General features: G+C 39.4%; 1 protein-coding gene across 7 annotated transcripts; it reads right to left on the minus strand.

Annotated features, from left to right (window-relative positions):
• Positions 1 to 2,775: 2,775 nt before the first annotated feature.
• LOC143740201 (glycerol kinase) lies at positions 2,776 to 56,456 on the minus strand. 7 transcript variants are annotated; one of them, XM_077232248.1, is made up of 21 exons: positions 56,233 to 56,442; positions 54,451 to 54,524; positions 54,070 to 54,176; positions 53,888 to 53,965; positions 53,680 to 53,759; positions 52,993 to 53,130; positions 49,674 to 49,783; positions 34,991 to 35,057; positions 34,617 to 34,634; positions 33,892 to 33,927; positions 33,590 to 33,657; positions 33,362 to 33,404; positions 33,192 to 33,272; positions 10,567 to 10,645; positions 10,375 to 10,471; positions 10,036 to 10,120; positions 6,232 to 6,352; positions 5,934 to 6,077; positions 5,604 to 5,690; positions 4,966 to 5,052; positions 2,776 to 4,280 (listed from the first exon to the last, which is right to left on the minus strand). In XM_077232248.1, exons 1-21 carry the CDS (start codon positions 56,323 to 56,325, stop codon positions 4,270 to 4,272), a joined length of 1,704 nt encoding a protein of 567 aa, XP_077088363.1. In that variant the 5' UTR covers positions 56,326 to 56,442; the 3' UTR covers positions 2,776 to 4,269. The 7 variants fall into 7 exon arrangements, with proteins under 7 accessions (XP_077088363.1, XP_077088362.1, XP_077088365.1 ...); XM_077232247.1 differs by having other exon boundaries at positions 2,776 to 4,283; XM_077232250.1 differs by lacking the exon at positions 34,617 to 34,634 and having other exon boundaries at positions 56,233 to 56,456.
• Positions 56,457 to 72,089: the final 15,633 nt, after the last annotated feature.

Raw genomic sequence — 72,089 nt, forward strand, 5'->3', positions numbered from 1 at the left:
AATAACAGACAGACGTTAAAGATGAATTTAGAACTCTTTATTTTTTTATTGCTGATAATAAGCTGATAATAAGCAGAATCCCCGAAGGAAAGGGAAACACAATAACTACAACTGACTTCAGCCACAGTCTTAGATGAAATCAACTGAAAGGACATTAAATCTCTCTTATTACTAACCAGACTGACTTTATTTCTGTCATTTGTAAGTTCTAATTGAGAATTAACATAAGTTCAGAGGTTAATGGTTTATTGAAAATATTTGTTCACCATTATTGGAGATCAGTGTTTCATTTAGTTGGGCAGTTTGACTCAGGCTTTTTTTTGTCAGTTTGTGGTTTTTGTAATGGTGTTTGCCAAAACATTTAAATTATTGCAAAGAAAACCTTAAACGAAGGCGATCGGATGATAAAGTTTTAAACATTGTAGCAAAGAAAACCATAAACGAAGGCGATCAGATGATAAAGTTTTAAACATTGTAAAGAAAAATAGTTGCTAAGTCTTTTAACTGATCAAAACTTACTTGATATTGATAGATTTTCTCAAATATCATTTTGTTGGCACAGATCACTCTACATTTTGATTTTCAAATACATTATAGGACACTCTACATTTTGATTTTCAAATACATTATAGGAATTTTTATTTAAATACACACACATCAAGAATCAGCATATGAATCTCAACAATGGTGATATGCTTCATGACGCAATGCATCCTGGGAGTCCCCATAGTATAAAACTCATAGCTACCAGCATGCATTGCGGCATGAAACATGTCACCATTGCTCTCAGATCTCTCTAATCTTTGACATCACACCCCAAACGGTCTGCGCAGCTCCTCTTCAAGTCAAACACATCTACTAATAATCACCCAGACACTGATGCTTTGACTCTGTGGTATGTGAGAAGTGGCGATATGCAAAAAAAAACTTTGAGTACTGGCTCAGGTGAAAAATCTTGTAGGATTTTATAATTGTCATACAAAGACATTTCCACATTCAAGAGATATGACTCTGTATACTTTATCCTTATTTTTTATCATTAAAATGTCAATCCTATAGTTTTCTTTTAATCCTAACTATTTGGCTGGACTGGATGCAAAAAAAAATCTACAAGACGTAGTATAGGTCCCTGATGTTATTATTACTAGTTGTTTTTATCAGTGAAGGCATGTCCCTCTCCTAGCCCATTACTTAATCTACAAATGATCATATTAATGCTACAGACCCATGTTTGGTTTGAGCTGCATGGTTAATTCTTTTAGTTAGGGATTTTGCTCCTTTTGAATGAAATCACTTGCCATTAAACACAGCCCTAGAATAAAAATGGAAAGCTTTGTTTGCACCAAAACCTAACTCTTGAAGGAGATAAGACTTGGGTTAGCTGTCGTACATGTGGGCATCCAAGAAACATCACATTAAATCTACTAATACACTTTTTCGCCATCTTGTAGCCTCCCAACATTTTTTTTTTGAACAAAGCTTTTGCTTTCTTTTGTTTGTTCATCATTGAAGACAACAGCAGTGAGTCATGGAACATGCTGGTAAAACATGTTAACAATTTGTTATGCTACAGCTTGTGTGCCATGAAAGAGATTCTGTAGGTGTCTATTCTGAGTCTAATACAAGATTGCTCCATAAAGGACCCCAATTTTTTTTACAGACACTGCTGCATATAAGTATGTGGACATTATATAAGACACATGGCACTTAGCATACAAAGATTCGAAACAGCCCACAAATGCTTTTAAAAGGCACCAGCTGTGTCAGGAGAAAATTGAATCTTGAAGGAGAATGTACGTGGCTTATACTAGTAGTACATAGTTCTAAAGCTTTCCAATATTTACAGGGTGTCTTGTTGTACTTGCAAGTAGTTGAATGGCAAGTAACTTTTACTTAGTTTGCTCTCCCAATGTACCAAGGCTTTGTATTTGGAGTCATAGTGTAGTCATTTGGTGCAAACACCTAATATGCCATGCACGTATTCATATGCAAACCCATCAACCATGTTAAAAACATCAACAGCATTAGAGGAGATTAGACCATTATGCATACCAGCCATGCTCTCCCTTAATTTGCTTGACATTCTGCACAACGATCCACTGAATCACAAATGCAAAGCCAACTGTAAACACAGACTATTGAACTATGATTTTTCTTCCTTCCACTGACATGGCAATGCTTGATATTCAAGTCTTCACTTTTCATTTAGAAATGATTGTAGAAACAAGTTAATTGCTGGCTTTCTAGGCCCAAACCATCAAGAATTATATGCTATGCCCTCAGATTAGGAGGGAGTTGATTGTTACTTGAAGTGGCCAGATGTAAAACAAAGATTTGAAAATTGGAACATCATTAACATTTTATGACACCGAAACATTCATCACGTTTGGGTAATTTAGTGCACTGATAGATTTGTACATCACAAACCCCCAGGAATTCACCAACCATTTCGAAAACCCTGATCAAGGCAAACCTCATTTACATGACCAAGAGGGCAAAAAACAACAACCACCACCCTTGGTTAGCAGATTTTGCAGGGGTAAAGGAGTTTGTTTCTTATCCTAAACCTTTTAGCCAAAAAGGCAACTCACAATTTATTTTGGTTTATGTCTTGATTTCATCATTCCGCTGTACTTTGAAGTGACAGGGAAGCAAGTTCACTTTCATGTAGGCCCATAACTTTTTATATTTTGCAGAATTTTATTTGAAGTTTACTTCAAGTTGGGTGGAAAGAACTGAAATGCAAGATGCAGCAGATGCGGTAAGTGAAAAGAATGAATGTCACAAGTTACTTTTAATGAAAGAAAAAATATGCATACACTAACCCAATGCATGCACAACCCAAATGTTACTTTTTGCAAATGTTCAACAATCAAAGCCACATACACTGAAGAAAATAAATTACTGAAATTTAATACTGGCAACTTTTTTGTTAAGCATTTTTTTGTTATAGTTGATTGAAAGGTACTCCATGAATCCATGAATACTTGAAGAGTACATTTTAAAAATGCGAACAGATTTGTTCTTTAAAAAACAAACTAATGCATCAAAACAAAACTAATGCATCAAAACAAAACTATTAAATTGAAAATACACATGAAAATAACAATTCATAATTTTTTCCTCTACAAAATTTGTCATTGTCATAATCTTATGAGATTTCATTACACAGATGTAAAGTATGAGAGAAAATGAAGTGCCAAATATTTCCTGAGATCAAATTAGATATTTAAAAAGGAATTAGGTCTCAGGAACTGATTCATTTTTAAAATTTCTAAGTTGAACTCAAAGGAAATTCTGTTAACGTCCCTCATCATAACTTCATTGAGCTGCAGAGTAAAGTAATTAACATGTCCTATTTTTGTCATGTCACTGAAATTGTGCAACACAGCATGTTTGTTTAAATATAATTACACAAACCTTGTCAGTAATTCTTTCGATATTGACTAAAAACTGCTTAAGTGACGTCCTTTTTTAATGGTCTCTCTCATAGTGGTAAAAAAAAATCAAAGGCTGAAACTATGCAGTAGTGCAACCTCTATCTAGCAGGGGCAGGGCCAGTGTTTTGGACTAGATAACTTGATTTCTTGACTAGATAACTTGGTGTGCAAAGTATTTTATTCAAACAATATGACAAACTTTTCCAACAGACAAATGGAAATGAAATAGTAAACGAGGAAAGACGTCACATTATTTATATGAGATTGTACGGTTCCCTTGCTGTTTATACACAAAACAGCATAATACATTATAAAGTGCACTAAAACGGTTCTGAATATGTTTCATAAGTAACTAAATTAATATTATATCTTGCTCTTTCAAAATTGAAAATAAATGTCACAACCATGCACAGACACACTTCTATGACTGTTAGTGCCATTAAAAAAATAAAATTTGATAGATTGAGTAGCACAACTGAGAGCATCAATGAAAAATCTAATAGAATTTACTGTACAGACAAAATGCTAGAAACACTGAACCACTGCAACTTTCTTCTAGTGAACAGTGTGGGGATACTACAGTAATATGTCGTCATATCAAATATGGTCAATAAAACTTTCTGCTACATCGAGCCTCCAAATTATATAAGACTTTTCTGGCTATGTCTGCAGGAAACATTAACAACCTCTATTTCAGTTGGAATGTCTTCAGACGGGGTGTAGTCTGCCAAAGTCACAGCACATCTTGAGTTTGAAGGGAAAAGCCAGAGACCCTCTTTTGTTCTTCTGACTTTGTCTCCTATCTTCTGAAATGTGGAAATGTTCAATTCTACTTCAGCCCTGAGAGAGAGAGAGAGAGAGAGAGACTGATTTGCTTAACCGATGAGCAGAAAGTGTCTACGTTTTTCAGCATGCTTGGTAATTTTGAAGATAGCGTGACACGTGACAGGGATGACCGGAGAGAGAGTTAGAACAGCAGAAACTATGATTTGCTTAACCGATGAGCAGAAAGTGTCTACGTTTTTCAGCATGCTTGGTAATTTTGAAGATAGCGTAACAGGGATGACCGGAGACTGAAGAAGTTATAGTGACAGTAAAAGCACATTTGGGGCAGACAGGGAGATTCCTAGAACAGGTACTTTTTTCCATCACCAGATTCACCAAACCAAGCTACATATTTACAGTAACATGGTACTCTCCAATTAATAAAAAAAATGAGAACTGTGGAATGATTATTTTCCGGCTGCCATGAGTACATCTCATCACAAAGGACCTGTTCTATAATTTCCTCCTTACAGACCCACATGAATTGAAATGCTAGTCTATGACATTCATTCGTACTACAAGACATCTACTTGCATCATATAAAGAGAACTAATGTGAGGTGGTTATCCTGAAATGTTGCCATGCAAGAATGCTCATGTTCACTGCTCTCATGTCCTAATGGACTTTAAGCAGGACACATACAAAAACATGCATCTATGTAGTTAATCCCACACACTCACTCACTCGCTCTCACACTGACCTGCAATGTACTTTGCTCCAATTAACATAAACATGCTACCCAGAATGTAAAAGCCCAAGGGTATACTACTGAAAATACTAGTCTCCTCTGTTGGTTGTCCAAAACACAGGTCCATGTTATGCAAAACAGTGAAAAGAAAGAGAAAACAAGTGGGACAATTAAGTAACTACTGATTTTGTGAAAACGAAAAACTAGTCACTTCTCCTGAAGGTTTGCTTTACTGCCGAGTTTAGTTCTAACTGAACCAGGTAATCAATAACTTTGCAGAAAAGTAGATCACAAGGAGGAGGACTTTGACCCCTGATAAAAATAAAAAAAAACAACTAAAAAAACAAGCTTTGTGCTCTTGCATAGTTCTGAACATCCATTCTCCCTGACTTTGGACATTCTGGGTCAATACCTCTGGTTATTTATTACTTCAAACCCTAATTCAATCTTTGACTACTGTTGTGGGCCTGGTTGTATTTTTTGGCGTGTTTTTTTTCCTTTTGGAAAAAACATTGAAATAATTTGAGCAAAAGAGATTAGATAAATTTCCACATTTTTTTACTCATTTAGATATATGTAATTACTGAATTACTTGCATTTGCAGTGTTTCTTTGATTATTTGATTGATAAAATTTACAATAGAGTCACACCATTTCCATTGTTGACTGGCTCAGTGGTTTCCCAGTTCATAGCCCTCTGTACAGCTTTCTTCCAGCGAGCATATCGCAGTTCACTCTCTGTGTGTATAAAAAAAAAAATAATAATAGTTGCATCTACAACTAGAGTGCTAACCAACAGTTAGTTATTACACACATTACAATACAATGTTATGGCCTGGAAAGTTCCGAAAAGTTTGTCAGTATTACATTGAACAAGGTTACAAATTAAATAAACAATTACTTTAATGCAAAAACTATATATTGTACATACAATTTACATTAGTTATGAGCAGTAGGGTGTTGGATTTTAGATTTCTTTACCCTCTGGGTTGATCTGAGGTTCAAATTTTTCTGATGTGACCTCTGTGAGATCTTCTGGGTTCAGGCTCCACACACTGACCCCCTCAGCTGCTCCTGCTGCCATGGCAGCACCCAGAGCTGTGGTTTCAGGCATGGATGGTTTTACTGTAAATAAATACAAATTACATCACATAAATGCTTAGAGATGGGCAGATATGTACATCCTCATATAAAGATGTACAAGTAAATCAATAATGCTTCATCCTTTCAAAAAGTGATGCACTTTTTCAGCTCCTTTGTATGAAAATGTGTATCTTACCAACTGGGATACACAGTATGTCGGCCTGCAGCTGCATCAGTAACCGGTTGGATGTCATGCCTCCATCAACCTGGAGCTGAGCCAGATGAATACCACTGTCCAGGTTCATTGCATCCAGAATCTGAAACAAATTTTTTTGCATCCTTTAACATCCTACAAAAACAGTTTTTATAGTCACTTATTTATTCAGGACATACAGTACTCAAATTTAGAAATACACCTCCAGCCTTAAGACTGTAAAAACAAAACGGTAAGGAATGTACAATAAAATTGACACTGAAAAATAAACCACAACAGGTAGATCAGGACATGAAGTCTGTGGCTGACTACATTGTCCTGCATATTACATCAAATGAAGATTTGAGTTAAAATTATTTTACTACTACCCCAAATCAGAAAAAGTTAGGAAATTTTGTAAAATGCAGTACAATCAAGAATCTGTGATTTGTTCATTCTATTTAACCTTTTATTAGCTGACAAAAGTACAAAGAGACGTTTTCACTGACCAACATAATTGTATTTTGTAAATATGAACACATTTTTATTTTGATGGCTGCAACACACTCCAAAAAGTTGGGAGAGAGACATGTTTACCACTGTCACATCACCTTTCCTTTTAATTACACTTTTTAATCATTTGGGAGTTAAAGATACTAATTGTTGGAGTTTCGCTAGTGGAATATTTGCCCAATCTTGTCTGATACAAGACAGCCGCTCAACAGTCTGTGGTCATCATTGCCTGATTATCCTTTTCATGATGGGTCATACATTTTCCATAAGAGACATATCTGGACTACAGTAAACAGGAGGAACATCCCTTCTATGGTGCAGAGCAAGCGTTAAATTGGGATTTATTATGTGGGGGTGCTCTCCCTAGGGGGGTCCGGGGGCATTTTCTTTTATAAAAAAATTAAATAAACCATTAAATAGCACTTTCGGGAGAGTTTTGTGCAAAGAAATGGAGAAATTGAGTATTATGTGAAAAACTGCAAGGTTAAGAGCATATATACTTTGCATTGTTGTAGTATCAACAGGTATTAGGACATTTAGCATTTACATTACTAGTTATCAGTCATCACTTGATTACACATTGTATTACCTTGTTATGATTAGTGACCCATACAATGTGCCAAACATAATGTGCACATGAAGAGACAGTGCAGCATATGACAGTAGCAACAGCAGACGTTTGTACAAAATCGTCTGGTTTTTAGTGATGCTTATTTAGAATAATAAATTTGTATGATTTAGATATTATGTAATTATTATACCCTTAATCAATCACAGATGTACAATTTTAGTTCATCAATTATTATTACGCAGTTTAAATGAATAAATATATAAAGGTAAAATACGCTTTAGCATCAATAGATGAAGCTATAAAATAACTACATGTGAGCTTAAATGTTCAATTCTCTCTATACCTTTATCAGCTGTATAAAATAACTTCACAACTTTTACTTGCAGTGATATACAGTAGCGAGACTTTTTTATTTTAGTTGTCCTCTTTCATATACAGCTGTTTTCTTCTTGCTGTGTAAATTTGTTTAAATTCTTCCTATTTTAATACTTTTATTTAATAAGTGAATTGTGCTGCTCGCGAGAAATTAATCTCAGTTTCACTCTTTCTCAACGTGTGATTGGCTGTTCGCTACTGATGTCACACCTAAACTCAGGATCAAAGCCTGAGTTGACAGAGAAAGTTGATGATCAGCATCATGGTACCAACAAAGCCTGGTTGGATTGGTTTGGTTTTGTCAACTCAAAACTAATCCTGTAACCCTGAGTTTGTGCAAATACCATCATGGTACATGCCCCAGGTCCACCTCACACACACTCCCTTCTCCCATTCTCTCTCTTTACTACTACAACACACACACACACACACACACACATCTTACTCTGCATCATTTCTCATCAAGATAAGCACAAGTCACAAAAATAAACTCAATCGATCCTTGTGGAAAGGTTGCTTGGTAGCTAAATGTAGGTCTAGCAAGTCTTATATTTCTGTAATTCACACAGATCAACTACAAATATGCTGACTGAATATATTGTTAGTTTATTTTGAGTAGCCAGCTAGCAGTTCTCTTGCAGTTTGCTGATAATCCGGTGTCTGAAGTAAAATACTCAAAACATCTCCTGAGAAAAATCACATGGTCAACCTAGTCTTGGTTATTTAATTTTGATTTAGTCTTATTTTCCTTACCTTGTCATTCAAGGCCAGGGCACTTTTTGTACATTTCTGAAACTTTTGCGCGCTTCCACATCCCGCGCAAATACGGATCTCCGAGGAATATTCATTATATATTGCTGCGTACATTTATCCGTGTAACCTAGATGCGCGTGCGTGAGCGGTGCGCGATCATGGTCGACTGACAACGAGATTAAGCAGCTGAACAAGAAAACGGCCGTGTCAGCCGTTGTCTCAGCTCCGCCGAGACAAAATGGACATGCCATTTCAAAAATCTTTCATTTATTGTCAGAAATATGTTTTCAAAAGCATCACTTTCATCAAATTTTATGTGACAATTTCCAGTAGGCAACTGGCTGCAAACGAGTAGGCTTATGTGCGGGGCTGAGCCCCGGAGAGCCCAGCCCAATTTAACCACTGGTGCAGAGTGTCTAGAAACCACTCAGTTGTAGCATGTGCAGAATGAGGCCTGGCATTGTCTTGGTTCCCAGGAAAGATGTCATCTTAAATGGCAGTTTATGTCTCTGTATAATCCTAATATATGCCTCCATGTCAATGGTACCTTCACATAATGCAAGTTAACCATACCGTTTGAAGTGATGCACCTTAATACCAGGACAGATGTTTGCTTTTGCACCTGTCGCTGGTGAAAGTCTGGTTGGTCCCTTTCGTCTTTGGGACTGAGAACTCGATGTCCATTTTCTCCCAAAAACAAGGTGAAACATGGACTCATCTGACCACAGCACACATTTCCACTGTCTTCTAGACCATCTGAGATGAACTCAGGCCCAGAGAACTCGCCGGCATCTCCACATAGAACTGATGTGAAGCTTTCTCCTTGCGTAACAGAGATTCAAGTGGCATTTCTTGATGCAGAGTCAGACTGTGTTCAGTGAAAATGGTTTTCCAAATTACTCCTGAGCACGTGGCTGTATTTAACGGATTAGCATGTTGGTATCTTGTGCAATGCCATCTGAGGGCTCAAAGGTCACACACATATTCAACAGAGGTCTACTGCCTTGCCCTACACAGACTGAGGTTTCCCTGGATTCCCTGAATCTTGTGACAATATTATGTATGGAAGATGATGAAAGGCATAAATGCTTTGCAATCTTGCATTGAGAAATGTGATTTTTTAATTGTTTGACAATTCTCTCAAGATATATGGCACAAAGTGCTTAAAAAGACTGAGAAGCCCTTTTTCACCCAAACATGACACCCTCGACTATTACCAATTCACCTGCTCATTGTGGACTGTTTCAAAATAGTTGGATAATCTAATTTGGATAATCTTTTCTCTTTTATTTGGTCTCTGTCCCAACTTTTTTGTGGTGTGTTGCAGCCATCAAAATCAAAATTTGTTCATATTAACAAAATACAATTATGTTGGTCAGTGAAAACATTGGAAAACGTTTCTTTGTACTTTTGTTAACTAATAAAAGGTTAAATAGAATGAACATTTTTTAAAATGTCCCAACTTTTTCTGATTTGGGGTTGTAGTTTGTAGAGACCACAGAAACGCTTTGGACAACGGTTAACATTCATCTGTCAGAAATTATTTTAATTAGGACATTCAATCATGCAGACCCATGCCAATTCATGGAAGATACCTCTCGTGTCTGGAAGCAGACAGCTTCGAGTGCTGCAAAAGCCAAATGACTCTTATTCGTGAACTGTGTTAGACCACAGATGATTCTGTTGTAAGCAAGAGGCAGAGGTTTAATGTTGTAAATTTCACATGCAATAACACAGCACTGAAACTGGACTTAAAAGGAAGAAAGAAAATGCATTAATATCACAAGTATTCTCGCATGATAAAATGTGCAATAAGATTTACATTTATAATTAAAATATATTGCCTTATGCTCATTACATTCATGCTTTATTGTTATGTCACTTACAGAGATCAGCCGAAAATTATATTTTAAATGGACGGATCCGTTACTTACCCTCTGGCACTTGGTTCCCAGTATGGTGCATATAATCCAGAGAACGCAGGGACAAAGTAACAGCCATATGATGTGCCAACATCAGCAGCTAATTTTTCTGAGGTGAAAAGTGAAGTGTTTATATTGAAATATTCTAAAACTGGATTGTATGCTTTTATATTGGGTATAAATATAATTTACATAAAAACACACCAAGTTCTGAAGAGGTCTGTATAATTCCAAGGTTATCCTTTAGCCAACGCACAACTGCTCCTGCAATGGCAACAGAACCCTATAAAAAAGCATTGCAGACGAATAAGTTTAAACGATTGGGTATATCACTTTAAATCACAAAGTAATTGTGAGAAATTAATAGGATTTTTTAAAAATGTTTTTAGAGGTGGATTGAAAAAGTTGCCAGTTATAATAAATGTAAGCAATAGGGATGCGACGGATCCGATATTCAGTATCGGTCAAGTCTAGTCACCTTTATTTATTTAGCGCTTTAGAATACAGATTGTTTCAAAGCAGCTTCACAGGGATAACAGGAAAATAATGAAATTATGCAAACGGTTCATTTCGGCTGTACAGCAGCTCTAAAAGAAGTTTAGGGCTGATTCAGTTCCGTTGTAAAGATCATCAATTACTAAATGGGTTAATTTTATCTATAAAGCAGTTCTGCAGGAAAACAGTAATGCCGTTGTCAAGCTCAGTTCTCATACAACAGCGTCAGTACAGTCAGATCAATAATATTGTTGAATATTAAGTGGCCAGATCTCCCCTGGTCAACGAACGAACATGGAGTGATGGCTACATGATTCAGGCTGCATCACAAGTCAGAAATCAGAATGTGGATCGGTAGCATTTGAATATTTTATCCAGTTCCTTTTGCTTGAAGATCGGATTTATCATTCCAGTATGGGGAAAAAGCTGCTCATATTGGTATCAGCCCAGATGCTGCAATAAAGGTCTGTGTGCATAAGAGGACTCTTTCTGGAGTTTATTGTGGTTTCTAAATGATGCGGTACTCTGTGTCTGTTAGATCACAACACTGAAGTAGAGCAGTCAGAGGACTGTGCATTGGCATCATGCACACAGGATTGCTGTTCCTGATCGATTGCTCCTGTCTGCCTAGCTGCCTGCTGTGTTTTGTTCTCTTCGAGGCTGTAAGCTCCGTCTAAGCCTCGTATTAGCTTTGTATTTCTTTCTGTTTTGAACCATCATTTACTACCATTTCTAGTTGTTTATACTACTAAATACAGCTTAGACAACATCTCAGATTAACCTGACATCACCAGCTTCCGTTATTGTTAGCACAACACGCTAGTAACTCGCTAGCCTGTTAACGCGCCACCCGTGCGCTCAGTTATTTAATTATTTTTCTCTTGCGCGCCCACGCCTCTGAGTTCATAAAAAGCCCAGGTGAGTAAGAATCAGTCAACAAAAACGGTGAGTAATATCTTGTCCTGTTATTGTCACCTGCACTTCATGTTACATGTTTAGCATAGCCTTCCCCGTCTGCAATATAGGGTTTATATGTGATAAATGCAAGGAAACAGTCAGGCTGACGGAGAAGATTTCAGAATTAGAAACATGCATCCAAACTTTAATTGAGGATAGTAAGTGTGCTAGAGCTTTAGATTCTATTTTGGATGCGCCTAGCATAGTGAACTCTTTACATGATTCGGTTCCGGCTGAATTATTGCCTGTGCAGCCAGGCAGATGGGTGACAGTGAGGGATCGCTCTAGTCGCGGATCAAAAAACCACTCTTCCGTTCCGATTACCACAACAAATCGATTTGCCCCACTCAGTGAAACACCCACTGAAAATTATGTTGATTGTGTCCTGGTAATTGGCGATTCTATTACACGGAACGTGAAAATAGGGACACCAGCCAACATAGTCACATGTTTGCCGGGAGCCAGAGCGCCTGACATCAAAGCAAATTTAAAAGTGCTGGCTAATGCTAATCATAAATTCTCTAAGATTGTTATTCACGTCGGCACTAATGATGTTCGACTCCGCCAGTCGGAGATCACCAAAATTAATATTAAAGAGGTGTTTGAACTCGCAAGTACAATGTCAGGCACTGTAATTTGCTCTGGCCCCCTTCCTGTTCGAAGGAGTGATGAGATAGTTAGCAGATTGTCATCACTCAATGGCTGGCTGTCTAAGTGGTGTCCGCAAAATAATATAGAATTCATAGACAATTGGAGAAGTTTTTGGGGCAAACCTGACCTGTTGAAAAGAGATGGTATTCATCCCTCCTGGGATGGTGCTGCTCTTCCCTCTAGTAATTTGGCTCATAGAGACAAAACATGACAATCTGGGGCTCAGGTCAGGAAGCAGACAAACTGGCTAAACCGACCGTCTGCTAGCGGCCTCACGTCACCAAGGTCAGATAAATCCCATCACATAGAGCCTCTTTCACCTAGATATCATCATATAGAGATTCTGTTCACCGAATTTGGAAATCCAAAAAACGTCCAAACCGATTTAAGGTTAAAAATGTAATTGATATTCAACAAATAAAAAATAGATATAATACAGATGAGCAAACGATAAAGCTTGGGTTGCTGAATATTTGATCCCTTACTTCAAAAGCGCTCATAGTTAATGATATGATTTCAGATTATAACCTAGATGTGCTGTGTATGACAGAAACCTGGCTAAAACCAGACGATTACATTACTTTAAATGAGTCCACCCCCCATGATTACTGTTATAAACATGAACCTCGCCTGAAAGGCAAAGGGGGACGTGTTGCTGTAATTTATAATACTATTTTCAAAACCACTAAAAAATTTAGTTTTAAATATACTTCTTTTGAAGTGTTGGTGCTTAATGTAAAAATATATAATGTAAACGATAAATCAAGTTTGAGAATTCTGCTGGCAACTGTATACAGGCCACCAGGGCACCATAAAGATTTTATCAAAGAATTTGCTGACTTTCTATCAGAATTAGTATTGACTGCAGATAAAGTCCTAATTGTTGGTGATTTTAATATACATGAAGATAATGGAAAAGATGCAATGGGATTGGCATTTAAAGACATTCTTAACTCTATTGGTGTTAGACAACACGTGTCAGGACCTACTCATTGTCATAATCATACTCTAGATCTAATATTATCACATGGAATCAATGTTGATGCTGTTGAAATTCTGCAGCAGAGCGACGACATCTCAGATCATTATCTAGTCTCATGTAAATTACATTTAGCCAAGGCTGCAAAGCCAACTCCGTGTTACAAGTATGTTAGACCTATCACTTCTGCCACTGATTAGGAAGATTATTTATAAAGCAATCTTTAGTTTCATCGTCTCAGCATCCCAGATAGTTTAGAAGAACTTGATATTGCAACAGAAACTTTTAACTCTCTCCTTTCCAGCACTTTAGACACAGTTGCTCCGTTGCGCTTAAAGAAGATTAAAGAAAATAGTCCAACGCCCGGGCCCTTAAGAGAGCAGCCAGAAAAATGGAGCACAACTGGAAGAAAACAAAACTAGAGGTATTTCGGATTTCATGGAAGGAGAGCTCGATTGCTTACAGAGAGGCTTTAAAAGCTGCTAGATCTGCTTATTTTTCAACCCTATTAAAAGAAAATAAACATAATCCAAGGTATTTATTTGAAAAAGTGGCTACACTAACGAAAAAGAAAGCTTCAAGCCCAGAAGTTTCCAAGAAACACAGCAGTAATGACTTTATGAACTTCTTCACTTATAAGATTGATAATATTAGGGACAAAATTATAACTATGCAACCGTCTACTACAGCATCACATCAGGGAGTGCATTATAGTCTCCCTGAGGTAAAATTTGATTCATTTGTTGCCATAGGAGAGGAAGAATTTTGCAAACTCGTTAATTCATCTAAATCGACAACATGTATGTTAGACCCTATACCGACCAAACTACTGAAAGAGATGCTTCCAGAAGTCATAGATCCTCTTCTTAACATCATTAATTCGTCTTTGTCTCTAGGATACGTACCAAAAACCTTTAAGCTGGCTATGATTAAACCGCTTGTTAAAAAAACGCAACTTGATCCTACAGAATTAGTCAATTACAGGCCGATCTCAAATCTACCTTTTCTGTCGAAGATACTAGAAAAGGCAGTATCCTCACAACTATGTTCCTTTCTTGAAAGAAATGGTATCTGCGAGGATTTCCAGTCAGGATTTAGACCGCACCATAGCACTGAGACAGCTCTCATTAGAGTCACAAATGATTTGCTCTTATCATCCGATCGTGGTTGTATCTCTCTATTAGTGTTACTTGATCTTAGTGCTGCATTTGACACCATTGACCACAACATTCTCTTAAATAGACTAGAAAACTATGTTGGCATTAGTGGAATTGCATTAGCATGGTTTAAATCATATTTATCTGACCGCTATCAGTTTGTAGCAGTAAATGAAGAGATGTCTTATCGATCACAAGTTCAGTATGGCGTACCACAAGGCTCAGTACTAAGACCGCTGCTGTTCACTCTGTACATGCTACCTTTAGGAGATATCATTAGGAAACGTGGAATTAGCTTTCACTGTTATGCTGATGATACTCAGCTCTATATTTCTTCCAAACCTAACGAAGCTCACCAATTCACAAAATTATCAGAATAAATAGTTGATATCAAAAATTGGATGAGTAGTAATTTCCTACTACTAAATTCTGAAAAAACAGAGATTCTAATTATTGGACAAAAAACTTCTACACGTAATAACTTAGAATACCGTCTAATACTTGATGGCTGCTCTGTTAAGTCTTCGTCGTCAGTTAGGAACCTGGGTGTGCTCTTTGATACCAATCTTTCATTTGAAAGTCACGTGTCTAGTGTCTGTAAAACCGCATTTTTCCATCTTAAAAATATATCTAAATTACGTCATATGCTCTCATTGACAAATGCGGAACAATTAGTTCATGCGTTCATGACATCAAGGCTAGATTATTGTGATGCTCTACTGGGTGGTTGCCCTGCACGCTTAATAAACAAACTACAGCTAGTTCAAAACGCAGCCGCTAGAGTTCTTACCAGAACCAGGAAGTACGACCATATTAGCCCGGTTCTGTCAACACTGCATTGGCTCCCTATTAAACATCGTATAAATTTTAAAATATTGCTGATTACTTACAAAGCACTAAATGGTTTAGCTCCCCAGTACTTGAGCGAGCTCTTAACGCATTATAGTCCTTCACGTCTATTGCGATCTCAAAGTTCTGGCCAGTTGATAATACCTACAATATCTAAATCGACTGCTGGCGGTAGATCCTTTTCCTATTTAGCACCAAAACTTTGGAACAATCTTCCTAACATTGTCCGGGAAGCAGACACAGTCTGTCAGTTCAAAGCTAGACTAAAAACACATCTCTTTGACCTAGCATTCACATAACACTCTATAGTCTTCTATAATTCAATATTAGGCTGCTTAGATTAGGTCAGCCGGAACTGGGAACACTTCCCTTAAATAATGATGTACTCGTTACATCATAAGAAGAATGGCATCTACGCTAATTTTAGTGTCTTTGTTTATCCCGATGTTTTCCCGTAGCCTGCCGGATCCAGGCCGTTTCCAGATCTGACGAAGGACTTTCGCCTGGACCTGATGACAATGCAGTCCTGAAGTGCCAACTAGCATCTCCCTATGGAGGATCACTATACCACTCTACAGATAAAGCGTTGTGGAATTTTTCGGTTTGCGTACCTACCCAAAGTGATAAGATAAAATAAAATTCTGCATCAAAATTTATAGACAAGACAAGTAGTTTGTTTAGGCATGGTTTGTAAGGAGTTACAAACCTGCGCACATATATTCAAACATATATCAAAACCTGCGCACATATATTCTATAATAACTATAGAATCAATTCTTAATGCGCATGTGAACGCCATCAGCGTCTATCACAGGTTCACGTTAAAAGTCTGTTTAGAGAGAACGGTGTTGTCTTAGCGGCCCCTAATTTAATAACAAATGATCATTTAGACGGAAGTGAATCAATCAAAACTAACTTTAGCTGGAAAAAACATTTTTCAAGAACCACTATAAAATCAAACCAATCTCTGTTACCTTAAATGATATGTTTATCTCTGTAAAGCTAGCTGGAAAAAACACTTTTCAAGAACCACTATAAAATCAAACCAATCTCTGTTACCTTAAATGATATGTTTATCTCTGTAAAGCTAGCTGGAAAAAACACTTTTTTAAGAACCACTATAAAATCAAACGAATCTCTGCTACCTTAAATTATATGTTTATCTCTGTAAAGCTAGCTGGAAAAAACATTTTTCAAGAACCACTATAAAATCAAACCAATCTCTGTTACCTTAAATTATACGTTTATCTCTGTAAAGCTAGCTGGAAAAAACATTTTTCAAGAACCACTATAAAACCAAACCAATCTCTGTTACCTTAAATTATATGTTTATCTCTGTAAAGCTAGCTGGAAAAAACATTTTTCAAGAACCACTATAAAATCAAACGAATCTCTGCTACCTTAAATTATATGTTTATCTCTGTAAAGCTAGCTGGAAAAAACATTTTTCAAGAACCACTATAAAATCAAACCAATCTCTGTTACCTTAAATTATATGTTTATCTCTGTAAAGCTAGCTGGAAAAAACATTTTTCAAGAACCACTATAAAACCAAACCAATCTCTGTTACCTTAAATTATATGTTTATCTCTGTAAAGCTGCTTTGGAACAATCTACATTGTTAAAAGCGCTATATAAATGAGGATGAATTGAAATGAGGATGACACAGTAACTAGAATTTAAAACTGAAGAAAAAAGGCTCAAACTGTTGGACAGATACACTGTTGGAGCTGTACACAGAATATCTCTTCTCTTTGTGCCCTAAACGTTTCAATGAGGAGCGATACTCTCTGTGACTTCATGTTCCTCCAGTGCATCATTCTGCACCCGGAATGCCAAAAGCGATTTGTGCAACTCTGTACTGGAGCCTTTCATATCATGATAGTTTTGAGTATTATAGTATAGCCTGTAATGTTCTTTCCCTATCGGTCAGTCACTACAACGTAGGTCTGACTGACCAATAGGAATCTCGCTAGAGAGGCCAATCTACTTAGAGTGAACCTAAAACAAGCCAATACACATTGGCGTGCAATCATTTGCATCAGCTGCACAGCCTCGCAGCGGGGGTATATAATGAGTAGCTGTTGCAATTGCACTTCAGCTTTTTGCTATGGAGCCAACACTTCGATGCCATCTTCAAAAGTAAATCTGCAAGCCTCTTAAAAACGGACCTCTTCACTTTGGTGCGGGCGTGACGGCGCAGCTGCGTGAACGGTTTTTTCTCTCTCCTTTTTTTGTTCTCATTTATTTGAGCAAAGCAAAAAAAGCTGTTATAACAGCTGGTAAGGTGCATCTGAGAGCGCTCAAAAGCTGTTTTTACAGCTGGTCAGACCAGCGGTAGAGAGACAGCGCGCAGAGAGGTGCACATATATCTTCATATCATATACAGGTCCTTCTCAAAAAATTAGCATATTGTGATAAAGTTCATTATTTTCCATAATGTAATGATAAAAATTAAACTTTCATATATTTTAGATTCATTGCACACCAACTGAAATATTTCAGGTCTTTTATTGTTTTAATACTGATGATTTTGGCATACAGCTCATGAAAACCCAAAATTCCTATCTCAAAAAATGTGCATATCATGAAAAGGGTCTCTAAACGAGCTATTAACCTAATCATCTGAATCAACTAATTAACTCTAAACACCTGCAAAAGATTCCTGAGGCTTTTAAAAACTCCCAGCATGTTTCATTACTCAAAACCGCAATCATGGGTAAGACTGCCGACCTGACTGCTGACCAGAAGGCCATCATTGACACCCTGTATTTATAAGAGATGCACCGATTGATCGGCTGGTGACTGGAATTGGCCGATTTGCGGCCACGACCGGCGGGTCAGTCTGACATATTTCGATTTTTTTTGCCGGTCAAATGCACACGGGCGCCGCATGATTAACATCGCGCAACAACATCAGCATCACACGTGCACACTGAACGCACATGTAGGAAACCTAGTGAATTACGGCCGTTTCACACCACAAACGTGAGCAGCGCGTTTTTTTTTAAGCCGTGAATGTTAATCAATGAGTGCATTCACACCGAGAGCAGGAGCAGCACGTGAGCATCGAGCAGGAGCGTCGCGTGAGCAGCAGTAAAGCGGGGGTTAATTTATTTACCTGAACTGCAGAAGGTAACCGGCTTTTATTTGAAGCAGGCTTTTATTAGAGGCAGGCCTTTATTTCTAATTCCATCTTTTTCATAAATAATACGATTGGGCCGATAGACGATGCAATCATCTATTGCGATGGCTGACAGACATCACTATGTTGAGACTGCATCGCGATCCCCCCGCCCGCCCTGTTTCGATGGTGACGCGTGATGCTTGGCACACACGTGATTCACCACAGCCAAAATAGCGCTGTATGAGAGCTGTAGCACTTTTTTTTCTAAATATTAACAAACTTGCTTAAACTTCCAAACTCAGATTCTCAAATACATGTTTGAGACAAGAGTTTGTTGTGTAGTTTAAAAACCTTTAACGTAATAAATGATCTTGATCTGTAACGTAAGATGCTTGTTTGGGCCGCAGTTCAGAGATTCCTGTCTGTTGGATTTATTACAGCACGTGAATTCATCAGTTTCTCACGAAATACATTAAAGTAAGTGGCCGGTGAACTGGGAGAAGAACAGAGTAAACTTAATAGTTACACTGTGATGAATAAAACCCCTCGGCAAATATATTTGAATGAATTGTTATTGCCGCTTCCATAGACACTATTGTGTATTTTACAAACTATAAATGTATTGTTCTTCTATAAATTATATGTATTTAAATGTCTGAAACCTAAAATAAACATGATGTGGTTAAAAACACTGAATAGTTGTGATATACGGTATGACAAGCGCTGAAAGCTCAGCGTGAAAGCACAGTTTGAATCTGGCAGTTATGTCGCGTCAGAGCGGGCCGACATCGATGATGAGATGTAGAGGACAATATCTAGTGGAAAATGAGTATGTTACGTTATCTCATTATATGAAAGGCACAGGAGATTACCTACCAACACTAAATTTCCCCCGCCCTTAATTTGACACCGGCCTTTATTTGTCTGTGTTGACCCCGCCCCCGGCCACTATTAGAGGCCCGGCGTTTAATTGACTACCGGTTTTTATTTGAGAAATTATGGTATTTTATTGCCATTACCTGTTTTCATATAGAAGTTTCCTAAATAAGAAAATATATCACTTGTTTTTTTGTTGAATATATGGAAATGAAAATGGTTCTTCCATACCATTACACTGCACTTAGATATGTGTGAATTTCCCACACCAGGAGTAATAATTTATATAGTTATATTTTATTTTATTTGTTCAAAAAATGTTCAATGTAAAATGTTCTATTAAAGAAAAGATAGAAAATAAATATTTGAGTTTGCTGTAAAGTGGTTAGAAAAAATTAAATCGGAATCGGCTAAAATCGGTATCGGCAGGCCAAACTCATGAAAAATCGGAATCGGCCTAGAAAATTGTAATCGGTGCATCTCTAATATTTATATATATCTGTTTTCGCAGTGACTGCGTGCCTCAGCACCTGTGAGATTAGTCCCTAAAAGAGCTTACACAGATAGTTTGCGTCTTTTTCAAGAAGATATTCTATCTGTGTGTTTCTGGATGCGGTCGTTACCTGGGGTCACGGAATGGTCACGATCGCTGCCTCGTGTGTCTGGGCCTCGAACACGCAGAGGCAGCGGTCCCCGCAACGACAAGATGTCGATCGCTACATCGGACGGTGGGTCAGACATCTCTGCGGATGACGTCTCGGAACCGCTGCCTCCTCCGGGTGTGCCAGCGCTGCCCGAGTTGGACCCAGAGATGATGGCCATGCTTTCCCGGGCCGCCAACAGGATCGGGCTCGAGTGGAACACTCGTGTCCCGAGCCCTCGAGGCTGGATGATTGGTATCTCGGGGTGGTGCGCGCTGGTTCTCAGCAATCCACCCCAGTGCCTTTCTTCCCGGAAGTGCACGAGGAGCTCACGGAGACGTGGACGGCACCTTTTACTGCCAGAAACCGTCTCGGTGGCTCCTCCCTCACCACCCTTGATTGCGGGCAGCTAAGGGATACACGCGTATCCCGCCAGTGGAGTGGGCCGCTGGAATGCAGCTGTGCCCTAACTCCACTTGGCGCGGAGAACCGTGTCTTCCTTCCTGGGCCTGTAGGTTCTCGTCGGACCTATTCGACTAGGCTTACAAGGCCTGTGGGGAAGCTGCCTCTGCCATGCAAGCCATGGGGTTGCTGCAGGTCCATCAGGCCAAGGCACTGAAGGACCTGCACGAGGGTGGTCATGATCCACAAGTTCTCAAAGAACCGACCTCGCGCTTTGTGCGACGAAGGTCCACCTTGGTGGTCCAGGAACGCCATTTCTGGCTGTATCTGGCCGACATGAGAGAAACCGACAAGCTCTGGTTCATTAACTCCCCCGTGTCCCAGACCGGCCTCTTCAAACACATTCTGCCGCGGCGGTCAGCTGCTGCCTCTACCCCACCGCCCATGGCTCCTCAGTCTGCTCGTCGCCGGGGGCGTACTCCTGCTTCGGCCCCTGCTCTAGCACCGCAGCAGCAGCCTCGACCTAAACGGCGCCATGGAGCCAGTCGCAGGCAGGCAGGCCGCCCCGCCCGTCCATGCCCCCGCCAAGAAGGGCGGCAAAGCCAGAGGTAAGTGGCCCCAGGACAGGCAACCCGGAGATGGATGGAACTGCTCTCTAGGAGACGGTGACCTCACCGCTCCCTTCCCCGGGAGAGGGCCGGGTGGAAAAAATTCTGTTCCGCCGCTGGCCTCAAAACCAGCAGTACCCAAATTCTCAATAATAGAGCAGTTTCCTTCATCTCTGGGTCTGAAGACGGCCTGGAGAGCAGTGGGAGGAGAGAATCTTCGCCACTCATCCGCCTCTTCTGTCTGGGCCCCAAATTATATTAATTAATTATAATTCATCATTATATTTAATGAATAGTCCAGCAAACTCACTCTCCCAACTAATATATGTGCCCAACTTCCCCTGAAACTAACACCACTGGCAGAACTCAGTGTCCTATTACATAGATAAGGATTTTTACGACCGAAATTCCTGAGAGATGTGACACTTCACTAGCTAGCAACACGTGAAACACCTAGCTTTATGCTACATACCTAGCGAACCCATTAAACCTTAGCTCTGAACTCTTTAGGGTCATGCATTAGTCTCTCACCACAAGTGTGCCAAAATGTCGCAGATCTCTGCTTAACCTGACTTTAACCAGACAGGAGACCGAAAGGACTGATAAGCCATCGCGAGGAACACTGTTCCACCCATGGCTGCTGACATCCTACAGCACCAGAGCCAAACGTAACTGCACCATGAGAAAAGAGGACCAACGACCCATGACCCAAGCCACACCGGGCTGATCAAGATTATCATCTCCTTACCCCACCTCATAGGTATGAAACAGAAGGTAAACAACCTCACATCAGTGTTAATTTTGTCAGCAAATTTTGATTTAGTTTTAGTCTTAGTCTTTTGACTAAAATGCCATTTAGTTTTAGTCATATTTTAGTCATCTGAATTGTTTTAGTTTTAGTCTAGTTTTAGTCGACGAAATACAATAACATTTTAGTCGACTAAATCTACAGTAGATTTAGTCGACTAAAATATAATGGGTTTAGTTCAATTGTAATGCATTAATTTAGAATTTCTCTAAAATTTCCAAACCCATATACTCCCGGAGAAAACATCTATTAACCTATTAATATGAATGATTTTTAAGTTTGAACATGCAATACAGATACAGATTTAACTGCTGTTACTTAAAAAATATCTTAAAATGAAATAAAACCACTTTTCCTAAAGTACAACACAGTCTTCTTTACAATGAATGATATATTCATTCCTTATAACTACTTACACATCATTCTTTATTCTTTCAAGCAGACATATTTATTTGTATGAATTAAATATAATTAATCCTTATTAAAGCTATCAACAAACAGTGAATGCTTTTCTCTTTTTCTTTTGTTGCTTGATCAAAATTAAGGACACGGACCGCATTAGGTTTATTGCCACTGTCACTTTAAGACGTCGGATCATGTCCAATGACATGCGGATACAATTGCACTGATGCACATCCGACACACTCACAGTTTAAGACATAACCAGCATAGTTTACATGAATACTCTCCAAAAAGGACATTTAGACATACTGTTGTGTATTTCTCCATTCAGACACGAAAGAGAGCTCAATTCAGTAGCCCACTCGCGCGCTGTAGGTGTATTGTGCATGACTGCACGCTTCGGGTTAGGTGTGTGCGCAAAGAAAACCGCACCGAATAGAGCTCTTTTTTGCATCGTCACTCTTATTCAGAGATCTATATGTCTGCTCTACTCATTCTCCCAGACGTTCACATTTTTTAACGTTTTATGACCGCGGGGTAGATCACGTTACAGTAGCCTACAAATGTGCGCATCTACCACACACGCAGGACATCAGTTCTGACGGATCGCTTCCCAAATCGTCACTATCTAACATTTTCGTCTAGTTTTTATTCGTTGACGAAAATGTCAATAGATTTTCGTCATAGTCTTTGTCATTCAAAACTAGGTTTTATTTAGTTATCGTCTCGTTTTCGTCTGTGAAAAAATGTCGTTGACGAATAATTTTCGTCGTTATTTTCGTCAACGAAATTAACACTGATGTGCTCAGCCATGTGCTCATGGAGAAAGAGAAAACCTCCAACCAGAACAGAGTCGAACTACCCATGCAAGCTCATCATCTTCCTCATCCAACGGAGAAGGAAACGATTGCAACTTCAACATTTGACACTCACGGAACCGTCAACGATTTCAATTTCCAACAACTTCAAGAATTGTGTCAACTGCAACGCCATGCAAGTATCAATTTAAGAAGGTGCTTTGAAAATGATAATATTGATGGTTCTTTTCATAGTTAAATGGATCTTTTCCATAGTTACATTTCCTACCTCCGGTTTCATTCTCTCACTTTAACCATCTCCCTCTGAATGCATGAATGAATGTGTAATTGTTTGTATGTTAGTTATGTTTTCGTGTTTTTGTTAATAAAACGTGCACAATACGTGTTTGGTGTTTGGTTCTGACTCCCTGCTTGCATACAAAGTTTAATTTACGATCTTGACCCTGTAACAAGCTCTAAGTGCTGTACATGCTAGGAAAGACTTATTTTTCTGTGGAAATGAAAGATACCTTTTTCTTAGAATAAATGATCGTTGGACAAACTCCTTAATTGATTGTAATGTTAATTTAGCTACCTCAAGTTAATCATATTAACTGATCCAGATATTTATAATAAATTATAACCAGTTATTATTGAATATTAATATTTAATAGATAGGGGTGGGAATCTCTAGGCACCTCACGATTCGATTACGATTTAGAGGCCTGCGATTCGATTCAAAAGCGATTATCGATTATCTGAATCTTTTGTGTGTGTGTGTGTGTGTGTGAATATAAATACTTTGCTTTAAAAGTGCAAAGTAATGACCCATAAAGAATTAACGTACAATATATTTTATTAACATTGCAAAGAACCAACAGGAAAATAAATGTGTGCCTGAACTAGCAGCATACTTGTAGTAAATTAATAATATAACAACAACAGGTGTTCTGATGATTCATGCTACCCATCGAGATGTGCTACTTACTGGTGCATGTGCAGACTCATTTTTCTTCTGCTTACCACGCCCATAAATCTATGCATCCTTGCTGTGGATACTTGTAGGAAACTTTGACAGGTCAAAGATGAATATTTGATGATAATTTTTACTTTTCACACCGTTTTAAAAATAAAAACAGTACATTATACTGTACTCTTAACTTCGAATTTTATTATAATTTTATTTCATATAATAATATCATTTTTACTTGTTATATCAAATGTGATAATTGCTAGTTCATTTAAAATATCCAAATATGCTCCCCATACACTTACCCTGATTAAAATGAAATAACGATGTTATAATATTGTGAGATTTACGCCATTATGGAAACAATAGAGAATGAATCAACATTATCTATGATCGATTTGCGGTTGGGTAGCATTTTTCGACAAGGCAGCAGAAATCATCTGAACACCGATACAGCCCAGAGCCATAGAGAGAAACGGCTCTGGTACAGCCGAGTGTTTTTCCTCCTCTGGGTGGAAACATGTCATATGGCTTCTCATATTTGTCGTGTTGCCGAAATATTTTAGTTTTATTCTACAAAGCTTACAACTAGTGTGGCTCTTGTCCAGCTCCTTTCCCCCTTCAATTTCATAGAAGCCAAAATATTTCCACACGTCAGCTTTTAACGAGGAGGGTGTTTGGATTTCGCGCTCAGCCATCGCGTCTCTGTTATGTGCGCACGCCACAGACAGACGGTCCGGGAACTGCACTTCCGCGCTTCAGAGTTCCGTCTTTTGCGTTCCGTCAATATTACGTCATTATAAATAGGCTACATATCTAAAAAAAAAATTTTTTTTTTTTTGAAAATCGATTTTTGACATTTGTGAATCGATTCAGAATCGTCCACGTCCGCATCGCGATGCATCTAAGAATCGATGTTTTCCCCCACCCCTATTAATAGAGCTGATTTGCTACATGGGTTACGACCGATCTTGGACCTGCGAATTTTGAATCGGAGCCTCCACAAGCTACCATTCAAAATGCTCACGCAGAGATGCATTTGAGTGCATTCCTCCCCAAGATTGGTTTGCAGCGATTGACCTGAAGGACGCGTACTTTCATGTCTCGATTCTTCCTCGACACAGGCCGTTTCTGCGCTTTGCGTTCGAGGGTCGAGCATATCAGTACAAAGTCCTACCCTTCGGGCTGTCCCTGTCCCCTCCATGTCTTCACGAAAGTCACAAAGGGGGTCCTTGTACCCACGAGAGAACAGGGTGTTCGCATCCTCAACTATCTCGACGACTGGCTCATACTAGCACACTCTTGAGATCAGCTATGCGAACACAGGGACTTCGTGCTCAGGCACCTCAGCCAGTTGGGTCTTCAGGTCAACTGAGAAAAGAGCAAACTCTCCCCTGTGCAGAGGATCTCTTTTCTCAGTATGGAGTTGGATTCGCTCACGTTCAAAGGCAGGACGGCGGTCAGACTGAAATTCTTTCAGAGGCTCCTGGGGCATATGGCAGCGGCAGCAGTGGTAAACCCGCTCGGCCTGCTTCATAGGCTCCTGGGGGATATGGCAGCAGCAGCGGTAACTCCGCTCGGCCTGCTTCATATGAGACCACTTCAGGATTCAGCACTGGCTTCACGGCCGAGTCCCGAGATGGGCGTGGCATCACAGCACTCACCGGGTGGCAATCACACCGGCGTGCCACCAGACCTTCAGCCCGTGGTCAGATCCCTCATTCTTGCGGGCAGGAGTCCCCTTTGAACAGGTATCCAGACATGCTGTGGTATTCACAGATGCCTCTGCCACCGGCTGGGGTGCCACGTACAACGGGCATGCAGTGTCAGGGGTGTGGACGGACCTCCAACTGCATTGGCACATCAATTGTCTCGAGTTGCTAGCAGTACATCTCGCTCTGAGCCGCTTGAAAAGGCCGCTACAGGGCAGAGACACGCTGGTCCGTACGGACAACACTGCGACCGTGGCGTACTTCAACCGGCAAGGTGGTCTACGCTGCCGTCGCATGTCGCAACTTGCCCGCCATCTCCTCCTCTGGAGTCAGAAGCATCTGAGGTCGCTTCGAGCTATGTATGTCCCCGGCGTGCTCAACCGTGTATGTTCGGTTCTTTGGGTCAATAGAAAAAATATATTGGTAAAATGCATAGTTATAGCTTAAAATATTGAGAACAGAAGGATTTATTTAAGCGAATTATATTTATTTCATAATGATTATTTGTTGCGTGATGGTCATTTGGGTATGAGCATGGGCAGTTGCGCCGTAAGCTTCAGAAAAAAGTAGAGTAGCATCTTTGATTCACATCAGGAGCACAGCCCGTTGGTATGTAGCGAATTTAGAACTTTTTGAAATGTTTACCATGAGGTACGGTCTGCTGTATATATTTAGCCATTAACGATATTTTGAGATAAATTGTGATAAAATAATTTACGCGTCTGTAAAGCACTAACCGGAAGTGACGATCGGCGAGGGATTCTGGTCAAGTTCAAACTCAGATTACAATGGATACGAAAGAAGAAACCGAGTTCTCCGATGTGGACGAACATGCTTATGATGGCCCGGAGGCCTATAATTATGAGCCTCCTAGGCGAGATAGTAGTCAGGGGGAGATCAGGGGGAGGAACAATAGGCAGAGGAGAGAAGTAGAGTTGTGGTGTCAAGAAAACCAGTGGCGAATAGGGCAAGTGACTTGGTGAGTTCATGTAAGTTAGCACCGTGGCTAACGCTGGTTCATCTACTGTATGGCTAGTACCTTGGTGTTTTGCAATAAATCTGCTTTAGCAAACATACGTTCGACCTTGTTCTTGATTAAACATCCATTTAGATTGTCTTAATTTAAGCCAGCAACGTTTTGTCTTCTCATATTCTACGCTGACAGTGATTATGCAGTCTATCCAAGCTGGTTAGCACTATCTACATTGACTAAATACCATGCCATAACAACAAATTAATAATGACAATACCTAAGCTACAATAGCAACAGTCTAATGGCGCTTTTCCACTGCATGGTACGGCTCAGTACGGTTCTGCTCGCTTCGCTTTTCCACTGCGTGGTACGACTCAGCTTTAGCTCGGTTTGCTTTTCAACTGCAGTTAGTGATACCATTTAAAGCGAGCCGTACCGTACCATGCAGTGGAAAAGCGCGATAACAGTCGATAATTCTCCGGAGTGAAATGTGCGCCACAAACGACCGAGTGTGTGGTAACAGACGCGGCAGTGAAGTCTACTCTCTTCACCTGCACAAAACGCACCCAAGACCGAAAAGCCTTGTTTTTCCTAGAAGGAAAATGATGGACACGATGTCCTGACAGGCTGGAATTCGTGCAACTAGCACAAACACAATAATTTACCATTACGGCTTCTCTAAAACTCTATCTAAAACTTTCTGTCTCTCAATACTGCTTTAACTTCACCAACACCCAACAATGAGAAAGCTGATCGCGAGCTATTTTATTTACCTCGGCCTACGTCATATGACGCGTTGCTATAGCGGGAAAGGCGTATTCCAGAGCCTACGTAGTACATTTTCATCAAAATCTCAATATCAAATGAGATTTCATTAGTAATTTCTACATATGTGTTTTTAAAATACCTCTGCAGACAATTTAATGTATTAATTCAGAAATAAATTCAACCTGCATGTTGCTCTTTAAAGTTTCGTGCCTGTGTAATTGTCAACATTTGCTGCGCTTAGTCCGTGCTGAGAGACTTAATTTGTAGTTAAGCTAGCGCGTGTACTGTTCAACTCCCTCGGTTTAAAATATGTTCGAACACTGGATAATTAACAAATTACCAAATAAACTAATGTAGCAGACGGTTGTGGTAGGCTACGGAGTTGCACTCATTTGGTAAAACATTGAATTGAAGTATTTTAATGATTAATGCACTTTGCCTGCTTACTCGTGTGATAGCTATACTCTGCGCAGGAGCGATGCTTTGCATGATGGGAAATGTAGTTTCTGCGGTGTTCTGACGCAGCTGTGTAAGACTGTATAGGGGATTATATGATAGTGTATTCTTATTTACAACAGAAAGAGATCTAGTTATTTTATTGTAACTATTTCATGTTTGTTTATTTTGCATTATATATTCAATGGATATATTTGTAACACTGGTTTATTTCTTTTTTCAGGTTTATGACATGTGGTCAATTGTATAAATAAACAAAAATACAAGACTAATGACAAACCCGAGTTGTGCCATGTGTGCTGCCTGTCACTAGCCCATTCGGATGGCTGAAAATCCAAAAAGGTCCGAACAGTCATAAACCATAGAGGCCTGCCATTCAAACATTGTGGCCCTGTTCTGAAGCCAAGACAAAGCCTGAAGATCAGAGAATAAATCAGTGAGTAGACCGTCTAAAAACTAGACCTTATCTAGTTAAGTTAAAAAAGCCCATCTATACTGCCTATTCACTTGCTAGTCTGCAAACCTAAGAAAAAAGCAAATTAACAAGATAGCAGAAAAGGAGAAAATAGAGAGGTTACGGCAGAAGCGTTTAGCAGCCCAGACTGCGTTCACTAAGAGAGCCAACCATCTTATCTCTAGGGCCAATGCGCTAAAAGAAAGGGATCTAAAGGCTGAGTAGAGAGAGCGTTCAAAGGAGATCATACCAGAGTGGAAGATGCAGGATTTGAGTATGCTATGGTCTTACGAGAATTAGAAGACGAGGAGGTCACAAAAAAGGCAGATCAGGTTGACGAGAAAACATTGGAATGCGATCGCAAGTTTGATGCAGTTAAACACCTCATCCAAAACAGCTTCTGGACCAGATTTGCTGAGGAGCAAATCATAAAAGAGGCCCATAAGAGTCTAACTCAGCCCTGGATCAGGCCGAAGCAACCGACCATCTGCAACGGTCTAGGAAGCAGTGTGAACTGATAAATAGAAACTTAGAACGAGAGGTCTGTGAAGTCAGCAATGTAGTAACTGCGTGGACGGAAATGATCCCTCATGCCGTACTAACGGAATCTAGAGACCGTAGCAGGATGGCGAGAAATCGACAAGCGAGACTGTGGGATAAGTGGGCATGGCGACGCAGCAGTTGGTCTGATGACGAAGAGGAGCAGAAAGAACTGGTGAAACAAAGTTCCTGAGAAGAAAGACGAAGACGAGGAAAGCCAGACCAGTGAGCAGGCCGCATCTATAAGTTCTTCTCCAAACCAGAAACTCTCCTGTCTAGTAGACAGTTACATCCCTATAAGTGAAATTCGGTATAACCCGCCCATCACTCCCACCTATCTCAGTCATGGTGGACTTCCAAATGCTACAAGCATGCAATTGCAAGTCCAAGGTGCTCCCAACATGTACCCAGGGCCTTTCCAGTTCAAGCCCCAAATCATGCTGGAACGTGCATGCCTGCCTACATTCTTTGGTAACATGAGAGATTAATACCGTTGGAAGGCTGAATAGGAGGACCTTCAGCAGCTGGGGAACCCTCAAGGTTTGGAAAATATAAGAAAGTTCCATCTTATGGGAAGTTTAGACGAAAAAGTCAAAAGAGACCTCGTCTTGTCCAGCTGTGGATCTGCCACTGACGTGTTCAGGCTCCTGGACAACAAATATGGAAATAAGCCGAAAATAGTGTTACTTATCTCGAAAGAAGTACATGACATACTGCCTGTAAGGGGAAACAGCCCTAGAAAGACGATCGAACTAATTCAAGCTGTGGAAAGAGCTCTTCGTGACCTCCAAGTCCTGGGGGAGGAAGACGCTGGGAAAAATCGGTTAGGAGCAAAGTCAATTGAGAGTAAGTTACCAGACTCCCTGAAAGAAAAGTGGCTAACTCATAAGAACGACCCTGCAAGCGACTTTTTAACCCAGAAATCACTTCGATTGTCTTCTGGAGTACCTGAAAAAACAGGAGGACATTCTTGAAGAGTTAGATCAACTGCAGCCTAGCTCAAAAGACTGTACTGAGAGGTCACAGGAAAAGAGTAGAGAAAAGAAGGCATTTACCAAGGCTACGTCTATTCAAAAGGGCTCTATGTCTAGGAATAGATTTGAGATGATTTTGTCTTTCCTTCACTTCACCAATAATGAGGAGTGTGTTGACAGGGGTCAGCCAGGGTATGACAGGCTATTCAAAATCCGCCCAATCATCAATTTGGTCATCCCCCAGTTTTCAGAAATGTATGGTCCATCTAAGCAGCTGTCATTGGATGAAATGACAATTGCGTTCAAAGGGAAATCAACATTAAAAATGTACAACCCAAACAAACAAGACAAATATGGCTACAAAGTATTTGTTCTGAGTGAAGCCAAGTCAGGCTATGTGCTGAGGTGGTCCATGTACACTGGACAAAGTAGGCCTAATGCAAGCGATTTCGGTGCTACACACCTTATTGTCCGTGAGCTTATGGCCCCGTATACAGGGAAAGGGCATGAGGTGTACATGGACAGCTATTACACCTGCCCGCCATAGCAGATGAGCTGGCAAGCAATGATTCGGGTTTGTGTGGGACTGTCAGCAGTAAGAGGAAGGGGATGCCAAAGGGCCTCACTAGTGAACAGTTACCGTTGAGCAAGGGAGATGACCCAGTCTTCATGAGGAAGGGGAAAATGCTAGCTTGTGCGTGGCATGATACAAAGCGCCTCACAATGCTCTCTACACTGCATTCCAACACATGTGTCAGAAAGCGCATCAGGACCAAACACACTGATAGTGGCTATAGGGAGATAAATAGGCCTGTTTGTGTTGATGACTACAATTCGTTCATGGGGGGTGTTGACACAGCAGACCAGAGAATGAAGACCTACCTCTTTCCCCATAGGTCAAGGAAATGGTACCACAGAATTTTCAATGCCATTCTCAGTGTAAGCATGGTGAATGCCCACATCATTTACTGCCGCTGCACTGCTGCTCCTCACAAGCCCCTGAAAGTCTTCGTGCAGGATGTCATCACTGCTTTACTGGAAGGCTTCTCTAAGAAAGAGAGCAACAAAGGCCAAAAGTCGTCCTCACTGGGAGACTTGCCACAGAGACTCACTGAGCGCCACTTTATCTGCCAGGCTGATGGTTACCCAGATTGTGTAGTTTGTTCTGATCGGACCCGCCCTAAAGGCCGCCGTCAGACAAAATACATGTGCAGGCAGTGTGGGGTGGGTCTTTGTGTTGTGCCTTGCAATGAGAGGTACCACACCATGAAACACTACAAGAAATGTCACCTGGATGGATAGAGAGTCATTATCTCTACAGCAAAAGGCCTGCTACATAAATTCTTTTTTTTTGTCTGCCATTTATTAGTAATGATTTACACTGTTGATTTACTATCTATTTCCCTGACCATTTAGTAGTGTACAATATGTTTTCTATTTTGTGTGTTCATGTCCTTGTGATGTGTGCATCTTTGTCAGCTAAAAAAAACAAAACAAAAAAACATCAACAAAAACCACAAAAAGGAAAAAAAAATACTAACATTGTCTGTCGTCTTGTCTCAACTGTCTCTCGTCTTGTCTCGTCATCTCACTCATGATCTGTGCCTTGCCGTGGCGAGTGAGCTTTTGAACTAAACAGGTCTTGTTTACTTGTGTTTGTGTGTCATATGAATAATATATATGTGCCCCATACATGGAATACTGTATAAAATAAATGGAAAATCTCTACAGCAAAAGGCCAACCATGCATTGGGTTTGTTTCTACCATTTATTAGTAATGATTTACACTGTTTATTTACTACTTTCTATTTACATGAGCATTCAGTATTGTGCAATATAGCATACAGAAGGTGATGGACATTTTGGGGGGAAAGAAGTGCTGCATTTTATCATTTAAATATGCGACTTTTCATGAAAATTCTATAATCCAAGTTGGCCGCCACCATATGACATCATAATATGCAAATTAGATGGGAAAGTGTAATCCCTACATAAACTTTGGGTCATCCTTAATATTTCTCTAATTTTCAGAAAGTCTCTAACTTTTATCATTTTTAAGATATAGCCTTTTGAAATTAAGATGTCAAAATCAAAAGTTTTAGGAAAAAAACTCTGGTGCCTAAAGGGTTAAGGCCTCATTTTGCTTCTGCACCAACTCCACAGCGCAGCTACGCAGTCACTCCTACGGCGTCGTGGCCGTTTTATGCTTCTGCGTCAGGTTGCGTTGCATCGCGGTGCATCTGACCAATCACAGCCCTTGCGGTCTGAGTCGCCTCGACGCGTAGTTACAATTTTTTGGAGGTGCACGTCGAGCTACGGCGGAGGGGTGGGAGAGGGGTTTGCGGCGATGCAGAGGGGTCTGCGGGGGTACGCCGTCGATTCGACGCAGAAGCATAAAACAGGCTTGACCCCCAGAGGTACTTAGCACCATCACTTCAGCACGGGCGCCTTCCACGAGACGCGTTTACGCCCTGAAGTGGAACCTGTTCATCGAATGTGAAGAAGTGCTGTGAATGTTCATCGAATGTGAAAAGAACTCTTTGAAGAAGTGGCTTCCGTAGAGTTCTCCTTCCTAAACAGAATGGGCACGCTTTCCCAGTGTTATCCAATATCTCACTGTATGGGTTATCACGGAACAACAGTGACGGATACACTCTGTGTTAGCCTCCTCCTATCGTCCTTCAAGGCAAGAAGGTGTAGAGGCTTGCACAGGACACGGGACGGGGTTCAGCGGCTGTGGCGCTTTGGTAGGGATTCATATTGGTCAGTCAGAACTATGTTGTAGTGACTGACCGATAGGGAGCGTCTCGGTTACATATGGTTCTACAAATTGTTTCTACAAATTGTTTTCATGAATGAATTCTATAAAGAATAAAAATTATGTTTTTTAACAATTTATCAGATTTAGCACTACACTTAAATCCACCTGTTTTTTTCACCACTGTTTTTTCCCACTAAATGTTTAGATTTTATAAAATTACTGTGCAGTTTTCAATAGATACTTTTGCTGCTGAATGATCCACCCACTAAGTTTATAAATCATTTTTGCTATAGATTACAATTAGATATTTTTAATCATCTGTTGTCTATCTATAATGAACTAGTGTGTATTTAGTGGGCTATGTTTAACACATAAGACTGATTATCAGTTTCACACAGAGGTATAGATATTTTACAATGATCAAGAAAACAAAATGCCTTAGTATCAGATCGTTATCATTTAAAGAAATTACCTCTAGTGCGTAGTAGGCTGGCTTGTCACGCCCTAGTTTATATGCGACTGTAGTCAGAAGTCCATGGTCCGACATTAAAGGCTTCAGAAAAAAAAGAAAGAAAAAACATAGGCAGATTAAATAAATAAACACAAACAATGTGTTTTAAAAGCTATACGTAAATTGAATACCTTTGTTCCTACATTCTTAAGAAGGAAACAACCAGTCCCATAACTGTAAATAAAAACATAACATTTACATAATGTGAGAAAATATATACAATCACAAATAACATAATTCAGTCAATAACAACATTTTTGCATGGTGACACATTAGGCTGTGTGAATAGCAACAGAGTCTGCTCAGTGAACCTGCTGCATATGAAACATAAAAGACAGATTAACAAAACTAAGTCATACGTATTTTTGGCTTGTCCGTCTTTGAAGCACATCTGTCCAACCAGCGCAGCAGACTGGTCACCAAGACACTGTACATAGATGTAAAGTTACTTTAAAGGACTACAGAAAGGATTGTGAATTTCAGTGTTATCCTTGAGGACCTGAAGACATCATATTTGATATGCATTAGGATCAACTTGAAAAAAAAACCCAATGTGTACAATCAAATGTTTTAAGAGACATTGGCTAAATAAGAGGAAGACAGAAAGAAACAGTTATTGTTCTAATAATAATAATAATAATAATAATAATAATAATCTTACCCCTGATATGGGGACACCAGTTAAAGGGCCAGATTTCTGTAAGAACAAAATAGAATATTAAGAAGTAAAACAACAGGGGAAGAATTTAATACAGTCATATACTAATAATTAATTCATATTTAATAATTAACATGCATTACACCACTCCCTGCTTAATGCCAAAACTCAAACACTTGAGCTAGGTTAAAAATGATAGTCTACTTTTAGAGGATCTTTGGCATGTCAAGATCATCTACTGCTGTGTTATAAATTTTTTTGTCTAGAGATACCCCACAAATTGGTAAAACCACACAGAGGAAACAGTGACTCTACAAGTATGTGTTGAAAACTGAGTAATTGAGCAGCTTCATTTTCATTACTGCAACTCAAGATGGTGTGTCCTAAGCCATAGAAAAAGAATGAAGAGGGGAAAAAAGGCAACATTGAAGAGGACCACAACCAGAACACTAAATCAAAAAGTTTCTAAATTGGATAAAAACTTCATGAGCTGTTGGAATGGATAGGCAGTGCACCTGGCATCAAGCCAAAACACAGTGGAAAAACAATGACAAAATCAACATCCGGTACATTCCCAATAAGACTCCTACAAAGTATAAATTGCATTTATAACCAATAGGAAAAACATTTTTGCGACATATTGGAAAATGCACGAACTTCTGTGATGACAGGACACAGTAAAGTTGTCTCAGATATGACAGTGTGTAGACAGCTAGAGAAATACTCACCAGATTAGAGACGATTTTCTATCAGTCAGTCCAAAGAGATCACAGGACACAAAATATAACCATGATAAAGAGGGACATACTAAACTATCCAAAGGGTGAAATGACTGCTCCACAGCAAAGTTCAATTTGGGATGGAAACCATTTTTCGGGCTTGTGGATTTTGTGTATGTACAGTTAAAGTACAAAGGGAAAACAGTTACTGTTTGACAAGCACTGCTCTGGAGCAAAGATCATTTCTCTCTTGCACAGCATGCAAATAAATGTTTTTATTTCACCCTGAGTAGGACACATTTTAAAGCAGTGTGACAATTTATCACGCATTATGTAACATAAGTATAGAAATAAAATTCTCTCTTTGGTGTCAAAAAACTTACCATCAAACCATAAATCTCTGAAGAACTTCTCACTTTTGGCAGAATTTCCATTGGTATATCAAAATATCTATTTAAGAAATATATGTTATAAATACATCTTAATGGTGGAATCGGTGAAGGCTGTAATACACTACACTGGTTTGCCCAGACTTCTGCATGGTTTGCAGTCTGGACGCATCAATGCTAGTTGCCAAAAGACAGAGCTAACCTGCAGATTTGTTTTTTTTGTTTGTTTTTTACAGATTTTGCAGAAAACTTAGTAATACTCAGTTTTACTGTATGATAGCCATTTTTTCCTCTGTAACCATTTACAAGTGGAGAAGCATTCAGATTTTAAAGTTGTGTAGTGTATTCCAGCCATAAAGGGATACTTCACACAAAAATTTTAATTCTCTCATCATTTACTTACTCTCATGTCTTCCCTGAACTTTTTTAACTATAAACTAGGGACGCACCAATACCACTTTTCCCAAAACGTGTACAATACAATACTTTTATCTTTAATACTTGCCGAATCAGAGTACCGATACCTGTATTTTCATTGCATTTTTAATTTTCACAAATATTGGGCAGGGAAAGCAAAAGAATATGAAACAAATTAGTTGGCTTAGCAAATAGACATTTCCTTCAGTTATTTTCATGCCTAATTATGCCTGTTAAAATGTATTATTGCTCGATCAGATTTTATCTTTAATTTAATAGCCCAGTGAATATTTAGAGCAGCTCCAGCAGGGCTCAACCAGTCAAGAAAAGTGAGTGGTTTTCTCTGTCTTTTGTTGTTAGATTAACATTAAAGACAAAGACAGCAGAAGGTTTATTATGCTGAAGTCACTTTACGAGCTGCACATATCCAACGTTGTTACACGCGTTTTTTTTTTCAACTCTTTACGTTCACTTAAGACATAACCAACTATGTTACACAAGGATACTGGCCTATAGAATAATAATAATAATTTTTATGATAGAGCAATACATAATATATGGGCATTTTGACAATTTTTTGTGAATTTATTAAAGAACAAGATGACATGAAATAGAACTCTATTTAATAGGTTATTCTGGATGCGCGCATAGGATCTTTGTGCACTGAAAACGTCATGAGATTACTGTACCGCCTTCCTGTAATAATGTAGGGAATCACTTGTTATACATAAATCACGTAACAGTTCATGTTTTTATTTCGTTTTAATTCAAATGGTGCATGTGTGCTGAGTGAACGATAAACAATTAAGAGCATGCAACAGAAGTGCACTCTCTCTCTCTTTATGTCAGTTGATGTTAATATGCTTCTCATTTTATTAGGGGCCAAGCACCGAAGGTGCTAGGGCACCTATTGTATCCGTTTTCTTATTATTATTAAGTATATAATAAGTTTTCTTATTATTATTTTTCCAGAATGGGAGTCAATGGCAGCCCTATCAACGGAACCGGAAAATTATGAAATTTGGCACACTTGTAGTGATGGTAATGAATAGTAATTGGACCAATTTTGGAGTCTCTAGGGCCAACTCTATAGTGCCACCACCAGTTCAAAAAATCAACATTGAAATGCTTATAACTTTTGAACCCTTTGATCTACTTAGTACACCTGATACCACTTATTATGGTGATCACAATCAATATCTTACATTAAGACTCCAGTCTTAGTGTTTTTTGCTGCTACTCCTTTAAAATTTGCCCAATTTTGTCCAACATTGGATCAGATGATCTTTGGACTGAGCCGCACAGAAATCAGTGAACAGATTTTTGATAGGTGCCACCGTACCAGAGATATTCCTCTCTGAAGTTGACCTGGCCTGCGTTTGTTGCCTTATGCTAGTTAGCTTAGCATACTAATTGGTTAGCATGCTAACCAGATACCATTCTTTCTAATGTGGCTCTTCAGCTATCAGGCTAATCATAAGCTACATTAACATTAAGCTAGCTTAGCATGCTAATCTGGTTAACCCTCTGGGGTCTGCTATCGCGCCTGCGCGATAGTCTCGCGTTTTTTCTAATACGAATGAATAAGATGTTTAGACCTGTGTTTTTAATGTTTAGACCTGTGTTTGTGGATATCTGCTCCAACGTAGATGTATAATGTAACAATAATGTATCATAGTTTGGAGCGGCTCGATCGCTGCACGCGCTGAGTTTGAGTCGGAGTCACGCTGTGTGTTTGAAAAGCAAAACACGCCACGCATTAGGCTTCACGCCAAACTCATCTCATTTCATAACGAATAGAAATATTTGAAGTAACATATGTTTGTCTAGTGTAGTGTTACTAAAGTATTCATTTTTAACGATTAATAGGCTGCCTGCTATCTAGGCTATTGTTATTATTTTATGCAGCCCTACACATGCCTATATACAAGGCACAACAAACTAGGTGTATATATATATACAAAATACATATACATATATACACTGCCGTTCAAAAGTTTGGGGGCGGTAAGATTTTTAATGTTTTTAAAAGAAGTCACTTATGCTCACCAAGGTTGTATTTATTTGATTAGAAATACAAAATAAACCCAGTAATATTGTGAAATATTATTTCAATGTAAACATTATTCAATGTAAATATTATTTCATTTTCTATGAGAATATATAGTAAAAAGCGTAATTTATTCCTGTGATCAAAGCTGAATTTTCATCATCATTACTCCAGTCTTCAGTGTCACATGATCCTTCAGAAATCAGTATAATATGATGATGTGATGCTCAAGAAACGTTTATGATTATTATCAATGTTGAAAACAGTTGTGTACCTTCTTTTTATTCTTTTATGAACAAAGTTAAAAACGACAGCATTTATTTGAAATAGAATCTTTTGTAACATTATAAATGTCTTTACTGTCACTTTTTATCAATTTAATTCCTCCTTGATGAATGAAAGTATTGATCCATTTTATTTATTTCCCCCAAAAGATAAAATAAAAATTCTTACTGACCCCAAAGTTTTGAACGGTAGTGTTTAATGTTACAAAAGATTATTTCAATCTCCAAAGGCAAAGCCCCAACTATTACTATTGTGGTTTACTATAGTTTACTATAGAGGCTACTCCTCCCGCAGATTTTGTCACAGACCCACAAATGAGGTGTCAAATCGTGTGGATTATTGAGGAATGGTGTGCTATGACTTTTATAAGCAATCAGGGGTACAATGTTCGCCCCTGGGGCGAAAAAGCGGCCGAAAAATCCCATAGACTTAACATTGCGACAAACTTTGTCGAGTCGTAGCTTCAAGCGAGGATTTCGCAGAAACGTGTCATTTGCCACATTTGAAGAGGCTGACAGGCTCTGTAAGAACATACCTTACAATGGGGTAAAAGTTGCACCCCTGAGGGGGCAAGAGCTGCCCAAAGTTTCCCCATTGAAAATGTTTCTAGTTATTGGTCCTTGCCAAAGGCAAAGCATCACTATTGTTATTGTGCATACTTATTATTAGTGGGTTATTCTTTTTATTCTGGACAAAGTTTGGCGCGCTACTCCTCCCGCAAAGTTTGTCACAGACCCCTGAGTGAGGCGTCAAATCGACCGGCTCATTGAGGAGAGGTGTGCTATGAGTTTTCTAAGCGATCGGGTGCACGATGTTCGCACAGTGGACGGAAAAGCGGCCAAAAAAATCCCATTGACTTTGCGGAATTTTCAGAAATTCAAATCCCAACCGACTTTTCACACACACAGACACCCTGCATCTTAGGCTAGTGACAATGTCCCCAAAATTTTGAGATACCCCTACCGGAGGTAGAACTAAACCCAACAATGTTTTTCCTCATCTCTAAGCTCTCCCATATATGAAATGGATTCTTGGCTCAAAATATTTTACTGCTAAGATTGTTAAATTAACAGATATTGTTATACACCCCAAAACCAAAAAAGGACTAAAATATAGCCTGTCTGTATGGGAGTTAAGGCATATAAACTAGTACAAATCAATCACACAAGCTCTGAGAGCTTTGAAACTTGACATGTTAGTAGTCAGGCAGTTGTTTTAACTACTAGAAAAGACTGGATGTGAATATCTGGATGTATGGAATAAATAGAGACATATAAACACATACCTAAAATAAGCGGACTTGCACAAATTGAATATCCATGCAGAATGTTTTAATTTACTTTATGGTTGCTTTGCCAGGGATTATCATAGAAACACATATGATGACTTGTTGGAAAGGTGGGGTTGTACTGAATCCAGACATACCAAATATGTAAATATAGCATGACAAATCAGGGTGTTCTGTCACTCAATGTATGAGGTGTACAAAATGAAAGAAAACAAAACACTGACAAAATAGTCTCAAATCCAAATCCACATTATCAGTGTTGAGAAGAATGTTGACAAATTCATTGTTACTGCAAAGTAAGTTACATTAGGTACGTGCTGATATATATTTATGATACATTTAATGATGCATTTCATAAGGCACAGTATACTTTACAATTCATATGAGACACAGATCCAGATTGAATCAGGTTAACATTGGAATGTAACACCTTTATTAAAATATGTATATCCATTTGAATTTTGTTTTGGTCAAGTCATTACTGAATAATAAAAAATAATATTGTTAGCTTTTGTCAGTCCTGACCAGCAGTGGACAGTAGAGCCTACACTGCTTACTTCACCACATTGGTGTGATCTTTGATTAGATAAGAACAAAATAGTAGATATGATTCATTTGATAAGCGTATTGTGGTCTAGTGAGGTGACTACTGTTAGGCTAATGGTTGGATCCAGCTGTAGCTACAGACCTGCCAACCTTTAGCCAACCTGTACGCATTTTGCGTAGCGGGCACGCATTTTGACCTCAAAGTACGCTGGTACGATTTGTTACTCTAAACTACGCAAAAACCTGGCACTAATGATGTTCGACTCCGCCAGTCTGAGATCACCAAAATTAATATTTAAGAGGTGTGTGAACTCGCAAGTACAATGTCAGGCACTGTAATTTTCTCTGGCCACCTTCCTGTTAGCAGGAGTGATGAGATAGTTAGTAGATTGTGTTCACTCAATGGCAGGTTGTCTGAGTGGTGTCCGCATAATAATGTAGAATTCATAGACAATTGGAAAAGTTTTTGGGGCAAGCCTGACCTGTTGAAAAGAGATGGTATTCATCCCTCCTGGGCTGGTGCTGCTCTTCTCTCTAGTAATTTGGCTCATAGTCTTAGAGATAAAACATGACAATCTGGGGCTCAGGTCAGGAAGCAGACAGACTGGCTAAACCGACCATCTGCTAGCGGCCTTGCGTCACCGAGGTCAGATAAATCCTATCACATAGAGGCTCTTTCACCTAGATATTATCATATAGAGACTGTGTCTGTTCCACAAATTTGGAAATCCAAAAAACATCCAAACCCATCTAAGGTTAAAAATGTAAGTGATGTTCAACAAATAAAAAACAGATATAATACAGATGAGCAAATAATAAAGCTTGGGTTACTGAATATTTGACCCCTTACTTCAAAATCGCTCACAGTTAATGATATGATTTCAGATTATAATCTAGATGTGCTGTGTTTGCCAGAAACCTGGCTAAAACCAGACGATTACATTACTTTAAATGAGTCAACCCCACAAGATTACTGTTATAAACATGAACCTCGTCTGAAACGCAAAGGGGGAGGTGTTACTGTAATTTATAGTCATATTTTCAAAACCACTTAGAAATCTAGTTTTAAATATACTTCTTTTGATGTGTTATTAATGTAGTAATGTAGTGCTTAATGTAAAAATACACTCACCTAAAGGATTATTAGGAACACCATACTAACACTGTGTTTGACCCCCTTTCGCCTTCAGAACTGCCTTAATTCTACGTGGCATTGATTCAACAAGGTGCTGAAAGCATTCTTTAGAAATGTTGGCCCATATTGATAGGATAGCATCTTGCAGTTGATGGAGATTTGTAGGATGCACATCCAGGGCACGAAGCTCCCGTTCCTCCACATCCCAAAGATGCTCTATTGGGTTGAGATCTGGTGACTGTGGGGGCCATTTTAGTACAGTGAACTCATTGTCATGTTCAAGAAACCAATTTGAAATGATTCGAGCTTTGTGAAATGGTGCATTATCCTACTGGAAGTAGCCATCAGAGGATGGGTACATGGTGGCCATAAAGGGATGGACATGGTCAGAAACAATGCTCAGGTAGGCCGTGGCATTTAAACGATGCCCAATTGGCACTAAGGGGCCTAAAGTGCCAAGAAAACATCCCCCACACCATTACACCACCACCACAACAAGGCATGATGGATCCATGTTCTCATTCTGTTTACGACAAATTCTGACTCTGCCATCTGAATGTCTCAACAGAAATCGAGACTCATCAGACCAGGCAACATTTTTTGGTGAGCTCTTGCAAATTGTAGCCTCTTTTTCCTATTTGTAGTGGAGATGAGTGGTACCCGGTGGGGTCTTCTGCTGTTGTAGCCCATCCGCCTCAAGGTTTTGGATGTTGTGGCTTCACAAATGCTTTGCTGCATATCTCGGTTGTAACGAGTGGTTATTTCAGTCAAAGTTGCTCTTCTATCAGCTTGAATCAGTCGGCCCATTCTCCTCTGACCTCTAGCATCAACAAGGCATTTTCGCCCACAGGACTGCAACCATGCCACGCTCAAAATTGTTTAAATCACCTTTCTTTCCCATTCTGACATTCAGTTTGGAGTTCAGGAGATTGTCTTGACCAGGACCACACCCCTAAATGCATTGAAGCAACTGCCATGTGATTGGTTGTTTAGATAATTGCATTAATGAGAAATTGAACAGGTGTTCCAAATAATAATTTAGGTGAGTGTATATAGTGTAAACGATAAATCACGTTTGAGAATTCTGCTGGCTGCTCTATACAGGCCACCAGGGCACCATAAAGATTTTATCAAAGAATTTGCAGACTTCTATCAGAATTAGTATTGGCTGCAGATAAAGTACTAATTGTTGGTGATTTTAATATACATGTAGATAATGAAAAAGATGCAGTGGGATTGGCATTTAAATACATTGTAAACTCAATTGGAGTTAGACAACACGTGTCAGGACCTACTCATTGTCGTAATCATACTCTAGATCTAATACTATCACATGGAATAGATGTTGATGCCGTTGAAATTCTGCAGCAGAGTGACGACATCTCAGATCATTATCTAGTCTCATGTAAATTACATTTAGCCAAGGCTGTAAAGCCGACTCTGTGTTATAAATATGTTAGACAATTAGTTCATGCGTTCATGACATCAAGACTAGATTATTGTAATGCTCTACTGGGTGGTTGCCCTGCACACTTAATAAACAAACTACAGCTAGTTCAAACGCAGCAGCTAGAGTTCTTACCAGAACCAGGAAGTATGACCATATTAGCCCTGTTCTGTCAACACTGCATTGGCTGCCTATTAAACATCGTATATATTTTTAAATATTGCTGATTACTTACAAAGCCCTAAATGGTTTAGCTCCGCAGTACTTGAGCGAGCTCTTAACGCATTATAGTCCTTCACATTTATTGCGATCTCAAAATTCCAGCCAGTTAATAATATACCTAGTGCTGGTGGTAGATCATTCTACTATTTAGCAGCAAAACTTTGGAACAATCTTCTTGTAGATTAGGGGCTCATTCCCCCTCAGAGTGTTTGTTTTGTTTGATTGCCATTTGTTTGATTTAAGACAGTAAATTAATTTGTATTTTGTGAAGTTAAGTTATAGTTTTATTAAAAGGCTCATGGTCAAACTCCAATCCTGACTCCTTTTCTCCTGTTTGTGCTTTGGTAAGGTGTTATCTTTCGATTTCAATCTTTGTTTTAATATAGTACAAGGTGCCATATGGAATGTTTCATAATTAAATGTATCTTATATTTGAATTTCTCAACATTCTTCTCACCACTGATAATGGGCTTTGGACTAAATGTCAGTGTTCCATTATCTATAATTTTGTACACCTCATACATTGAGAGACAGAACACCCTTTTTGTCATGCTATATTTACTTATTTGGTATTTCTGGATTCAGCACAACCCCACCTTTCCAACAAGTCATCATATGTGTTTCTATGATAATCCCTGGCAGAGCAACCATAAAGTAAATTAAAACATTCTGCATGGATATTCAATTTGTGCAAGTCCGCTTATTTTAGGTATGTGTTTATATGTCTCTATTTATTCCATACATCAAGATATTCACATCCAGTCTTTTCTAGTAGTTAAAGCTACTTCCTGCCTACAAACATGTCAAGTTTCAAAGCTCTCAGAGCTTGTGTGATTTGATTTGTACTAGTTTATATGCCTTAACTCCCATACGGACAGGCTATATTTTAGTCCTTTTTTGGTTTTGGGGTGTATAACAATATCTGTTAATTTAACAATCTTAGCAGTAAAATATTTTGAGCCAAGAATCCATTTCATATATGGGAGACCTTAGAGATGAGGAAAAAACATTGTTGGGTTTAGTTCTACCTCCGGTAGGGGTATCTCAAAAACACACACACTCAAAAACTAAAGCACTTTTTGACCATTTGTCACTAGCCTATCTCTCCCTCTCTCTCTCTCCCTCAGAGGTTTATATTATCAAGCAGCCAATAATAATGGCCTAAAATCTTCATAGCCGCACCCTAGCAAACAATTACAGCACCCTAGCAACCGTAGGGCATACTAAAGGGCGTACTAAAGGCACTCGTTACTGAAGATTTTAAGAACTCTATAATAACTCTATAGTAACTATCTGTTACTATGTTGTAATAAATACATGCTGACATCACAGACCCCTGAGTGAGGCGTCAAATCGTGCGGCCTATTTAGGAGAGGTGTGCTATGACTTTTATAAGCGAACGGGGGTACGGTGATTGCCCCAGGGGCAAAAAAGCATAGACTTAACATTGCGATAAACTTCGACAAGTCATAGCTCAGAACTCAGATTTTTCAGAAACGTGTGATTTGCCACATTTGAAGAGGCTGACAGGCTGTGTAAGAACATACCTCACAATGGGGTAAAAGTTGCACCCCTGAGGGGCAAGAGCTTCCAAAAGTTGCCCCATTGACTTACTATGGTGTAGGACGGCCCATGAAATTGCATAGTCCTACACATTGCATAGTGATTTTGTATTGAACATAGCTCTGGATTACAGTGTCATAGAGACAAGGGGGGCGGGCTCATTTTACTCAGACGACCAATCAGTCTCTTAGGATCATTGTGAAGCTATTAAACCACGCCCTAGCAACCATTTAGAGCACCTTAGCAACAAGGTCCATAGACTTCTATTGAAAGAGATAAAAGGGATATCTCTGGATAGAAGTATCATAGAAACACGTGGGTGGTCTTGTTTGACCCGGGGCAGCAAACAGCCAATCAGGAATTACCTCAACACTTCTTAGTCCCTCCCTAGCAACCATTGTCGAGCACCTTAGCAACCAAAATCCATAGAGGGATATCTTCCATTCTGAATGTCACAGAGGCATGGGAGTTGGTTGATATCATTCATAGTGACAAGCAGCCTTTGGAGTTTCATGACTAGCAGCTGCCAAGCCACTCCCTAGCAACCAAACAGAGTACCCTAGCAACCATTTTGCAAGACCTATATCTCTGGATTAGAACATCGTATAGAGATGGGGGTTGGCTCTTTTGACTCATTTTTAGACTCATGCTAGCAAACAGGACTTCCAACATGCTACACATGCTAGCTGTGAATAGCTACATGCTAATAATGATCATTTAAGTGCTAAATCATGCCAAGAAAATGATTAGAACTCCAACAGTAACCATCTGTGACAACTACCAACCACCTAGTAACACCATAGCAACCACCCAGAATACCTTAGCAACCACCTAGCAACGTCCTAGCAACCAACCAGAACACCATAGCAACTGCCTAGCAACACCATAGCAACCACCCAGAATACCCTACAACCGCCTAGCAACACCATAGCAACCAACCAGAATACCCTAGCAACACCATAGCAACCCCCAAAACACCCTAGCAACCCGCCTAGCAACGCCCTAGCAACCACCCAGAACACCCTAGCAACCGCCTAGCAATGCCCTAGCAACCACCCAGAATACCCTAGCAACCACCTAGCAACCCCCCAGAACCCACCCAGAATACCCTAGCAACCACCCAGAACACCCTAGCAACCTCCTAGCAACACTATAGCAACTAGTGTTGGGCGATATGCTCCATTTTCATATCGTCAGCCTGTGAGATCGGCGATACACGATATTATCGTGAGGGGGCGGGGCTTATTTGATTATTAACTTGATTATTTACTCAATTTACTTGTTTTATTACTTCATTTTATGCGAGAATATTTTTCTATTTTGCTAGCAAAGGTGGAGTGTTTATTACTAGGCTAGATCAGGTTATTTCCCGGTATAGTGAGGTAAAAAAAAAAGATCCTAATCATTTTTGTATCTGACTCAGAGTATTTCAACATGTCAGCGGGAAATTTACGGACACACACTATCCTCTCATGCCGTTAGATGCAGCATTTTAAATTTACTTCTGAACGAGATGAAAACACGTTTTAACAATTTCTAAGGTCAAGAAAGAGTCGGAGTTTGCGATATATGTCCTCCCAGTGCTCTCTCTGGGCATAAGAAAAAAAAAATTTTGGTTCCGGTTTGGTTCCGACCGACCCTGTCAATTTATGTGCGACCCAAATTTATTTTATGAGCTTGGGGAACAAATAATACAAATTAAATAAATACACAAATAAAAAACTTTGAGGCGAACTATAATTTATGTTTTTGTACAGCACCGTATTTGTATAGCCTGTTGTCCTCCAGCAATGCTAACAAACGAGGCAGCCACTGGCGTTCACACATCGTTGTTGTCATGTAGATGCAATGCTGCGCTTGTAACAGGGCGCATGAACTGAACGAGCAGAGATAAGAGAGAGAGCCCCGGTCGCACGCGCGCACTCTCTCTGCGGAGCCAGGCGAAAGTATAGGCTTCACCGTCTCAAAACTCAGCACTGTCTTGCTCTCTCTCCGTCGCACATATTGATGAAAATAAATCGACACGATGGCAAGGTCGGAAGACTAAAGTTTCATGTGGAGCATTCGGAGATTTATTTTTTCCTGAATTACCGATGGGTGGGAATTGTGCTAAAATACGTTGCCTGATCTTCTCTGCAAAGCGTTCCACACATTCAGCTGACATATAAACCACACTTTTAAATAAAAGAAAAAACTATCCAGTGATGAAATGTTTTCTGTGATGATGACACAAATCTTGTGGGATGTCCTAACCGCCGGGATAATCACACAACGCGCACACGTCCGATAATGACACGTCTAATTCGCGAACTAATGACTCATTTGAACCGATTTGTTTTAATGAATGGTTAAAACAACTGATCTTTCCAACACTGAACTCACGAGATGTCTGACGTCCCGTTTGCCCCCGCGCACACATTTAAAATCAGCGTGTGTGTGTGTAATATCCTGGGACACACAAGGTGGTAGAGTACATGTATAGGTAGGCTATTTTATGAAAAAATATAGTAGCTTTTCCATCGCTACTGTAAATAAAAACTAAAAAAATAATATGAATAATTTCCTTTCTATCCCTTGCTGCCACTGGACAAAAAAAAAAAGTCCCTACCGACCCATGACCTCAACTGACAACCAACCGGAACCAAACTTTTTTTTTTTATGCCCTGTTTGGATGCACTTCACATATGTGCACTTCAATAAGCCCAAGAACGCGGGTTCATGTGTTTTAAATGCCGGGAGAAATCAGAGTAAGGGGCAGAAATCTAGCTGAGTCGATCGGTTTATACATAAACTTATGACTTGACTCCGATAAAGGAAAACAGGTTAATGCGTTTATATGACCACATGCATTGTAAGTTTATTCAGAATAATCGTGTTAAGAACGTGCATGTAAACGCGCTCATTCCTGAAAGTGAAAGTGGAAACGGACTGAGCTTTCAGCATCTGTCGCTGCATAAACGCCGCGTTCTCTCAGAGACGACGATGGATATAACGGTATAGGGACTATCATAGTTTAATGGCTTAATATTTCTCTTGTGGACCTATATGATGACAGAGAAAAAATTACAAGAATATTTCTTGTTAAACAAGTGTTTGAAGCTACTTTTGATTTTCACAGATGGCAGAGTTGTGCTGTGTTCTTGAACTAAAGACTGGCCTATATCATTTTAGTGATATTATTATTATTAATATTTAGTAATTGTATTGTTTTTAGTGTTATTGGTGTCATTAAACTTTTTGTTAATGTGCTATGGAAACAAAATACTGACGACGAACAACGATGCCGTTTTCATCTTGGATCTGTAGGCTATAAGATATGCGTGCGTCTGTTAAAACAAGCACTCTTGACGATTTGTGAATGGATCACCTTGCAGTTCAATGTTGATGTGGGATGTAGGCCTAGTTTTTTTATTCTGTTTTAAAAACATTTTCTTAGAGGAGTCCTCATACGTGCGTGTCGGTGTTGTCGCAAGTGTTAGGCAAGTGATGTCGTTATGAATTTAGGCAAGGCAAATTAATTGTAGTTCCTAATATTCATTTAATAACAATACTAGCTTTATAATAATAATAATACTAATAATAATAATTTAATACGTTCATGGTAAAACGAGCCAATATCGTATTGATATCGTCAAAGGCATCTGCGCTCGGTGAAATCTCAGACTATTGTCGATACACGACACTATCGTCTATCGGCACAACCCTAATAGCAACCACCCAGAACATCTTAGCAACGCCCTAGCAACCACCTAGCAATGCCCTAGCAACCACCCAGAACACCTTTGCAACTTCCTAGCAACACCATAGCAACCACCCAGCACACCCTAGTAACCACCTAGCAACCACCTGAACACATGGATAAGCCATATCTCAGCACCAAAACATCATACAGGTAAGTTTGTTGGTTCATATGCAATCATGTACCACACTCTAGCAACCGAGTGGCGAGTTTTGCCACTGCAAGCACCACTCTGGAAATGTACATTCTAGTTGTATACTTACTATTCCGGGAAAAAGTTTGGTGCACTCATCCTCCCGCAGCTTTTTTCACAGACCAATGAATGAGGCATCAAATCGTGCGGCATACTGAGGAGAAGTGTAAAAGTTGTACCCCTGGGGGGCAGGAGCTGCCCAAAGTTGCCCCATTGACTTACTATGGGGAAGGAACGTCCCATGAAACACACATGCTTTTCCTACTATGGTAAATTGCATAGGGATTTTGTATTGAACATAGCTCTGGATCACAGTGTCATAGAGACAAAGGGGCGGGCTCATTTTACTCAGACGACCAATCAGTCACTCAGGATCATTGTGAAGTAATCAAGCCATGGCCTAGCAACCATTTAGAGCACCTTAGCAACAAGTTCCATAGACTAACATTGAAAGAGATCAAAGGGATATCTTTGGATAGAAGTGTCATAGAAACACGCGGGTGTTCTCGTTTGACTCGGGGCAGCAAACAGCCAATCATGAATCACCTCAACACTTCCTAGCCCCGCCCTAGCAACCATTGTCGAGCACCTTAACAACCAAAATCCATAGAGGGATATCTTGCATTCTGAATGTCAGAGGCATGGGAGTTGGTTTATCATTCATACTGACAAGCAGCCTTTGGAATTTCATCATTGGCAGCTCTCAAGCCCCTTCCTAGCAACTAAACAGAGTACCCTAGCAACCATTTATCAAAACCTATATCACTGCATCAGAACATCATATAAAGATGGGGGTCGGCTTGTTTGTTTCGGTTGGGAAACAGTCTGTAAATATCACCATGGTAACTATGTAAACACACACTGGCAACCGTTTAGAGCCACCTAGCAACCATATTGCAACATATAGAAGACATATTTCAGCTCCACAACATCGTACGGACATGTTTGTTGGCTAATATGCAATCATGTACAACACCCTAGCAACCGAGTAGCGAGTTTTGCCACTGCAAGCACCCACTCACATTTTCTTCAGGAAATGTACATTCTAGTTTTATTTGCTATTTACATATCCGATCGAACTGCAAACTTTTCATTGAGTTCTATGAAAAAGGGATGTCAGCTCAACCATCTTGTCGCTGTGCCGCTGCAGCTATATAAAGGCTTAAATATTTAATTTGTTTAAAATTCTATTAATTCGATAAATTTACTCCATAGACATCCTTCTCTGATTAATCCATTCTGCTTTCTGTTTGCCCTGTTGTCTAAGTTTCTTTGTCACAAGCACTGTACACACTGCGTGGTATTGGAGCATTTTAATGAGTACGAGTACATAAATGCAGTATTGGTATCGTTAAATTCTTACTATAAACCTAGCTTCCAACAAACTGTCATATGGGGCTTCATGAGTGTCGTAAAGTGCTACGTCAGCACACTGTGAAGTGTGATGTAAATGTGTTCTGAAGCTCAATGAGAACCACAGAAGACATCACTTCTTTCAGAGTTTCACAACGCGCTAAAATCACATTTCAAAATGTGCTGACGTTTATGTCAAGCTAAAACTCATTAACCTGTGTATCTAGCCAGAAACTATGGTTTATAGTAAAAAAAGAAAGAAAGTTATATACATCTGTGATGGCATTAGGGTGAGTAAATGATAAGAGGATTTTAATTCTTTTGTGGATTATCCCTTTAAGTCACATTCTTTTTGACTAGCTACTGCATATGCACGTTAGCTTTACTCCAGAAAGATTTATAAAAATAAAAAAAACTATGTAAGCAAACGTATAATTACGTGCAGAGCTCTGGATCCCAGTCCATTGTGTGAATATTGAAGAGCATGGTCCGGCTGGCATTGGTCACATCTGTGCAGTGAACACCTCCCTTCTTCCCCCCTGTCAAGCACTGAAAGTAATGGGTTATCATCACCTATTATTTTAACAAGCTTAAATATTTACATCATGATCACTTCATACTGATCAGAGCCAGTATCAGCAAGCACGAGTTTATTTTGCCATATCAGTAAGTATGAGCATTATTATTTAGAAGCCTGATGGCATTGGACTGCCACAAAGCCATGCACTGATTTCTTCTTTTACACTTTAACCCCAAACTCATATCCACCTGTTTCTGGGGGGCGCTACTGTAAAAAATAAAGTGGGTGCAACTTCCGGTCAGGCGGCGGAAGTAGCATACCAATGGTATTTTGTGTGCTATTTAGCGAAGAGGCTAGGTGTTTTCTTTTTTTTTCGGATCATTTTTTTACTATTTAAACTAAGTCGCAAACCTTTATGAGAGATGTTGTTACGGAGCTCATGGACAACACGTGCTAATTCACTGGCCAATTTTATTATAGCCTACAATTATCCCATTATATAAACATCTCCATGTTTTCGGTGCTGATGCAGACGTGTTCATGTAACATTTAAGGGTGGCGCTGCCAATAAAACACCTAAAAGCTGTCACAAAGAACCGGCATAAGTAATGATTATGAATATGTAAAATATAGCAATGATACATTTTAATTAGGCTATTTATTAATAAACAAGTGTTTTCTGTGTCGATGCTGACTCGCGATCTTCACAGTAGTGAACGCGCTGGAGGAAAATGCACATTTCATATGGATTACATAAGTTTTCTTTCGTTTTGAGTTGTTCCGTTTAAGACATTTCAAGCGTTCTGTAGATAATATATATATATATATTTCTCAGGTCTGTAAGGCAAGTAGACTATGCTGAGTTTCGGTTCATTTATGAGACGAGCTGCAGTTCAGGCGTCGACGCCTCCGTGTGGTGAAATTATTGTCTGCTATATTTACTTATTTATTAAATCCAGGTAATTTGTGGATGAAACATTGATCAAAATGAAGACACAATTAATACAAAACAAAATTAACTTTAAAGAAAGACTTAGTGCTTCTGTTTGAGGTCTGTAAAAGTTTTAACCTGTTAACCGTTGCCAGAGCACTGAAGTCTTTTAGTAGGCAGTCGCACAGCAGTCTTTTAGTAGGCTAACACTTTCAGGGAACTCTCACGTCCATAACATTGTTTTTTCCTCATAAATGCGAACACGAAAAATAAAATAAAATGAATACTTTATTTTCTGTGGAGAGCCAACCCTTCATCCAGTGGGTAGTATTACTTTAGGTTGCGCAGTGTAATTCACACATTTCACAGAATTACTAAAAAAAAAAAATTTGCCACCTAAAACTTAACGATTTTTTTGTGTCACATATTAAATATAAAATGCATGTATTATATTTTTCTAATTTCTGGACTCCTTTATTAATGGAGTATGATATATAAACAGAAGTTTTAATATATTAAATGCATTTTTGTGGTATTGTATTGTATAATGTTAACTTCAAATAATAGGCTACTAATAGTAATTTAAAGATATGCTATAGCCTATTGGATCTGGACAGGAAGGATAACTCTGGGAGTTGAAATTCTCCCTTCACACACCGCGACACAGATTCGTGGATCGATTTCGTTTTATATCGCGTATGTTACAGCATATTTAACATGAATCTTTTTTTTATTATTATTTAGGAACAAACAACGGTCTCTGTTTAAGAAACGCCGGCGGCTCGCAGCAGCAGGTTCCAGAGCACCGCAGCACATCTTCAAGATTAGCCTAACCTCCAGTTTAACTGCCACAAGTTGATCTTCTAGTAATAAAGAATTCCAAAGAATGGAAAAACACGCTGTATTTTTATTGCATTTTTAATTTATAAAAAGTTAAATAATATTAAATTTTAATATAAATATTAGTTTAGCCTATAACCTTAAGGTGATGATACACAGGGCAACTTTTTGAGCAATGTTGCTGGGCAATCTTGCCGAGTGATTGTTGCTTGGGCACTTTCCTCATCCTCATTTATATAGCGCTTTTAACAATGTAGATTGTTTCAAAGCAGCTTTACAGAGATAAACATATAATTTAAGGTAACAGAGATTGGTTTGGTTTTATAGTGGTTCTTGAAAAATGTTTTTTCCAGCTAATGTTAGTTTTGATTGATTCACTTCAGTCTAAATTATCATTTGTTATTAAATTAGGGGCCGCTAAGACGACACCGTTCTCTCTAAACATACTTTAAACGTGAACCTGTGATAGACGCTGATGGCGTTCACATGCGCATTAAGAATTGATTATATAGTTATGTGCATTTGAATATGTGCGCAGGTTTGTAATTCCTTACAAACCATGCCTAAACAAACTACTTGTCTTGTCTATAAATTTTGATGCAGAATTTTATTTTATCTTATCACTTTGGGTAGGTACGCGAACCAAAAAATTCCACAACGCTTTATCTGTAGAGTGGTATAGGGATCCTCCATAGGGAGAGGCTAGTTGGCACTTCAGGACTGCATTGTCATCGTGTCCAGGCGAAAGTCCTTCGTCAGATCTGGAAACGGCCTGGATCCGGCAGGCTGCGGGAAAACCTCGGGATAAACAAACACACTAAAATTAGCGTAGATGCCATTCTTCTTATGATGTAACAAGTACATCAGGATTTAAGGGAAGTGTTCCCAGTTCCGGGTGACCTAATCTATGCAGCCTAATATTGAATTATAGGAGTCTATAGAGGTGTTATGTGAATGCTAGGTAAAAGAGATGTGTTTTTAGTCTAGCTTTGAACTGACAGACTGTGAGACTTTCCCATTGAAAATGGGCAATATATTTCTATCTCGATAAATTAGATCGGTTGTGGGCCCTGTGTCTTATCTGGTTGCCCATTGACGGAAACATTGCCCATCAAAATTGCTCAAAAAGTTGCCCTGTGTATCATCACCTTCAGTCGATCGTTAATTCTCCCGACGATCGACTAAGAAAATGTAATCGAATGCCCATCCCTAGTAGCCTAAGTTACTGCTATTTCACCCTTTTCTAATTTCGTTGAGGTTATGTTCCCACATCGTAAGCAAGTTTGGATCGCTAACGTTACATCTTGAATGACTGTCAACTGTTGAATGAATGAACGAGTGTCACGTCTCGCTTGTTTACCTCGAACCGGAAGACTTTTGACGTAAGGCCTCATAGGACGTAGGAAACTTGTGGATACACAGTCAGTATATATCACATAAGAGATTTCTCACTGCCACTGCTCTTACCCAGATAAGCCAGGAGTCAATCGTTCCAAACATTGCCTTGTGGGAGAGCATAGCTTCGTGGATCTTTTCCACATTATCCATCAACCATCGTAACTTCACTGCACTGAAGTATGTGCTGATGGGGAGGCCAGTCTTGTGCTTTATAAGGCAAGATAAGTAACAATAATAATTACATTTTGTCAACTTTGAGTAAAATATGACATAACTCAAACACAGTTGTATTCAAAATTAAGTAGCCTATAATAGATTTCCCCTTTAGATTTAATATGAAACTGTAACTAACTTTTAAAAAAAAATTAGTAATCAAATTTCACCATATAAAAAAAAACATTTTGAAAAGTGACCTATTTCAGATGCACTGAAGCAGTTTAAGCGTGTTTTTATGTTGGGGATGCTTCAGATCCTAGAGAGCACTTGATTGGACAGAAAAAAGTGCATAATGGTGTAATTAAAATGTACATTTAGAATGCATCTTCTAAATGTTCATTTTGTCATGTTTTGGAGCTCGCAAGCTTATAGATATTCATACTAAAAGTCACAAAACTTCCATCTTGATTTCATGGGGATTTAAAAAATAAAGACTTCCTGACAGATATTTAGAAAATTATTTTATATAATAATGGATTGTGTATGTAGCTGTTCAAGATAATTTCAGTCTTTTTTACAAGGGAACACTGGCACTCTCACCTTGAGGTGGTTTTTGTTCCTGCCAGGAGTTTTGTTGATAAGTCTTTCTACTGTGGACTGGGTCCGCAGATCAAGCCAAACTAAACACATCCAAATAAATTATTAATTGTTTGGTTATTTTTTTGTATAGATTCTGAACTGTAAAACAATGGATACAATCTCTGATTAAAGTGATATTTATATATAAAAGTGAAGCAATGTTACTTACCTATAGCATTGTAAAGTGGTTCCCCTGTTTCCTTGTCCCAAACAATGGTGGTTTCCCTCTGATTTGTCACCCCAATGGCTACACAGATTAAAATAAGTAAAGAAATTAAAATAAACAACCGTAATAGCATAGTGTAAGATCATGTGCAATGTGCATGGAGAAATAGCAGGTGGTCCTGGTACCTTTTATGTTTGAGATATCAATGTTGAGCTGGGTCAGTTTCTCACAGGTCCTTTCCATACACTCATACACAGACTGAAGAATCTCTTTTGGATCTTCCTCCACCCAGCTGAGAACAGACAATAAATCATTTTTAATGTTCTCTGTCAGACTTGACACATGAAACCTGCATGAATCTTAAATACAGCACACTACACACAGTTGACACATGACATCATTGTCATCCAAGTGAATGAAAGAAATCCTATTCAGCTCATCCAGAATAGCAGCATGAACCAATAGTGAGCTAGTGATTTGAATCACAAGTTTTACTCTTACTATATTAATGCATTGCCCCATTGAACCAGCATGTCATCTCATGACAGAAAGGACACAATACTCACCCCTCTTTAGGAAAGCTCTGTTTAATTTCAACCTGATGGTGGCTGAGAAGCTCTGCGGTTTTTGCATTGAAAACCTACAAGTAAAAGATGAGAGAAAGATGGCAAGTCTGTCAGTAAAATTTCATAACAAGAAAATAAAGAAAACATGAATTAAAGCCACTTATCATGAAACATATTGCATTCAGAAATGTCAGATTAAATGGTTAAAAAAGGCATCCCAAAGGTTAACCTATTTTAAAGCAGAAAATTAACTCTTTTTTTTTTTTCAAATTTGCTCTGAATCACTCTGCTTTTTTTATTTTTATGACTAGAGTCAGATGGCCTGGCCAATGAAGATTATTCTTCCAAACTGCCTTTGGTCAACTTGGAGAAAGACAGAAATCACAGGTATAAAAACAATGTTTTGGAGAAAGAATGCCAGAATAGCAATTCCCTGACTTGTTCCTGCTACATTTCAGTGTGGTATTGCAGTCATTTGTCAGTGATGCTGAAAACGGGAAATTCCAGGTATTACAAAGGCATTAATCACTGAGTTTTATTTCATTCTGAGCTTTTCTATTGAGTAACAATTCCCGCCACAACATTTTAACAATATGAGGAACGTTTTTTTAGGTTGTCTTCCTAATGGACAAAAACCAACAAAAAAAAAACATATTTTTTGCTTTGGCCACTATTAGTGCCATGACCTTGTCAGATGTTTTTAACTTATTAGGCAACAGTAACATTTCAGGTCAGAACTACATGTGAAGAAAGGGGTCTTCAAATACGATGTTCCTCATGTGAGGGACCCCAAACTAAAATTTAAAAGGCTATATAGTTTCTTGCATAAAGATCAAATATGTACTGTGGAAAAAAAAAATCATACTAATAATGTCAAAATATAATTTTGAAAATATTCAGTTAAGTAACATTATTAAGGTGAATTGGGACACATTCTGCCATTCAGATGACTGGGGAAAATGTCCCAATTTTCCTGAATTAGCCTAATATTTTTCCAACTCATTATAGTACTGTAAAATTTATTTATTTATTCCCTCATTCACTTATTGTAATCTACTTTTTATTGATTTGTGTTTATTTTCTATTTATTTTAAATTATTATAAACTTTTTTTCCATTAATTTATTTTATTTTTCACTAAACATTTCCACAGCCCCCTAGCACTCACTTGCGAATCTATCAGGATCATTCAACACAACTAAACAAACAGTCTCTTATGTACACTATAGCCTATATAAAACTGTCCAACGTGTGATGATTGACTTTGTCGTTTAGTCGTCAAGTTCTGAAAACATCATAATTACAGCAGTCATATTAAAGTGGCAGTTTTAAGCAAAACATTTGAACTTTGTAATGCTGCTTAAATCCAAACATTGTGTAACTGGGTAAAACGTAGATTATTATCAATTTAGCAAGTTAAATTTCACAGATAGAAATTAACAGTATCTGGGCTGAACGTGTTTACTTGCCTAGTGTAAAATCTCACTAAAATAATTATTTTCAGGCACAAGCACCGAGTAAACAGAAAGCTAACTATAAAAATAAAGATTCAGCTAATGTTCAATTGACATCGTAAGTAAGACTAAGCAGACCCACAAACTAAAAGCAATTCATTTGGGGAACTTCCATGACGGCTGAATTAGAACTCCTGCTGAACTGTCTTCGGCATCTTTATCTGCCGGCACATGTTGGCAAGGGCACGGAGGACTCTCCAATCTCTGTCTTTATGCGAGCCACTCCAGTAAGCTCCAACAACCAGACATGTCCTCCAGATGAGACTTACCAGAAAACGTGTAGAGCTCGTGCCTTGGTCGATAGCAGCTACGAGGGGGCCTAGCATGATTCTGTTCGACGATGCAGCCATTATACCGTTCATTGAATCAGTGAGCGTGAGTGACTACAGTAGCCAGAAATATAACATTGGACACTCGCCTCTCCGCTCCGCCCTCGCACCCGCTCATTCTTCTCCGCGGCACTGACGCCATGATGATGACGTAAACATGCCCCGTGGGGGAGGAGAGTTTTCCTAATAAAATAGCTATCACTTTGAAATCTACACTTTGGAGTTTATACTTTTAATTACAGTGAAATGTAATAAAATGACAAATGGCACAGACGCAATAAATTATGTAACATACGTATGCCATATAAATTAGAATACAATGAATCAGTGCCTTCTTATACTGCACTATGGGCATAAACCAGCAGACAATGCATTTACTTTAAACAAGTTAACCACTTTGCTTTTGGTTAAAAAAAATGTGCAAAAGTGCAGAACAATTAACTACAAATAAAATAACTTTAGATAAACAGTATCTTCTTATATAAAAAATAAATGTAATTGTAAAAAATTGACAATATTCAATTAAATACTTAAGATACAAAATGGACAGATCAGATGGACCTGTAACAAGATAACAATAATACATTTATTAAAGGGGTAGTCACCCATGAAAATTCTGTCATCATTTACTCACTTTCAAATAGTTTTAAAGGTACAATATGTAAGTGTAGCGGGATCGCCCCTTTAGTCTGCGTGTCCCATTTAAAATTAGCGCACTGATTGAATGGAGACGGTGGGTACGTCAGGGAATCACGTAGCTAAACACAGGTGAGAGGTCGTTTCCTCATGACATTGTACCGATGTGACCTGTTTGTGTAGGTCTTATATCGATGGGACCGGTTTTTGTGGGTCTTGTATCTCCTTCACTCCTCGGGAAAGGTATGTTTTGTTAAATTGGAGGCTCATAGACGGGAGGGAATTATAAACTTAGAATATGGGTGTTCTTGGGAATTTAACTTAATTCACATGTTTGATTAATGTGCTTGTTTGGGTTAATTTTAGATTAATCGGGTGCGTCCAGGCATTGTTAGTGAGTATGTGAGTGTCATACACGTGAAAGGTAATTGTATTTTTCCCTTACCCTGTTTGTGTGATTAAAAATGTGAGAGGAGTGGGGAGGGAGAAGAAAGCAAACGAAAATGTTTATTTGTTTTGCAGAAGTTGCCAGCTGCTGCTTTGCTGCGGCTTAAATTGCGTTTCCTGTTAGGGACGCGGGATTTTGCCTTGAACACTCGCGATTGCATTGAACGTCTTCACTATTACCTTTACAGCGCTCATGTTGGATGCGCTCAGGGGTTAAAGTGGGCCGGAACGGTCCGGAACTGCGTTCCGGAACCTCAGATAAATGATTAAATAAATAGATTACTTAATCTCAACGAATCTTGCTGGTCCCGAGATGGACCAACTGGCCGACCAACCTCCCTTCCTCCCCGCTTAACTCGAGTGATTATAAATGCGTGAAATGCACTCACGGTGGTTGAGCGCGGTCAAGTTAGTTTAAAGTTCGATATTTCGCCGGACATTGTTTTCCCTTAACTGTTCTATAGGGTCGGCAGTCAAAGATATCAATAGCAGGATTAGTTTTAACATTATGTAACCATTATCGACATTAAATATTAGTTCAAAATCACCGTGCATAATGCTGCATATTTATACCTGAGAATGCTTTGACGCGTTTCCACAACGCATGCCTAAGGGAACGTCTGCCAATTCCACTAACTGCGTTAAACGTAGCCTATAATTTGTATTATTTAAAATTACTTTTCAAATTCCAAAGCTTGTAGAAGGTTCCTATTGGCAATGCTGATCTGAAAGCCTTGAGTAAATTAACTTATCTAAGAAAATGATTCATAAAACTCAGTTGAGCCTATGTTTACTTTCTTCACTGACACAGACGAAAATGAAAATACTATCAGTCAAAGTTCAGCTTTAGGAGGGGAAGAAATACGGCAGGATAAGGAGACTGAGAGAAAAAGAAAGATTAAGATGAGAGAGCAGGTATTGACAAATAATCTAATGCACACTGACATGGTTTTAAAGCTATTTATTATCCATTTTTTTGGCCTTCAAAAGTCTTAAATTGCACATATGTAGGTCAGAGAAATCAAATTTTTCTCGGGGGAGCATGCCCCCGAACCCCCCTAACTACCTCACATTTAAATGCACATGGCTGTGGGGGGTGGGGGGTAATGTGGGCTAATGTGGCTACAATGCCAGGGCTCAATTTTTGGCCCAGTGTTCAGCAATTTTAACATAGTATCGTCATCATATCAGTGTTGATGGGCCAAAATAAAACCATTAAAATATCAAGTAAATAAGTATTGTGGTATGTGGTGCCACAGTGAGTGACACTCTGGTCCCAAAAAGTATTGCTATACCACGCTACTCAATATGTTGTCCCACGGTGAGTAATTTTTCCCTGTTGCACCTACACAAAATTTGAGGGTTCCCCCACCTACCAAATCCCACTTTAACACCGTGGCCTTTGATTCTGGCTCCACCTTGTGTTCGATCACTTTGCTGGTGTAATTTCATTGATTTGTGTCTATTCGTTTTCTTTGTATTTTGTTTAAGTGTGTGTGTAATGGAGTTGAATTGAATTTTTTATATTTTTTTTATATATTTTTTTATTATTGTTAGGGTCTGTTTATTAACCTATTTAGTTTGCTATTTTGTGTTTGGGGTTGGTTGTATTATTTCTTTGTCTTGCTTTACATTGATACTACTCAATTACAGAGCCGATTAATTGTTGTTTCTTTTGTTCTTTTTTTTTTACTTGGTTTATTTGGTTGGTGTTGAGTGGGTTTAAATTATTATTGTATCATTGGGTTTGGTTGGTTTGAAGTGTTTTGATTTGTATTTATTTTGCTTTATTATTTGAGTGGTGAAATGTTTTCTGCAATGACATGATATCAAAGAAAGAAACCAACTTGTCTAGTTTATTCTTCTTTTGTGAATTGTTCTTTTGTTAGTATATTGTTGTGGTCTGTGTTTGGCCAGTGTATGGGTGGCCGGCCCATGTGAATCGACTAAACGAAGCCCAGATGGCTGATTCATTCACATTGATTAAAGTGTTTTTTTAGGGCCAAAGCCCTGAAAGGGCACAGAGCCCTATTGTTTTCGTAAGGATTATTAGGGCCCAAGCCTTGAAAAGGCGAAGGCCCTATTGTTTTCCTATGGATTATTTATTAGGGCCCAAGCCTTGAAAAGGCGAAGGCCCTATTGTTTTCCTTAGGATCATTTATTATTAGGGCCCAAGCCCTGAAAAGGCGAAGGCCCTATTGTTTTCCTAAGGATTATAATAATAATAATTATTATTATTATTAGGGCCCAAGCCTTGAAAAGGCGAAGGCCCTATTGTTTTCGTAAGGATTATTAGGGCCCAAGCTTTGAAAAGGCGAAGGCCCTATTGTTTTCCTACGGATTATTAGGGCCCAAGCCTTGAAAAGGCGAAGGCCCTATTGTTTTCCTAAGGATTATTAGGGCCCAAGCCTTGAAAAGGCGAAGGCCCTATTGTTTTCCTTAGGATTATTTATTTTTTTTTCTCCTCTTTTATTTTTCTTACGACTATTCGGGCACTTTTGGGGCTCTTAACGTGCACGAAAACTCTTGAAACTTTGCACGCGGGTCAGAACCCGCGGCCATCAGGGTCGGGGTGAAGATGGTACCCGGGCGTGGCAGGGGGGCTCGACAGCGCCCCCTGGAACGGGGTCCGAAAACTTGGTCCATAAATCAAACACGCTTGTATGTAAGAATATGAAACTCGGTACACATATAGATCTCATCGGTTCATATATACTTCATGCTCTTACTTTTTACCCCAGCCCAACAGGAAGTCGGCTATTTAGGGTTGTTTGTAAAACGCATGCAATGGAATTTAAAGTACTTCTCCTAGAGAATTCAAAGAAATGCCACGAAACTCGGTCAGCATGAAGTCAAGACATTGAGGATGAAAAATTGCGAGGGGATTTTTGATATCTCGAACGGTGTGGCCGTGGCGAGGAAACGAAATTATGGCGAGAAACGTGAAACAGGAAGTGTGTTATAACTTCTGCATACATTAACTGATCTTGATGAAACTTCAGCAGTGTGTTCGTTGTAAGAGGCCGATCACATGGATGTGACTTTTGTGAGTCAAAGTTATAGCGCCACCAACTGGCAGCAGGAAGTGTGTCACTTTCAAAATGCTTCGAAATCACCCTCTTATTTTAACCCAATTTGCTTCAAACTTCATCTGTATAATGTAAACATACGCCATATGTAGACCTGTGAATGGATTCTTGATATCTTTGATACTGTTGCCGTGGCAACACATCAAACTTTAAAATTCTTTTTTGATGCTTTTGAGACTCTTAGCATGCTTGAAATTGCATGAAACTCGACAGACATGTCACATATATTAGCCAGTAGACATGTGCAAAGTTTCAGGAACGGGCGTGGTGCAGGGACTCAGTAGCGCCACCTTTTGACAAAAGTGAGAGGGTTAGTTTCATAGTTTTACCTGCAATCTTAAAACTCGGTAGGCATATTGTTCAGATCAAGCCGGACAACTTTCTAATTTACAGATTTTGGTTCCGAACAACAGGAAGTCAGATATTTTGGTTTGAATGGGATGTTTTGGAGTAATCTCTGTCCCTCTCTCCCTCTCTCTGCATACCTCTGTGTCTGTGGGGGGAGGGGGATGTGTCTGTTTGAGTGACAAAGCTTTTAATTATTGTTGATCAAGGTTTTGGGGGCTTTTGGGGCCCTTAACATCCTCTAAAACTCTTGAAACTTTGCACACGGGTCAGAACCCGTGGCCATCAGGGCCGGACTGAAGCTGGTACCCGGGCGTGGCAGGGCGGACCGACAGCGCCCCCTGGACTGGGATTCGAACACTTGTCCATAAATCAAAGACACTTGCATGTAATAATATGAAACTCGGTACACTTATAGATCTCATTGGGTTGAACAATGAGCTCTTTGAGTGATAGTTTAGTTTAAACACCAACTCATACATAGGGCCATACTGCCCTCTTGTGTTCAAAATTATATACATATTTGGTATGTGACTGAGGATCGAGAGCTTTTAAATACGGACGTCCACATTGATAATGGTGGCTCTTGCAGAGCGCTCGAATGAATAAATTAACTAAACGTTCGCTCAGCTCTGCTCGCTCGTCGCCATGGACGCGCACCGTTATGAATGCCCAGTGTTTCCCCTAGGATTTTTTTTCAGGGGGGGGGGGGATTGGGGGAACTGCTAGTGTTGCGGAGCGGGTGTATTACGAATACGTGGTGTACATTTTTTAGCAATCAAAAAGCATGTCTAATTAATTGAAATAGTGTATTATGAATCATTAAACGTATACAACATTTAAAAAAAAATATGAAAAAAAATGTCACACTAATTCTGTGTTGTGTTTTTTCTGGTAATAAAATGAAGACATAAAACACAAATTTGATCATTTATCATCAATTTTAATCATATGAAATTAAATAAACTTTTTGTCAAATAACGTGCTGCACAATGAGCTTTACTGTTAAAGTCCCCATGAATTCAAAATTGACCATACTTACTTTGTTTGCTTAAATTGATCGTTTTGTGGTGAACAATTCATCCATGCAAGTCAATCCACACAAAAAAATTGTTTGGCTTCGTAATCTTTAATCAAAATCTGAAATTTCCCCTCCCCTCTGCGTTGGAGGACCTTGCCTGATGACGTAGGTTTCACGGTTTGGGCGTCTTCTTAACATCCGTAATCACGCCCCTCCAACTGACAGTAGACAGGCTGAATGAAAACACCTACTTTTCTAGATCCAATCAGGTGCTAGTTGGGGAAAAAGCCACGCCCACCATTTTGCCTCATTTAGTATTCCGTTTCTCTCGGAAATACGTCACAACACTGGAAAAAAGTCGTTTGCAACTTCCGGTTCACGGGGACTTTAAAATTAAAACATGGATTATTCCTTAAATTCAGTTTTGATGATAATTTATTTGGATTAGTGTTAGTATTATTACATTGGGACATATCTAAATTCTACTGTACAACGGTAATATATTTCTGTCAAGTTAAACCGAACTTTTATTTTGACGGGTTGCCGTGAAGACCTTTTGAGTTTGTTTGTTTATGTCATAATGATAGTTTTTCTCAAATGAAGCGGTTAAATGATCACGAAGTGACTTTCGGACTGGATCTAGAGCCTAAATACTAGTATCTATTAATAGGTACTAGTATCTAAAAGGTAATTTTCTCTCTCTCTCTCTCTCTCTATCTCTGAGCCAATATGGCAAGCCGTTTTAACATTAAATCATTTTAACCTACTAGTCTCTATTTTCATGCTACTAGTACTTATTTTTTAGATACTAGTATCTATTCCATTATGTACTAGTACTTATACATTAGCGACTAGTGCTTATTCTGTTTAGAATATTCAAAGTGCTTATTCAATTTTTAAGCTTATTTATATTTTCAGAGCAGAAAATCCGATTTTTCTGCTTATTCAATATTGCATCTAAAATGTAAGTGACTTGACGTGTGTGTTTGTGTGTGTGTGTGTGTGTGTGTGAGAGAGAGAGAGATTGTGTCTGTTACAGTGACAAGAGTTTAACCCTTTAAGGCCTTGTCTTTTTGGATATATATCTTTTTTTTTATAAAAAAAAAAGTGCATACAAGCCATATATTTTAAATGTATTGTTTGCTTTAAATTAAATTAAGATTGTATGTTTGGTAATTGAACCTAAATAAATTTAAAACTAATGTGCTATATTTCAGATAAATATATTTGTTTTCCTTCATTTTAATCAACACTAACTTTATTCTCATCTGAATTATAAATAACTTATTTCTGTATAAAATACAAAATCCCGAATAATCCAGACCAACCAGAGCGCACTATTTCTACAACATCATCAGTGTTGAAGCAGAACTACCAGAGCCGTTCGGCAGATAGCGAGCAGATATTTTGTGTCACGTCGTGCACAATAACCCTAAAGGCACCAGGGTGGCGGTGCCACCGGCTTTATATATATATATATATATATATATATATATATATATATATATATATATAATATAGCTGCGAGCAGCGATGAAGGGCCAAAGCCGGCGGCACCGCCACCCCGGTGCCTTTAGGTAACTAAAGGCACCGGGGTTGCGGTGCCACCGGCTTGGGTCCGTAATCGCTGCTCGCAGCTATATTTATATATATATATATATATATATATATATATATATATATATTTATTATTAGGGCCCAAGCCTTGAAAAGGCGAAGGCCCTATTGTTTTCCTTAGGAAAATTATTATTTTACTAACTTTTTGGCACTTTTGGGGCCCTTAACGTGCTCGAAAACTCTTGAAACTTTGCACACGGGTCAGAACCTGCGGCCATCAGAGCCGGGCTGAAGCTGGTACCCTGGCATGGCAGGGGGGCTCGACAGCGCCCCCTGGAACGGGGTCCGAAAACTTGGTCCATAAATCAAACACGCTTACATGTAATAATATGAAACTTGGTACACTTATAGATCTCATCGGGGCGAACAACTTTCGTGCTCTAAGTTTTACGCCAGCCCAACAGGAAGTCGGCTATTTAGGGTTGTTTGGAAAACGTATGCAATGGAATTTAAAGTACTCCTCCTAGAGAATTGATCGAGATGCCACGAAACTCCGTCAGTGTGAAGTCAAGACATTGAGGATGAAAAATTGCCAGCGGATTTTTGATATCTCGAACGGTTTGGCCGTGGCCAGAGCCATATTGAGAGAGAGTTGCGACAACGGAAAGTTCGAAATGCTTGGTTGTCACGTGATTCGCGTAGACCTCAGATAGTTCCAGGAAGTGCTTCGGCGCCAATTCAAATCGATGGAGTTAGAGAGCAGAACTGTGATTTTTGGTAGTTTGTAGTCAATAAATGCATTGGTTTACAATATATGTATAATACATTGACATTTTGATGTAGTATGTATATGTAGTTACAGCAATATTGTTTTTAAAAGATAAAAATCTGCTAATATTTAATGTTTATTGTGGTCAACCAGCGTTGCCTGCCTTTGTTAACATATTGTCTGGCTAACTTTACCTTGGTTAAAGACCGTTTTGCAGTGGTTTTGAAGTATTTTTGTGTTCTTAAACGTGTATGTTATTTAAGGGTTATCATGTAATGTTCACTATGGTTTCACAAGGACAGGAGACTTGCAGGAAACAGGTGATTGTCTTAAAAAGCCATTTCAAACAAGTAAAATGTAAAATTGCATTCATCTTAATGTTTACAATGCTTATGCACTTATTACTATATAAATGAATACATAATATATTTTATAGTCCTGTTATATCTTAAACCCCCCAAAATGTCAGGTTGTGCAACTGTCCGCACAAATGAACAGACTAAAATACTAATTTAAATGGTGTTAAGAATAAAAAAATAAAATTGAAATTCTATGGCATCATTTTAACCGTTCATATAAACATATTTTATACATTTCAGTAGATTTATAGCTGTTGAGATAATTGAAAACCATTTCCATGTCAGAATGGCACAACTGCAAACATGGCTCTCTTATTATGGTAATTACAGTATGCATGATAAAGCATTGTCCAGAGGAGCCTTAATGATCCTTGTAGAACTCTATCAAATACTGGTAAAAACTGCTTTCAATTATGAGTAGATTGGTACACTTTCAGGTGGATTTAAACACTTAGAAATGTTCACAATTGAAACTTGTTTAAATACATTGTTCATGACACAAAAATATACATTACATCAGTTTTGAAAAGACAGAAAAAAACATTAATTTGTTTATTTGTCAATGACCTATATATATATACAGGTCCTTCTAAAAAAATTAGCATATTGTGATAAAGTTCATTATTTTCCATAATGTAAGGATAAAAATTTAACTTTCATATATTTTAGATTAATTGCACACCAACTGAAATATTTCAGGTCTTTTATTGTTTTAATACTGATGATTTTGGCATACAGCTCTTGAAAACCCAAAATTCCTGTCTCAAAAAATTAGCATATCATGAAAAGGGTCTCTAAACGAGCTATTAACCTAATTATCTGAATCAACTAATTAACTCTAAACACCTGCAAAAGATTCCCGAGGCTTTTAAAAACTCCCAGCCTGTTTCATTACTCAAAACCGCAATCATGGGTAAGACTGCCGACCTGACTGCTGTCCAGAAGGTCATCATTGACACCCTCAAGCAAGAGGGTAAGACAGAAAGAAATTTCTGAACAAATAGGCTGTTCCCAGAGTGCTGTATCAAGGCACCTCAGTGGGAAGTCTGTGGGAAGGAAAAAGTGTGGCAAAAAACGCTGCACAACGAGAAGAGGTGACCGGACCCTGAGGAAGATTGTGGAGAAGGACCGATTCCAGACCTTGGGGGACCTGCGGAAGCAGTGGACTGAGTCTGGAGTAGAAACATCCAGAGCCACCGTGCACAGGCGTGTGCAGGAAATGGGCTACAGGTGCCGCATTCCCCAGGTCAAGCCACTTTTGAACCAGAAACAGCGGCAGCAGCGCCTGACCTGGGCTACAGAGAAGCAGCACTGGACTGTTGCTCAGTTTTGCATGTCATTCGGAAATCAAGGTGCCAGAGTCTGGAGGAAGACTGGGGAGAAGGAAATGCCAAAATGCCTGAAGTCCAGTGTCAAGTACCCACAGTCAGTGATGGTCTGGGGTGCCATGTCAGCTGCTGGTGTTGGTCCACTGTGTTTTATCAAGGGCAGGGTCCATGCAGCTAGCTATCAGGAGATTTTGGAGGACTTCATGCTTCCATCTGCTGAAAAGCTTTATGGAGATGAAGATTTAATTTTTCAGCACGACCTGGCACCTGCTCACCGTGCCAAAACCACTGGTAACTGGTTTACTGACCATGGTATTACTGTGCTCAATTGGCCTGCCAACTCTCCTGACCTGAACCCCATAGAGAATCTGTGGGATATTGTGAAGAGAAAGTTGAGAGACGCAAGACCCAACACTCTGGATGAGCTTAAGGCCGCTATCGAAGCATCCTGGGCCTCCATAACAGCTCAGCAGTGCCACAGGCTGATTGGCTCCATGCCACGCCGCATTGAAGCAGTCATTTCTGCAAAAGGATTCCCGACCAAGTATTGACTATTGAGTGCATAACTGAACATAATTATTTGAAGGTTGACTTCTTTTTTTGTATTAAAAACACTTCTTTTATTGGTCGGATGAAATATGCTAATTTTTTGAGACAGAAATTTTGGGTTTTCATGAGCTGTATGCCAAAATCATCAGTATTAAAACAATAAAAATCCTGAAATATTTCAGTTGGTGTGCAATGAATCTAAAATATATGAAAGTTTAATTTTTATCATTACATTATGGAAAATAATCAACTTAATCACAATATGCTAATTTTTTGAGAAGGACCTGTATATATATATATATATATATATACACACACATATATATATATACACACATATATATATATATATATATATATATATATATATATATATATACACTTTTGCACTGATTTAGCATAAAGGGATTTATAAATGTCTAATAAACTGCACGTCAAGCATGTTGTCTGTCCTTTCCTCTATGTTGTCCCTTGTACTGTCCGACACAGAGAGCAGAAATATGCTAAAGTCAGGAGCAATCTAAATAGAACTAAACATTTTGTGCTAATCATACTTGGGTGTATCTGCACTTTTTCACAAAGACCAACACTGGAGCAAGTAAAGTCTTGCAAAATCCAACGATCTGAGACTGAAGGTGAGGGTACAGCGTCAGTGCAGGAGTCTTCAGGATCCACTGAATCCCCTCTGTGCTTCTTGTGTTGAAAGAGATAAAGGAAACAAAAACGGGATAAATTGTATATAGTGGTCAATATATTATACAGTTATAGTATTTATAATACCCCATTTAGCCTAGTGTGATTTTATCTAGAAAATGGCTTGCTGCCGTTTTAAGCATGGTTTTTATTCTTACTTATAAACTTCCATCTCCCTTTCCCATCAATACAAATCAGCTGAGCTGAAACATAATAGACAGGTAATAGTCAACAGAAACACAATGAATAAAAAAACTCCAACCATACGTTTTTGCTTACTCAAATATGAAATCTAAAATAAGGATTTTTTCCCCGTTATTGCACATTTAATATGGAATGAAACCGATATTCTCATTTTAACAATTACAACTATCACACTCCCCAATGTTATATTTAACCCCTGTTTAGAAGTCTTTCCCTCTTATTACACAACAAAGCATAAACATGCATTAATAGAACGGGTTTAACCATTAATAGCCTGTTCGTGGTTTGTTATGTGGTATTAACTTTATCCAATGACCTTCATTTTACCTGACAACGTCCCCTAAAACTACTAATTCAGACAGCAATAATCAACTAGCATGCTTTAATACATAAGTTAATTTGATTCAGATACTGATAATATACAATCTTATTCTTTAAACGTCTTACCTTTTAAAAGTGCATCACAAACGGTCTGTTCTGCTGTAGCTCTAACGCGCTGCTGCTACTTCCGGGAACTATTGAGAGGCTCCATTGCAGTAAAAAAAAAAAAACGTTCCATTGAAGTCAATGGAGTTGTCGCAACTCTCACTCTACAGTGTATGGCTCTGCCCGTGGCGAGGAAACGAAATTATGGCGATAAACGTGAAACAGAAAGTGTGTTATAACTTCAGCATACATTAACTGATCTTGATGAAATTTCAGCAGTGTGTTCGTTGTAAAAGGCCGGTCACATGGATCTGACTATTGTGAGTCAAAGTTATAGCGCCACCAACTGGCAGCAGGAAGTGTGTACCTTTCAAAATGCTTTGAAATCACCCTCTAATTTTTACCCGATTTGCTTCAAACTTTGTGTATAATGTAAACACACACCAGATGTAGGCCTGTGAAAAGATTATTGATATCTAAGATACTGTTGCTGTGGCAACAAATCAAACTTTAATATTCTTGTTTGATGCTTTTGAGACTCTTAGCATGCTTGAAATTGCATGAAACTCGACAGACACATCACATTTATTAGCCAGTAGACATGTGCAAAGTTTCAGAAATGGGCGTGGTGAGGGCTCAGTAGCGCCACCTTTAGTCAAAAATGGGGGGGTTAGTTTTATCTACAGTAACAAAACTCAGTACATATATTATACTCATTAAGCTGGATAACTTTCTAATTTACAGCCATTAGCTCGGACCAACAGAAAGTCAGATATTTTGGTTTGAATGTGGTCATTTCTCTCTGAGCGTCTGTGTCGTTGTCTGTGCCTGTGTGTGTGTGTGTGTGTGTGTATGTGCGCGTAGGGGGAGGGGGGCTAAATTAACCATTTTACTGCTGTGTGGTTTGGCCTGCATTAAAAAAGAAAATAAATGTCTTAAGCCTTGTATTTTTTAAATAATTCTTTTTTTATAAAGTAAAGGCATATAACCAGTTAAATTTTAGTGCATTGACAATAGTTTTATATAATTCGTTTATTAATTAAATTTACTTGGTCCATAAACTTGGTCTGAAAATTTGGTCAAATAAATCAAACACACTTGCATGTAATAATATGAAACTCAGTACACATTTAGATCTCATCGGGTTACTTTAAGCCAGCCCAACAGGAAGTCGGCTATTTTGGTCTGAATGTGGATGTTTTGCAAAACCAGCCTCTACATTTTTACTCACTCCTCTTAAGTGGTTTATTTTATTCCCTCCAAACTTTTCTAACATGATGAAAATACATTACAGATGCTAAATTGTTAACGGATATTGAATATCTCAAACGGTTTTGCTATGGCGAGGGATTATGTCAAAAAAAGAATCAGGAAACGTCTCATATCTTCTAAAAATGTAATTATACACCATTTATTTTTATATAGAATTATACAAATATTAGAACTGAACTAATTTTATTCTATTTTTTCATTCAAGTTGTATGAAAAAGTTGAAAACAGTCTATTTAGTGCTATTTGGTTAAACAAAAACAAAAAATCATACATAGGGCTATACTTGTCATGAAGATGGAAGGAGAACCCAGGCGCAGACAGCAGATGACACTCAAATGATTTATTTTGGACCAAAACAGAAAACAAAACCCACGAGGGGGTAAAACAGGACTGGAGCAGAGTATAACAAGACTAAAACACGATGAAAAACAAAGACTCTGACTTGACAGGAAACAAACTCACAATACTGATTAAACAGGTCTTCAGACAATATACTCACAGGGATTAACACGCAAAGTTAGACAATGTACCGACACAGGACAGCAAACACAAGGGGATTAAATAGGGAGACACTAATGACAAAGACAGGTGAATCTGACTAGACAATAATGACGAGACGAGGATAACAAGGGGGCAGGGTGACGTGACGAGACAACACAAGCACATGGCTCAAAACACAAGACCATGTGCTTGCACACAAAACATGATTCTGTCATGATCCTGCCTCAAGACTAGAGATAATCAAGGACACGAGGGCAGAATCATGACAGAACCCCCACCTTAAGGAGCGGCTACCAGACGCTCCTCAAGGGGACATCAAACACGGGACATGACAGACTGAGACATCGACACAAACCAACAAAACATGACAAATAACAGTAATGGCAAACACGAAAACACAACAACCGGGTTAGGATGAAACATTAAAAATAAAAAACAAGGAAGAGGTGGTGGAGGAAACACAGAGTTCATGGGGGGTGGTCCAGGGTGAATGGGTGTGCTGGGGGTCTTAGGTCCACGGGATGAGGATGGGGAACGAGGAATCCGGGCTGGCTTGGAGGGGGACACACGAGGGGGGGACTTGGACAAAACAGTACGGGGTTTAGTGGCGACAGGGAAAACAGTCCGGGAACTAGTGGTGACAGGGACAAACGGGGAAACAGTCCGGGGACTAGTGGTAACAGGGACAAACGGGGAAACAGTCCCGGGGCTGGTGGAGACAGGGACGAACGGAGAAACAGTCCGGGGGCTGGTGGAGACAGGGACGAACGGAGAAACAGTCCGGGGGCTGGTGGAGACAGGGACGAAGGGAGAAACAGTCCGGGAATTAGTGGAGACAGACTGGGATACTGCTTCAGTGGTAGCAGCAACAGATTCAGAGACAGAGGGTGAGGAAACGGGACTCCTGACGGCGGACATAGCAGGCGAAGGGGCAGGACTGGGTGCAGCGATCACAGCGGCAGGCTCGGGGGCTGGAGACAAGACAGGACAAACAGGGACTTCGAGGATTTTAGCTAGACAAGACAAATAATCAGAGAGGGTCTTGGCAGCAAGGAAGATGGGCATCTCCTGACGAGCAGAAACCGATTTCAGAACCTCTTTTGCGGCTAGATCGGCCGCAAGTCTCTCAGTAGATTCTGGGACGGCGCTAACTGGAGCGGGCTCATGGACGGCGCTAGCTGGAGCGGGCTCATGGACGGCGCTAGCTGGAGCGGGCTCATGGACGGCGCTAGCTGGAGCGGGCTCATGGACGGCGCTAGCTGGAGCGGGCTCATGGACGGCGCTTGCTGGAGCGGGCTCATGGACGGCGCTTGCTGGAGCGGGCTCATGGACGGCGCTTGCTGGAGCGGGCTCATGGACGGCGCTTGAAGTTGCGGGCTCATTGACGGCGCTTGAAGTAGCGGGCTCATTGACGGCGCTTGAAGTAGCGGGCTCTGGGGCAGCGATCGCGGACTCAGGGGGAGACAGAGACGGAGGACAAGAGGCTCCCTTCCTCTTCTTCCTTCTGGGTCGCGGAGCTGAGTCCGTAGCCAGGCTTGAGACCGGTAAGGGGGGCGAAGAGGGAGACGAAGCAGGTGCTGGCGACTCCACCGCAGGCAAGGGGGATTCCGTGGAGGACGACTCAGACGCTGACTCCCACGACAAACGTCTTCCACGCTTTCCACGGGGGCTGACGGACACGGGTGATGGATCGGGAGTCAGGGTGGAAGACGCTTGGTCCTCCTGTGTCACGACGGCTAACATGCGACCCTCAGGGATGACTGGAAGTGTGGCAGGAGGTGAAAAACCAGGGGGACCTGGCTGCTCCTTCCGAGACAAGTAGTCCACCATGTTGCGAAACGGACGGCGGACCAAACTCTCTCGTTCAGCAAGGGGAGGGAGGACTTTGAGACCCGCGACGAGGTAGCGGTTGACCAGGGTCTCCGGCAGGAAGAACCTCCTCTCCTCAACAACCTGGGCGTACCTCTTCAGGGTCAACTCACCCTGGGGAGGGAAAGGAAGCTTGCCATTGGAACTGTCAGAGATAGCCACGCGCCACCACAGTTCCGGGTCAGAAGGCTGAAGATCAGCGGAGAAGGACTGAACGTCTGCTGGGTTCTTTTCTGGTCGGTACATTCTGTCATGAAGATGGAAGGAGAACCCAGGCGCAGACAGCAGATGACACTCAAATGATTTATTTTGGACCAAAACAGAAAACAAAACCCACGAGGGGGTAAAACAGGACTGGAGCAGAGTATAACAAGACTAAGACACGATGAAAAACAAAGACTCTGACTTGACAGGAAACAAACTCACAATACTGATTAAACAGGTCTTCAGACAATATACTCACAGGGATTAACACGCAAAGTTAGACAATGTACCGACACAGGACAGCAAACACAAGGGGATTAAATAGGGAGGCACTAATGACAAAGACAGGTGAATCTGACTAGACAATAATGACGAGACGAGGATAACAAGGGGGCAGGGTGACGTGACGAGACAACACAAGCACATGGCTCAAAACACAAGACCATGTGCTTGCACACAAAACATGATTCTGTCATGATCCTGCCTCAAGACTAGAGATAATCAAGGACACGAGGGCAGAATCATGAC

Source organism: Siphateles boraxobius, unplaced genomic scaffold (genome assembly GCF_051911475.1).
Source record: "Siphateles boraxobius isolate OS27281-9 unplaced genomic scaffold, OSU_SipBor_1 17, whole genome shotgun sequence".
Lineage (NCBI taxonomy): Eukaryota > Metazoa > Chordata > Actinopteri > Cypriniformes > Leuciscidae > Siphateles > Siphateles boraxobius.

Excerpts from the sequence above, each read along its gene's own strand:
- LOC143740201 (XM_077232247.1), bottom strand. The coding sequence starts at position 56,325 with ATGAACGGTATAATGGCTGCATCGTCGAACAGAATCATGCTAGGCCCC. Across the intron at positions 33,405-33,589 it reads GACGGACAAGCCAAAAATAC|TTATGGGACTGGTTGTTTCC; the intron begins GTATGACTTAGT and ends TTTTATTTACAG. Across the intron at positions 10,646-33,191 it reads CAGCCTACTACGCACTAGAG|GGTTCTGTTGCCATTGCAGG; the intron begins GTAATTTCTTTA and ends GCTTTTTTATAG.